We start from the raw sequence: 71,311 nt of genomic DNA on the forward strand, positions 1-71,311 counted from the left end.
AAAGACCATGAAAAGCCCCAAGCAGTTCCACCCCTGTGGGACTTGATGGAATATTCAGATGAACCCCAAAAGTTCTTCCAACACTGGCTCTGCAACAGGGGTAACCAGAGGGTGCAAAGTGAGAAGCTCTAGGGAGAAGGAACAGGGGGGCATAGACAAAGGCTGGAAGGAAGAAGAAAGCTTGGGAGGGAGAGAGGGAGGGAGGGAGGGAGGGAGATAGTAAGCTAGGAAAGCGGAAGCTTCAAGGTGAGGCGAGACCCCCACTCCACCAGGGCTCAGGATGACGCACACAAGCTGAGCCCACGCTGAGCCATCTCAGCCAGAGCTGTGACGCACGTTGCCTGACAGCAGCCCGCCAGGCACGGACACTGACACGCAGATCCTACCAAAGTCCCCAGGAGAGGGACTACAAGGAAGGAGGCCACGGGGAAGGAGTAGGCAGGATAGCAGGGTGGTGGATACACCACAGACAGAGAAAAGGAAGGACACACGATCACCCAGATAGAACACAGACACTCAGTCACCACCTGCACTGACAGAAAGACCAGTGACCCACATCGAGATGCGCAAACATGTCCAGCCGGGTCTACACCCCAACACATCGAGTACCAGACAGGTGCTCACATGCAAGTTATATGTTTGACCCACAGAGAGTCAACACCTTCCGACGCCACACACACCCCATGGATGATGCGGGAAAGGAAGGGAAGCAGAGGACCTGGGAAGATTCAGATGATGAGTGTGCGGAGCACATGCCGTGTTGCCTCTCCAGCCCAAGCCACCTCTGTATGAGGTGTCAGGTGTCAGGGAAGCCAGGCCTCAGAGGGGAGGCAGGTTCTATTAGGGGGGATTCATAAACAGGACATAGAGGGTATGTCAGCCAAGTTGGGGTTCTAAGTGAGGTGGTAGGGGCTATAGTAAGGTCTGTAGGCAGGACCAACGCAAAAGTGGAGTGGTTCAGAAGTAAATTAGGAATGCTGAGAAATGCAGACTTGGGTGATAGATACCAGGGTGGTTCCTATGGAGAGGCTGAGCCCTGGAGTAGGGACAGGGTTGGTGGGCAAGGAGAGGAGCAAAAGGGGACCCCAGGGAGTAGGGGGAGACTGGGCTGGTGTTCCTGGAGGTGGTGGACAATTATAACAGGGTGAGGAGAAGGGAGAAGGTCTGTAAGCTCATGGTAGCCATGTGTCAGGCGGCATCAGAAAGTCCAGTGAGTCAGGGGCTAAGGAGATCCAGACAAGAAATCTTCCAGGAATGGGGGCAATGTGGGGTTTGAGGGGACACATGGGGGTAGAAAAGACAGGCCAGGATAGGTATGTGGGTCTGAGACTTGATTCCAAGATCTCAATTCAAAGCCAGCTACACCAGGGAGCAAGGAGCTTGCAAAGAAGATGGAAGACAGAAAGGATGGAGGCCAGAATCCTGTCTGCCCCTTGGAGACAGCAGAAAAGGTGCTAGAGAGGCAACAGCTGAGAGATTCTGCCAGGCTCCCCTGAAAGTATCTGGGGGAAGTGCCCAGGAGGGGTGGGAGAAAAAGACAGAGACAGAGGCTGGGGAAGCAGAGAAGGAAGATAGTGAGGAGTCGGTCTCTCCCCTCCCCCTCCTTTTCCTCCTGCCTACCTCTCCCCCTCTCCCTCCCTCCCTCCCTCTCTCCCTCTCCTTCTCTCTCTTTCTCTGTCTTTCTCCCTCCCTCCCTCTCTGACACAGCACAGAGGCAGAATTCGATGAAGTTTGGGGAGAGAGCAGAAAGAGACAGGCGGGAGCCCATACAAACAGAGCCACATTTGAAAAATGTGAGCTTAGTGAAGAGGGACAAAGAGGCTCCTGGAAGAGAAGCCACAGCGGAAAAGGAAAGGCGCCAAGACAAGCACTCAAAAGACAGAAGCAGGAGGATCACTGCAAGTTCAAGGCAAGCCTGGTCTACACTAAAAGTTCTAGACCAGCTGGGTTGCTAGTGAGACCCTGTCTCGGGAGAAAAAAAAAAGCCAAAACACTGGACTATTATACGAGGAGGCAAGTCAGTCAGGGTGAAGGGGGTGGGGTGGGGGAACACCCTAGGGGCTGGTGAGATAGCAAATAAAAGTGCTTTCTGAGAAAGCTTGACAACCCAAATCCAACTGAGAAAAGATAGAGGGAGAGAAATTATACACACCTTTAGTCCCAGCACTCAGGAGACAGAGGCAGTGAGTTCAAAGTCAGCCTGGTCTACAGAGTGTTCCAGGACAGCCAGGGCTACATTAAGAGACCCTGTATCAAAATTTAAAAAAAATTTTTTTTTAATTTTTAATGTCCTCTGCATTCCACATGGGACATGTGCCTATGTGCCTACACACACACACACACACACACACACACACACACACACACACACACACCACTCCTAAATAACTCAGTAAATATTCTTTAAAATACCCCAGCAGTTTGAGATTTTAAACAAATGTCAACAACGACGGGCAATCACGAGATTCAGAGTCAATTAACTCCATGGTCAACAAGTGAAAGAGGACCAGGAAAGGAAAGTGACATACATGCATGGGACAGGGTGACAATTGCAGGTTCACATGTGAGAATGCTCGGGCCACCCAGGTAAGCAAGGCCAGGACAAAAGCAACATGCACACAGTGGGGCTAGGAGAAAGAGCAGGAGAGGCCACACTCCTTAGCAGGCAGTGGGGAGTTGCTCTGAGATGCCCACTAGTGGGTGGCCTGTGGGGTAAGACACGGGGCTGGAAGTAAACAGGGCTGGGCAGTGGGGTGAGGGTCCTGGATGTCTGGACCCTGCACTGTGCCCCCAAATGGGAGTCTGGAAACAATTCCTGAGGGCCAGTGAGATGGCTCAGCGGGAAGAGGTACCTAGCACAAAACCTAAAGACATGAGTCCAGTCCCCGGGACCCAGACAAATGATGTGATTTTAAAATACAAATACATGTCTGGAGAGATAGCTCGGAAGGTCAACACACTTGCTGTCAACCCCAATAACCTGCATTCGCGCTCGCAAGCGCGCGCACACACACACACACACACACACACACACACACCACACAATAAAAGGAAAAAATTAAAATAACTCTTGGGCAAATAGGAGGATGGTAGGACAGAAGAGTGAGCGTGTGTGTCTGGAGCACATCGGTAGAGCGTAGGAAGCCCTGGACAAAGCCTGGGAGAGAGGCCTCCTACCCCAAAGGGCCTGGGAGAGGCTGGGGAGAGAGAGCCCGGAGGCAGAGCAGAGGCAGACAGCAGCTGGGGCGCACCCACACCCTCACAGGAGCTGTAAGGGTGTAAACGACCAACAGAAAATGTCAAAGAAATTACCCCAGAGTGGGACAAAGGATTAGAGCAAGTAGCAGAGAGCACACACACACACACACACACACACACACCTCTGAATGCTGCACCTACAGGGCCAGGCAGATTACAGAAGCGCCCTGGAGACAGGCAAGAGAGGCTCAGAGTCTCAAGCTTCCAAAGCACTCTTGTCCACATTGAGGACAAAGGGCGTTGAGCACCCGGATGGGCATGCACGGGCCATAGAGATGGGCTTGAAAGCCACGTGGCAGGAGCTGCAGGGGCCCTTCCCGGGTCTCCCCACCCCACCCAACCCCCCACACTCTCACAGAGTCGGACACATGGGCTGCAGCAACAATTGCTTCACAATAGGCCCTTTCTGAAGAGCCCAAAGCTAGGGGAGAGGAGGCGGCTGCCACACATTAGCAGGGCAGTAGCCTGACCCGAGAGGCCATGCCTGAGGGGACTCGAACAAGGCTGGAGGTGGGAGTGGGCAGAGGTTGATGAAGCGCCACAGAGGATGCTGCCAGACGCACACGAGGGAGGGGCTCTGCAATCACACCTCCACTGAAACTAATCAGTGCCAGAGCAGGCGACACACAGGGCTGTAACCTGGGGCAGAGACACAGGAGACAAAGACTGGGAAACAGACAGGGAGGAGGCAGGATGGAGAGCACGCTGCCACAGCAGTGAGGCAATGTAGGAAGGTAGGTTACATGAAGCCACCCCTGTCCGTGCCGTGAAAGGGATCTTGGCACCAATTCTGCTGGATCCAGACACAGGAAAGTCTCAGCACCATACCACCAAGGCTGCACGCGTGCCTGTACCCCCTACAAACCCGTATCACAACCCTGCCACGTGCAGTGTGTCACCAACCACACCACACACACCAAGTGTGCTCTGTACCGCACTACACCTCACCTACCACTGAGGCCTCCCTCTACGTGTCACACTACCACAGTACAAACGCAACCACACCATGCATGTGCCACAGTCCACACAACTTGGGGATTCACACACCTGTGGGTGTCCTGGTGATGCCAGGAAAGGGAATCCAGACCCAATGAAACACATACACATGCATAAGCTCACATGCAGAAACACTGACACACGCTCACACTTCCATACATGCTTGCACACAGACACTCAAACATATAAAGCTCACATGCACATACAATTGATACATGCACTCTCTCTCTCTCTCTCTCTCTCTCTCTCTCTCTCTCTCTCACACACACACACACACACACACACACACACACACACACACACGCTCACACACATGCAAGCACATGCACCAGCATAACCAGACCTTTACTTTCCTGGGGCTCTCTACCCTACCATCCAGACAAGCCCAGGAGGTCCTGTCTCAATTTTCCGGAGGCCTAGGGGTTTTTCTGCATCTGTCCTGTCTTGTCATTTAAACAGAAGGTGGGTGGTGAGCCCACTTATTTGCTAGCTCAGAAGTTACAGTTGGGGCCACATCAGGGACTCCACACAAATCTGTCAAAGGAACAAGTGAATAAACCGTGGGGGAGGGATGAAAAATGTTCCGGGCATTTGAGAAGGGAAGGGAGGCTGAAGAGAGCTCCCAGGGTTTGCAGATTATAAAAACAGACTGGGGAGGGGCGGCACGGAGGGAGGCCCACACATCTGGAATAATCAGGATGGAGGAGGGAAACCTGGAAGGCGGCAGGAAATGGGTGAGTGAAGCCCCCCTAACCCACACCGAGCGCACACACATGCATGCACACAGTCTGTAAAAGCTGACACCATCGAGACTGGGCAGCTCCCTGGGGGCAGGGAGAGGAAGGAAGAGTGGACAGGGGCCTCTGTTTGCCCCTCTTCCTCCTTCACACACAGCTGGGTAGGAACAGCCACTCCACTGTTAATGTTTTCGGGAGAAACGATGGGAGTAAAGGAAACAACCCCCCACCCCACCAGCCGATGGCAGTGACCTCCAGAGCTGGAGACAGGGGGTTGAACAGCTTTGCAGAAACCCAGGCCTGCAGGGTAGGAGACAGGATGGGGGCTGGGCCCACCCCTTGCAGACCAGCAGATATCAAAGCCACGTGCATTTGTCTGTGACATGAATGAATAAATGAATGAGAAACAGATCTGCTGGGGTAAAGAGAGAGGGCCAGAGAGATAGAGGCAGAGAGATATCACATACACACACCATCCCGAGTATGAGACAAATGAAAGACAATAGTGACATAGGATTTTTTTTAAGGGTTTCTCTGCATAAACCTGGCTATCCCTGAACTCACTCTGTAGACCAGGCTGGACTCCAACTCAGAGATCCAGGATGACACCAGCAGATGTGTTAACACGAAAGGGGGACCTCATGGAACCTCAACAGGGAAAGCAGAGAGCAGGAGAGACAGCCTTCCCCAGGGGAGAGCACACCAACCTGGTGCCCATGATCAAACGGCCAGCTCTGAAAACAGGCACAGAAGTAACACACACACACACACACACACTTGGTGCTGAGCCTAGGCTAGAACTCTGTTCCGAGTTTCCCTAGGAAGGAACTGATGGAACTCAGTTGTGAACCAGTACAGGAGGACCCAAGGGACAGAGACAAAGAGACCAAAGAGACAAGGAAAATGGTGGGCGGCTAAACGGCACACACACCCCAGGGAGATGCCCTGCCCACTGGACAGGAGGGGCAGAGGAGTCTGGGGTAAAAGTGATGTTTGGTTTTGGTTTGTCCTTGTCTGTGCTTTTCTGAATGGTCCTACTCTGCAAGAAGAAAGACACATTATTCTTGCCACGGGGAAGTGTTTTCCCAGAAGAAAAACGTATGCAGAGAAGGAGCAAACCCAACATCGCGGGCCCCGAGGTCCGTGTCCTGAAGCCAGTGAAGCAGCCATAGGCTCAGGCCAAGCCACAGCTCCCCCCTCTGCTGTCTGCACCTGTCCCTGTCTCTCTCCCCCGTACCACATCTCCCCATGGTTAGGTCTCGGGGCCTCTTTCCCAGGCCCCCCAGTACCCAGTCCAGTGGATGAAGCTCAGTGAACAGCCAGTTTCTAACGATTCTGGGGCTTGGAGAGAACTTGCAGGGTGTTCTACGGCCTCTGATGGGTTTTGAAGGCTGAATAGGAGTTTCTAGCTTGTAAGGGATGAGAGATTTTCAGAGTAGAACAAGCCCTAGGCCCTGAATATGAAGCTGGAAATGTGTGAGGACAACAGGAAGGAAAAGACTGATGGTGGAAAGGGAAGGTTAGAACACTACATGGGGGTGGAGAGGAACTCTTCATGCCACACCACCTACACCCACATACCACACACACAGCACACCACACACTACCCCACACACAGCCACATACCACTGTCTTTGAGATAACCCAGGAACACATTCCATAGATGCTGGGCAGCTCCGCTCCATCCTGCCAGCCGCCCGAATCTCACAAACATCCTTGCCCTAAACTTGCTTCCTTCCCAGATCCTCAAGTAAGTGCAGACATGCTGCGTCTGTCCCATCTGATCAGCCCCAGGCCTGGAAGCCGCTAGCTGCAGGGAGCAAGGACTCTGTCTTCCATCACATCCAGGACTCTTAATCCCACACACTCAATGTTCAATAAACTGCTGGCCAAACTGAGGTCTGTTTGTGTTTAATCAGACAGTATGCAAAGTATATACAACCAGTCTGGGTCCCCTTCCCCCAAGCCTGGGCCATGGAATGTGGGATTCCCCAGGCCCTGCCAAGAGCTGGGGGACCCCAAGGCCTCTGCATCTGAAATCTACAAAACACTGTTAAAAAGAAAGAAAGGAAAAAAAAGGTTGAGGCCACCTTACACAAAGGTCCTTGGGCAGCTGGAGTCGGGTAGGGACAAAGAGGTGGCAAGCTCAGACTCGCCAGGAGCACGGGGAGACTTGGGCAGGAGACTATGAGAGTAAAGTGGAGATGTCAGGGCAGGCCCTGCTTGGCATCTGTCCCTGCAAGCAGGGCCTGGCTGGCTCGGGTCCCCAGCGGTGGGGACATTATTGCTGTGATGGAGCAATGGGTAAAATGGCCATGTCTGGGGACAGAGTAGAATGTTTTTATACATTAAATATGGACACGAGGGAAGACACACAGGCACATGTACACACACACACACACACACACACACACAGGGGCCCTTGGTTGAGATGCCACAAATCATCAACTACCCAGCTTACAGTTAGGGACACTGAGGCAGAGAGAAGCCACCACAGATCCCAAGGCTGGGCAGAAGAGCCAGGGACCAAGCAGTCAGTTGTGTGCTGGTCCAGCCATGCTCCCCTCAGATGCCCAGCGGTGGAACTATCTGTACAGGGGCTGAGCAAGGGCAGAAGCCATCGTCACAGGGGCAGAGAGTGTAGCGTAGAGAGGGCAGAGTCAGTGTTGGTACACAGCAGTAAGGATCCGTGCCCTCCTTTCCCCAGCCAGGAACTCCTCTCCCTCCCTCCCTGTGAGTTAAGGGGTCCCAGCATGAGCTGGAGAGGAAGGGCCGGGTGTTGAAATGATCAGGACAAATGGAGGAGCAGGGCTCCCCACTTCTTAGCTGACTACCTCTACCTGACTACCTCTGCAGCCTGAGAGCTCACTCTACTTCATGGCTGGCTCTTAAGGTCAAAGGCCACCCGCCCTGTGACAAAAGTCTGCTCCACACCATCGCTTTCTACCCCTCACGCCTGGCTCGGCCTCCTCCCCACTGACAGACCCAGGCGCTTCAGCGGCAGCAGAACCCTGACGACTTGAAGCCACTCCCAGGCCCCAGCCTGCCCCACTGCCTTGGAGGACAGTTCTCGTTAGTTCCTGAGGAAGACAGAGAGAGCACCAGGTGCCAAGCCCACCTCAACCCTAATCTGCCCGTGGTCTTGGGCAGGTCACAGCCCCTCCTACAGAGAAATGAGGGCAATGTGTCTGTGATCTCAAGGGTCCCTTGTGGAGGACAGGGCTGAGGGAGTGCTCGCTCTGACACTTTATCCCAACTGGTGTTGGGCCTTGGGTTGTCTAGCTCGAGAGCCATGGAAGAGGATTCTAGACCCAGTGATCCACCCAAAAGCCTCCAACAAGGATGGCTAGGGGCAGGAAGTCCATAAAGGCCAAGGGCTGGAGCTGGGCCTCATTCCTCTTTGGAAAGGCTCTTTGGCCAGCTTGAAACAGACCCAGGGTGAAGAGACCAGGGAGGAGTGAGGTGAGTGGAGAGGGTTGTGGTTGGAAAACCATCCCCCAGCTCTGCTTGTCACCCAGTGTCCTGTGAGAAGCAGGCAGACTCCAGAGGCTATGGCAGGCGTGGGACAGTCCCTGTACCAGCCTCAACCTGCTCCTGTCCCTGAAGCCCTTCCATGCTCCAAAAGGGGCACTGCTGAGGCAACTCAGCCCCAGAGAGAGGATGAAGGGAGGCAGGTGCATCAGAGGCGACACCCAGAAGCCTAGAGGTGACAGTTCTGCACACACAGTTCCTATAGGTTCTCCCCGGGCTGGTACTGCGGCTCAGTGGACGTGAAGTAGTCCTCAAGGAAGGCCTGCAGGTACTCGAAGGTGGGCCGCTCCTCGGGCTCTTTCCGCCAGCACTGGCACATGAGCTCATGCAGGGACTCGGGGCACTCGGGGGGACAAGGCATCCGGTAACCCCTCTCTACCTGGTCCAGCACCTCTCGGTTCACCATTCCTATGAACAGAGAAGGGGCATGAGGAGGTGGCTCCAGAGACTGGCACAGCCTAGACAGCTCTTTCCCCATGGTGTTCAGAACCCTGTCTCAGAGGCTGAGTCCTGACCAGAGGCAGCCTGTAATCAGAGATCAGCCTCTTTGACACACCCAGCCTGGAAAGAGGAAGCCCAGGGGTTGGGGGGGAGGGGGAGAAGAAGGGGGGGGAGGCTTCAGGGACACAGGTCCTCCTCACCAGGATAGGGCACTCTTCCCTTAGTGGTGAGCTCCGTCAGCAGAATCCCAAAGGACCACACATCCGACTTGATGGTGAACCTGCCAAACAGAGCAGCTTCGGGGGCGGTCCACTTGATGGGGAATTTGGCACCTATAAGCAAGAAAGCACAGGGTATCACTACCAGTCTACCGCAGGGGCATCACTCTCATTTCCACCAGACTGATACCATCAGGTAACCCACGGTGCTCCCACCTTGCCGGGCTGTGTATTCATTGTCTTCTATGAGGCGGGCAAGCCCAAAGTCGGCCACTTTGCACACGAGGTTCTCCCCAACCAGGATATTGGCGGCTCGGAGGTCCCGGTGCACGTAGTTCATCCGCTCCACGTAGGCCATGCCTGAAGCGATCTGTAAAGACAGAGAGCCACGCCCATCCCTGTGTTGTAAGCAGGTGCCTGGGGCTGCTCATTCCTGGGGATAGAAGGAAACCCAAACACTGCCCGTCTGATGTCTTTCCTGTTGTCCCAAGTCCCCTCGCTGAACCTCGGTTTCCCTATCTAGCAAATGGAAGTAATAAATTTAAACTTTTAATGTTTGATTTTCATTCTTAATGATGTGCCTCTGACTCCCAGGGATGGTATGTGTACTCCAGGCGCCTGCAAGGTGAGACTCTGGTGTAATGAAAGCAGACATCCTGAAGGGGGCGCTCTGAGCTCCGGCGCTAAAGGTGCAGGAAGGTGGAAGGTGGGGGGGGAACTCACCTGAGCAGACATGTCCACCAGCTGGGGTAACCGCAAGTATTTGCCCGTTTCCCCCTTGAGAAAGTCCAGCAGACTCCCTGGAGAGAGAAATCCAGCTCTAGCCTTGCCTGGGTCTCCCTGTGCAGGAAACTGTGGCTCCCAGATCCCAGGCCCCTGCTCAAAGGTCAAGGAATCCTACTGGGCCCCTGTGGTAAGGTGGGTAGGGAGGAAGGCAGGCAGAACAACATGGGGTTGTAAGATGCAAAAGATTATGTGTAAAGCCCAAGACAAATAGGTTTATCAGGACCAAACCGGCCAGCCAGTGGCTGCCTGGCGCTGGAACTGGAGAGTCACATCACTAAGGGCAGCAGAGAACTCTGGGCTAATGGAGATGCTATACATGTCTTTGTTTTGAGACAGGGTCTCAAGTAAGCCAACTCAATGTGCAACGGAGGCTGACCTCGAACTCTGGATCCTCTTGCCTCTACCTCTCTGGTGCTGGGATTACGGGAATGTGTCATCACGCCTAATTCTTGCAGTACACAAGGCCTTACCCTTGTTCATGTACTCTGTCACGATGTAAATGGGTTCTTCGGACACCACGGCATAAAGCTGAACCAGTTTCTCATGCCTCAGTTTCTTCATGACTTGGGCCTCCTGCAGGAAAGCCTCTGGAGACATGGTGCCTGGCTTCAGGGTTTTGATGGCAACCCTCGTGGTGCCATTCCAGGTCCCTGTCATGGAGGGACATAGCAACATCAGCACAGGCCACCATTCTGTTGCGCTGGGACCACCCAGGCTAGCCCACATGGGTGGCTGTCTCAACCCCTGCCTCTGAACTCATGGCATGAGCTCCGGTAAGGCCGGAAACCATACTGAGACTCTCTGTTCCCACTTAGGAATGGAGACCCCTCCCAGGGCTGTGAAATGTGTGTCTGGAGCCTGCTCATCAGTAATTGCTACTAGGATGTTAGGAAGGCTGCCAGGAGGCAGGAGCAGCCTGAGAGGTGAGCAGTCAGCACAAGCAACCAGAACACAGCACAGAGGAGAGGGAGGGCTGTGTCTGGGGCCATTGGGGCCAAGAGGTCAATTTGGCGCCTGTGCTACATTAGGCAGGGAACTGACAGGCCAGCCTGGGAGACTTCCTTATCACAGGGGCGGGTCTGAGGGTAGCCTGGGTCAGCTCTCTAGCCAGATTCCTGGCGGTTGCTGGTCTGTGCAGAACTCTGGGAAACGGTGGGGAGTCCTCAGATCCTCACCACACACCGAGACTCAGAGTTGAGACCTTCCTTTTGGTCTTCACTTTAAAGCGGGTTTCTCCCTCTACCCTTCTTCCTCACAACCCAGGACTTCCCTTGCCCACCTGGCCCGGCCCCTCTAGTGCCCTCTGAAAGGGAGACCGTGAAGCAACAACAGCTACTCCTGCCCCAATGACCTCCCTCTACTTCTGTGGGCAGAGGCAGCCGAAGACAGGGGAGCCTGGGTTTGGCTAGGGCAGCTCAATGTCCCTGCGGCTTCTCAATGGCTGCCCAATTAGACAGGAAACCGGACACTGGCTTCCCCACTACTCCCTCCACACAGTGCTGTCTCTTTCAGTGCTGAGCTAATATGGAGATGCCTCTAAAAGCTTAACACTGGCCCCTAGTTCACATCAGGAGGCTGAGGCTTAGTGTGAGACCTGGCCACACTCACTAAGGCTCGTGAAGACTGTGGTGCCCGGTTCCCAGCAGCTCTTGGTACACAGATGCCCTAGTCTTCAGGGGCACGGGCTACAGGGAATCAGTCAGGTATCCACCTAAGTGCTGACCCTAGTTGAGTTATCATGTGGTGGGAGGGGGGCTGGAGGTGAGCAAAGTATGTTACATGTGGGTTTCCAAGTGTCACAGAAAAACCTAATAATGTGTACAGTTAATGTACAACAATGAAAAAAAAAAAAACAACAGAGCCAGTTGTTCAGTAGAGACAATTAAAGAGAGGGACTCGGGGTCTTTGAGCTGTCTAGTTGGGATGGGGACAGGGGTGTGTGTTCCTTACCCATCCACACCTCTCCGAAGCAACCCTGGCCCAACTTGACCTCCAGCCGCAGGGACTCCCGGGGGATCTCCCACGCATCCTTGGCCAGGCCCTGGGTCTGAGGCTTAGATGTGGGACACACAGTAGTGAGACGGTGACACAGGCCATCAGCATGTTCTGGAGATGGAGGCAGGGAATGGGGCTCAGGCAGGATCGCACAGCAAGCTGACCTCCCTGTCCTGTGTGTATAGCCCTACGCGTCATGTGCACATTGGCTCTGGGAGCAGGCACACACCCTCCTATAGACCTCTATTCCCCAAGGGCCTGTGGCACAAAAGTCTGCTCAAATCACTCCTTTGAGAGCATCAGAAGTAGTGAGGAACAGGTGTGAGAGCCTGCCCTAGGGAGGCCACACCTCTACCCAGGTCACCTAGCAAGATGTCAGGACACAGATGTAACAGATAGTTTGGGAGGAGAGTCAAGCAGGCTTTAGGAATCCTCTGGGAGCCCTGGAAGGCATTCCAGAGGATGAGGTTCCTGGCCTGGATTTGAGGGGTAACTAGGCGGCGCCCACACAGCACATCACCTGTGCAAAGCCCAAGACAAGAGCAGCTGTGGGGCTGGAGGAGGTGCCGGGAGGTGGGAAGCTGTAGGTGAGGTTGGAGAAACTGACAGGTAAAGGCACGAAGCAACCTTTAGCCATCCTGGCTTGGGGCCTTGGGACTGACTGGATCACAGGGTTCCAAGGTAGCCCTGAAGGATTTGGTCTGGGGACCAAATGATCCCCAGAGCAGAACCAGACGGACGGGGGTGGGGGGCAGCTAGTCCTAGAGAGGCTGGAGGCCTAGGCCAAGGAGGCAGCTCAACTAGCTACACCTGAAACAGCCATGCACAGAAGGGAACACACCAACCCCATCTTTGCACACGGCCCGCAGCCCTGCTCCAGCCCGCTCTGCAGCTCTCTGTCAAAGCCTCCCCCTCCTTCTCTCCCAGGAACCGGTTCAGACCAGTCTTAGGGCTGCAGAAACAATCAACACCAGCCTCTGGCCCCTCCCCTCTCTCTTGCTCAAGGCAGACCCCCTCCCCACCAGCCAGCTGCAGAGGAAGGAGAGGAGGGGGGCTGGACAGGGAGGGAGGAGAGAAACGAAATGGAGCGGAGGCAGGGAAGGAAGAGGCATCCCAGGGGTGAGGAGGCACACCCTGCGGCACCCTGCTCCCTTGGGTGAGCCCCCACAGGGCCGGGGACACTCACTGGAGTAGTAAGCCACAAGTTGCTGCAGGCTGTTGAACTGCGTGCGGGAGGTGATGTAGAACCCGCCATTGTCCAATTTGCGGATCTTGTAGTGTTTCACATTTAGGCCCTTGGCATTGTCGAAGTCGGATACAGAGAGGCAGTAGGCACCTGTGGATAGGCAGGACCGAGACCCCCGAGGCACCCTGCTAGTGTGCTCCTTGCCCGAGGAAGTGAGTTAGCCCCACTCTCTTTCAGCCCCCAGTGTGCCGAGAGGAACGGGTTCCAGGGCAGCCATGTAGGCACAGCCAGGCAAAGCACAAAACCCCCGATGGCAGAGATCCCCCACCCCCAAACTCGCAGCCCTAGTAAGACATCTGAATTCCAAATGTGCTCACAACCATGAGACCCTGACAAGCCGATGCCTGTCCTCTCTGTTTCTTACACAGTGACACTATCGTGAGGGCTCACATGGACCAAGCACTCCATAAATGCGGGCTACTGCCCTCTCTGGGTATGCCCACTCCTGTGTCTGCCCTGTTCTGCCTACTGGGGACCAGCTGAGCAGACAGGAGTATGGGCTGGCTACGAGGACTTGTGCAGGAGGTACATTGAGTGTGGCCTGCGGGCTGTGCCCCGGCCCTTCCACTTTGGAACCTAGAACAACTGCAGCTGGGAATGTCCTGAATAGAAACCTTTGTTAAATAAAGCCCGGACAGCCTTAGGAAGAGGTGGGCGCAGGGTCCAGGGACCTGCCAGGCATGGGCAGTCCCGAAGACTGACCGACACCCACTGAGGAGACCCTGGAGCCCGCCTGGACTTTGACAGGTAACTAGGATGATCTTCTGGAAACACGTGAGTGAGTCAGGCAGGACTAGGCCACCCTAACCTGTCTCAAAGCAACACTGGGAAGTCATGTTTTCTACAGTCATGTGCACACAGAAGACACAGGCTGGTGGCACACCTATGTCCAGTGGCTACATACCCCGAAGTCCCAGGATCCAGGACCACACCACACCACACCTCACTTCAGCAACACAGGCCAACACACACACACACACACACACACACACACACAGCCTCGCACATCACTGTGTACTGTGCACAGCGCACGGGGGGGGGGGGGCGCGCATGCACTGTGCACTTTTCCATCTCCCGCTGAGCCCCAGGCCCACAGGAAGCAGGCCTGGCTTGGTTGCCATGGTGATGGGCTAGGAGAAAGGGCAGAAACAGCAGAGACAGTCTGTGCGGGAAGGGCAAGGCCAGAAAAGGCCCCTGGGAGAGGGAAAAGAGAAACAAGAGGGGCACACTGCTTCTGTTCCCATCCTGAGAACACATCTCCAGCTGTGTCACACTCCTGGTCACCTGCACCCACTACCTGTGTGAGAAACTGAGGCCAGAGGAAAGCCTCAACTTTCATGTCCTGACCACTTCTGGATCACTCAGTCTTCCTCCAGTACCACCTGAACTTTAATTCCTGCCATCCCCTCCCCATCCCAAGTACCAAACTCCTACTCACTCTCCAATACCCAGCTCAAATAATACCCTCAAAGCCGAGTTCTGCCGGCCACATGGGTGCTCAGGCCTACCTTTTGTAGTCTCACTCTCCCGCACGAGGAAGGTCCCTCTTGGGTTCTCAGCATTGAGCAGTAGCCGCTCTGATTCCCGTCTAGTGATCTTGCCAAAGTACCACCTGGGGAGGGAGGGACGAGACTTGTGTCTGTTGGCCAGGGTTTGCTGCCCACAATGCTGGCTCTGGGTAATGGGGTCTCAGGATAGCCAGCCTGCTGCCCACTCAGGACCACGAGGGACCCTGTTCTAGAGGAGGCAGTGGCAGCAGACCATAGCCGAACAACATACTCACTCCTCAGCCTGGATGGAGTCGGAGGGTGCCACGTAGTTGCTGGGGATGTAACCGGTCTGTCCTGTGCTCAGTGAGTGTGCCAGCCACCAGTCTCCCTCTCTGAGCAGGAGGGAGGGAGCAAAGAATGGTGTCACCAGGGGAGCAGGGTGGGTGACCTTCACTTCTTCAGGTGCACGGCCAGGCTAGCCAGGCTCGGCAGCAAGGGGACCTGGGTGAGCCTGTGTACACAGAAAGCCAGCAGGAACTGGCCTGGACCCTCCACCTCCTTGACACACTGACCCAGAGGGATGTCACCTAAAACCTCAGCAGAACTGAGCCCCATCCACCCAAGACTGAACTGTCCAGATGTGCACAGCGGCCTGCGGGTGCCAAGGGCTGCCTTAGGAGAGAGGAAGCTCCCTGCCTGGGGGAGGAGAAGGGAGAAGCAGGAGAAGACAGATGCCAGATTAGACCTTCAAAGTCTCCCCAAGCCCTGGGAGCCCTAATGCCCAGTGGAGACAAGAGCCGGCCCTTCTGGCCCAGGAATAGTTCAGGCCCATTCCTTCAAGCAAGCAGTTCTCGCCCCTGTCCCAAATCATAGCTCATGCCTACAAAGTTCTTAACCGAACTACAGGCCTCCTCCTGCAGCCTACACCTGTTTGTGGGGAAAGTGAAGCCACAGAGAACTGGGCCATGCCCAAAGTCACACAGCAAGTCACGGGGACCGAGGTGGCCGAGACTCAAAGCTCAGGACCTGCTACACACCAACTGCCCCAGGAAGAGGGGGAGGAGGGAGAAGGTCAGGAAGGAGGAGGGATCCCAGCAGGATTCGGGCTCTGGGCCAGGGCAGGAGGAGGAGGGGCAGAAGTACCTTTGCAGCCATCTGAATGTGAACCAGGTCTGGCTGGAGCAGGGGTCCAGAGACAGAGGAGGGAGGAGCAAGCGAGAGCCCGACAGGAGAGAAGAGGCAGAGATGGGGGGTGGTGAGAGACCGTAGCAGGGGGGCCAAGGGAGAGAGCGAGAGGAGCCAGGCAGTGCTGGGGACACTGGGAACAGGGTCCAGGGGGCAGCCAGAGACCTCACATCCAAAGCAACCAAAGGGGACAGGGAGAAGGTTGGAGATTTGAGGGGAGATGGAGGACAAGGCCTGGGAGCTAGGGTCTAGCCCTTGCCACACCCCCTGTACAGACGGGAAGACAGGCTGGAGAAACAAAGGACTCTGCAAGGTCACACAGCCAGGCCAGGTGCCTCCCTGCCGGTCCATGAGGCTCAATGGCTCTTGCAGCTCTTCATGCAAGGCTTGGGGAGTAGACAAGATGGGGTTCAAATTAGTCAGCTGGTGACCTTGGCCCTGCCTTGATCCTGAGACGGCGGCACTGCCTCCCCACCCTGGCCTCGAGTCACACAGTTCCGACTTGAAGGCACTGGCGGTCTGAGCACGTCTGCCCAGCTTCACAGATGGAGAAGTTGAGGCCAGGAGCAAGCAGAGCTGAGGAACCTGGAGGCCGGGTGAGCATCGGACCCTGGCTTGGCTAAGGCTGGGCCAGAGGGGCCCCTTCAGATGGACATGCACAGTGAAGAGGGTGTGAGTGGAGTCGTGAGGGGCACACACACAGGCAAGGTGCAAGCTCACCCAGCACCCCTGCTCCAGAGCTCCACCCCTGCTGGGCGTACACACTTCCGTCTGGTTTGACCTCAAAGATCATCCAACAAGGAAAAAGGCAAGGCCCCCACCCCCACCCCAGCTGACGAAACTACATTTGAGAGAGGCGGAAGACCCAGTCACTCTGGTAGGAGAGACCAGTGTTTTCTTTATAGAGTAGAGGAAACTGAGGCACAGAGGAGGAGAGGGTTTGCCCAAAGCCACACAGCATAGTCAATGGCAGAGAGGCTGAAATCAGAGGTCCCCTAATATCCACACCCAAATACAGCACACTCTCCAAATCCACAGAGGCTGAGATCCCCAGAAGCCAGGGGACAAGAGACAGGGAGACAGGAGACTGGGGCAGAAGACAGGCTTGTACCAGGATGGAACCCCAGTGTGACATCAGAGACCACAAAATTAGGTGGCCAAACTGTAGCCAGAGCGAGCAAACTGGCCTGACATCTGCCCACAGGTCCCTAGGGGCTCACTTAGGGGCTCACTGGTCTGTTTGGGGGCTACCTCCACAAGAAAATGGACAGAGATGTACCTAACTGCTCCCCGGCCCCCATCTGAAGGCTGAGCTCCCTTGCTGGCTCCAAGAAGGTCAAATGTCAGTGTATAGACCAGCATGGAGTAGGCGCTAACTCAAATAGAGCTGTTGGTATCCCAGGAGCTGAACAGGAACTGAACCCCTAAACCACGTCTCCCAGCATGCCTGCAATGCCCACCCCAACCTTCAAAACCCAAAGCGGAGTACTAAAGCCCTCTCTGGGTTTTAGTGTTCACATTTCTAAGGGAGGTAATATTTAGTCTCTAGTAAGTAGAGTCTGTACATAGCTTCAGGCTGAGCCCAGGGTAGGGATGACCACCTAGGCTTCAGTGTACCTGCCCTAGAAACGGGCATCAATTCCCACTTCCTATGCCAAGGGTCTAGGAGAAGAGACTTGGGTAGTCAGGGACTGGCTGGGCAGGGGTCTGGCACTCTCCCATGATAGGGGCCCCAGTATGTCAGCTAGGAAGAGGTGCCAGGCCGAGCTGAAAATAATGACATTGTCCACTGGGCAGAACTGCTTGACACCTGAACTTTTCTGAGTCTGGGTAGTGCAGGGGTTGGTAAGGAGGCCTCAGCCGCAGGTCTAATAGCCAGATCCTAGCCCCAGCATTCCTGTGACCCCACCACCCCGGGACCACCAGTGGATGAGACTCCTTTGTGACTGACTCCAACTGTACAAGTCCCTACCACCCTAAAAGGCAATGAGAAGGGAGAAAGAAACTGCACCCCCTAAAGGAGTGGAGGCTGCTGTGACCCCAGAGTAAGAGACAGAGTCTAAGTCCCCAAGCCTTCCCTGCCTCCTGTCACCTGTGCAGAGACTCCTCACAGGGTGGGTGGGTCACCCTTCAAGGTCTGAGGGCATTCCTTCCCTTAGCCCTGCCTGTCAGCTGTGTGACTCTGGTCGGTCAACTTCCCTCTCAGTGGCAGGGTCACACTGCTCCTCCTCCGGGCCACCAATGCCACCAGCAGCTGGGGACATGGGGACTCAGGAGCTTCCCACTAGGATGGAAAGAGCAGCTGGCCACTCTGATGAGGAGGTACAGTGGCGGCCCCTTCCCCAGGGTGCCAGTCCAGGAGAAAGTGAGGAAACACCCAGGTTCCATTCTGGGCTTACTATTTAGTAGCCACATGACCTTGGACAAGGGCCTTCACGACTTTGAGCCTCAGTTTCCTGTTCACAAAATACAGTCAGCCCCTCCACCATCGCTGCTACCCCAAGGATCCGAGATAAGGAGATGGAGGGGTATGAATGTGAGTGACCGGCACAGCGTATAGAACCTGCCTGCTCACACGGAGGGCAGTCCCACCAGGGATCTTGAGGGATGAATAGGAGTTCACCAGATGGATACAGGAGAAGAAATGTTTCAGGCAGACAGAGTGACATGCATTAGGACTGGGAGACACCAGCAGAGAAATGGGAAGCCTACCTCCTTTAGCCAGACTTTTGGAGCACTCAGATGAATCCTCTCTACCTTCCAAAACAGCTCAAATCAAAGTCCCCACGCCTTACCTGCTCCAGGGAGAGGCCCTCACAGCCCAGAACATACCTCCACCCATCAGCTGCCCCCTCCCAGGGATGCTGCCCACCACCCTTACCTGCAGTGGCTCACTGTGGCTCACTGTCCTTCCTTGGATAGACAGGCAGTCCGATAGACAGCCCCCACTCCCGGGGTCATCTCCCAGGAACCCCAGCCTGCTTCTCCCCACCCCTGGCCTGCTCTGGTGTAACCTCTCCCCACCACACTCCCTCCCTCCCTAGCCTCCAGAATACACTGGGCCCTGCCTGTAGCTGGCACCCAATGTGGAATCCCAAATCAGAAGAGGGAGGAAGAGAGCTAACAGGAAGGTGCGAGGAGAAGATGGAGGGTCAGCTCAAACAGGTGGGATGCAGGATAAACTAAAGGGACAGGGAAAGAGCTGGAAACACACAGGGTAAGTGGAGGAAGCGCATGCAGAGGGCAGCCCCCAGCCTCAGCGAAGCATCCCCCTCTACCTGGCCTCGGTACACACCTGACATCCACCTTCCTCCTAAGGGCCAGCGAGAGAGAAGCAGAGAGAAGGAGAGGCTGAGGTTCGAAGACAGGGCCCAGGACAAAGGAGGAGACTGGTTGGGGTCTAGGGAGGACCACCACCCACCAAGGACAGAAGCAGCCCTGTAGGCTCTGCACTGCCCTCTGCTGGCAGCTCTGGGTATAGACGACCCCCGTGCTTCCCTGCCGGGTCACTCACGTGTTATTGACAATCTGCAGCCGCTCCCCTTTCTTGAAGGACAGGTCAGTCTCTGTCCGCGACTCATAGTCATAGAGGGCCACAAAGGTGGTCACCCCACCTGCAGAGAGGGATGGGGGGTGTCAGAGCACAGGAGACTGCCTTCCTCACCGACCAGCCTGTCTGAGAGGGAGCTGAGTAGCCTTGTGCCCCCCTGCTGGGCTGTAGACAAAGTGCTCCTGGTCTGATGTTTCTATTGGCACAAGCAGACGCCCCAGAGAACAGACTCCCTTACCCTGCACTCAGACCCAGCACACAGTAGATGCCCCAAGTCCCACACTTAAGGTCTGCCTGGCAGCTGGGTTTCTGGGCCAGGACCCTTCCCCTGATCCTCCCCTCACCACGGCTGCTCCTTGGACTCCTGTAGCCCACCCTTCGTTGCCCAAGGCTCCACAAATGCCTCTCAAATGATCGAATGGTGTGTGGCTGCATGGCAGGAAGTGGGCAGCCCGTCCAAGGGTCTCACCACACCCAAGTTCCTGTGGCGGTATGTGGGGCTGGGGACCCATACACCCCGTGTCTGCATTCTGCATGCAAGCAGGCACACAGGCCCATCTGCATCTGAGGGGCGAGGTTGTATGCACACCTGTATCCTTGTGTGCTCCGCAACTGTGGCTGTCTGACCTAGGTGTGTCTCTAGGAATTCGGTGAGCATTCGGTTGGTGTCTCCACTCAGTGTGGGTACCATGCCCAGTGTGGACACATAACATGGCTTGAGTCTGGGTGGGATTTGTACGAGTGGTGTGAAGCCGTGAGCGTGCAGGAGCGTGAGTCACTCAGCCCCTGGGCAGCAGGGCTGCCGCACCACACGGCGCCAGCAGAGGGCGCAGGGGCGCACTCGGGCCACCGCACAGCAGAGCCAAGAACAAAGGCTGAGCGGGAGGCAGCAGCTAGTCCATGGCGGTCCCTCCCCTCCGGGCTTCGGGGTCCCCTACCATCCTCTCCTTTGGAACCCGTTATACTCTGAACCTGACAGACCCAAAGCGGCAGGAGCCCCGCTTTCCAGTTTACAATCCCTTCCCCATTCGCAGCCTCCGGAAAACCAAGTCCCCAGAACCCGGAGAGGGTGCACCACAGCTAAGGGACACACTGTCACCTACCTGCCAGAGGCCCCGCCCTCTGTGGGGAGGTGACAGTGTCCGAAGAGTTGAAGCCTCCGAAGAGCTTGGGCTCGGCGGCCGCATTGGGCACAAAGGCAGCGCTGGGCCCCCGGTGGCTGTCGGCGGAGGCGGGTTTGCTCGGTGTCTGTGAGGCTGGGAAGGCGCCCCCCGCCCCGTGCACGTTCTCCGCGGGCTCCAGGCTGCGGCGCCTCTGGCTGGCATCCTTGGGCTTGCTCTTGTTGCTGCCCATGGTCCTGGCTGGGGGCGACACAAATCACCAAGGTAGAGACCCTCTGCAAACAGACAAGACCTACCCACTCAGCACATAGGCAAACTGAGCTCCTGAGGAGGGAACTAACCACCCTGGGAGAGTTTGTCTCGCAGTTTCACCTGTAAAATGAGTTGTTGGCACCTTAGGACGCAGCTACAGATAGAAGGTATACCAGTCCAAAGCCCTGACCCATGGACCTAAAGTCAGCTGCTGTCTGAGTCATATCTGTGTCCCCAGCACATAGGAGGGGCTCACTTAAGTTTTGCTGAATGAATACATACCTGACAAGCTAACACTGGGGAAAGGTGTTCAAAGTGTTACTAGAAAGAACAGTAGTACAGTTACATACTTGAAGAAGGGATGGCCAGGCCTTCCAGCCATAGGACCTTTGCAAACACTATTCCCTGAGTTTTACCTCCTGTGATGGTTTGTATATGCTCGGCCCAGGGAGTGCCACTACTAGAAAGTGTGGCACTGTTGGAGTAGGTGTGTCACTGTGGGTGTGGGCTTTAAGACACTACTCTTAGCTATCTGGAATTGAGTCGTGCATTAGCAGTCTTCAGATGCAGATGTAGAACTCTCAGCTCCACCCACACCATGCCTTCCTGGACACAGCCATGTTCCCACCTTGATGATTATGGACTGAACCTCTGAACCTGTAAGCCAGCTCCAATTAAATGTTGTCCTTATGAGAGTTGCTTTGGTCACCGTGTCTGTTCACAGCAGTAAACCCTAACTAAGATATCTCCCAAATCAGTTCACTCCAGCTCTCAGTTCAAAGTCACATCCTGGGTTGGGGAGATGGCTCAGCAGGTAAAGGTACCTATCACAAACCCCGCTGACCTCAGTTCAATCCCCAGGACCCACATGGTGGAGAGGGAGATGAAGAAACAATCCTGCAAGCTGTCCTCTGACGTCTGACCTTCACAAATGCATGGTTCACACACATGCTTTCCCGTAAACACACAGAAGGAAGGAAGGAAGGTAGGAAGAAAGGGAGGGAAGGAGGGAGGGAGGGAAGGAGGGAGGAAAGAAAAGAAAAGAAGGAAGAACAAGCAACAAAAATGTTTCAAGTCACATCCTGTAGGAGGGGGATTCCCAAATCCTTTCAGAAGCCCCAGACTACTGTACCCGCCTTGGTTACATGTAACCCTCTCTTCTTTTAATTCCTGAATTGCTCACTGGTATGCACAGAGTGAGGTATACAACGGGTGCAAATAAATGATGAGCAGGAAGAAAAGTTTTGAGAGGTCCTGGGACTTAGACACATAGAGGGACCAAGTCGAAGGCTCCATTGTACCCAATGCCTGCTAGCCTCCATACCCAACCCAGGAAGCTGGGCTGGGGGCTCCCCTCTCTCATCTCCACTCACCTGATAGGTAGCAGGGCTACCCCAGTGGATCTGGGGAGCAGTCTGGGGGCTTGGCACTGGAGTGTCCGGGGTCTTGGCCTAAAGCTCTGCTCCACCTCTCCTGCTCTGTGTCCCTAAGCGAGCTGCTCCTCTTCTCTGGGCCTCAGCATCCAGATCTGCAGAGACTCTGTGGGGATGTGAACATGAAAACCGTTAGAGCTCTCACACGGAGGATCAGGATCCCCGCCTGCCAAATTGCCCCTCCGACCTTCGCAAAGATCCTGGGGGTGAGAGGAAGGCCGGTGGCATGGTGGTTTGGAAGGCTCTGGAACCCAATTCCTAGTTCTGGTGTCGGCTATTTAGACTGTACCGTGTCTTCCCATTATGTGACAGAGCTGTGACAAGAGTCATCCTGCACACCGGCAGTCCCTGGCATGGTTCTGGATGTTCCACCAGGAGGGTGGCTGAACTGATCACTCTTCTAGGCTGCAGGAGGCCTCGGCACTAGACTAGATGTCGTCAAAGAACCCTGATGGGAACAAATCTCCCCAGTTGTACTTGGCACCAAGCTCTGTGGCTCCTACCCATGGGGACCTGGGTGCAGCAGTCAGTCCTAGACCCTCAGAGCTGCAGAGGTGCATACCAGAGCGTGGCTCAGGCTGACGCCCAGACTCAGAGAATGTGGGCTGGCAAGACCTGCCCAATGGACCAAGGGAATCACAAGATATTCCTGAGGGTCAGGCCAGCAGTGAGCATTCAGGAAAGGCCTGTTTCCACGGTAACCATTCCCTCCAGGTCACAGTGCCCATCAGCACCAACAAACTTGGTGTCCTGAGAGGTCTGCCAACAGATGGGGTTCCCTGCGGCCCAGTCCACCCACTCAACCTCCACATAGCTGTAAAGTTCCCGGACGTCAGTCAGGTCCTCAACTAGCCACTCCAGAAGGACTTTGAGAAACAATATAAAACATAAGAACAGATTTTAAAAATAAAACCTATTTACAACGTACAAAGAATTATCTGCAAGAGCTTTCTCTAGAATGAACAGAACTGTACATGGTGTGTCCCCTGTCGCTCGCTGGAGGGGAACAAGAATGGGCTCCTGCACATGTAAACGAAGAGGGAGAGCCAGACCTGGAAGACATGTGTGTATCTTTTGAGGATGCAGCCTCTGGACTTGAGACCTCACACTAACCAAGGGAAGCATGCACCTCCCCAGTACACAAAATGGTAAAGTGGGGCCTTTAAGGCAAAACCAGGGGTCCTGGGTCATGGCTGCATTGCTGGCTTGTGTGGGGGGGAGGATCTGTCTGTGGAAAAGGTCTGTACTTAATGGGTGTCTAAAGAGGCAGCTATGTCAGGGGGGCTGCCCAGGGGTGGCTACAGCAGACACTCCTCTGTGCCCTCAGTGTGAGGGTGCTCAGAGACACGCCATCAAGAGATTATGGGGGAGTAAAGAAACCCTCAGCCACACTGAGTCTTTCTCCAGCACAAGCAGTGGACCCTGTCAATACAGGCAACTCTCCTTCTATACAGGGGCATTTCAAATAAGGACCAAAGTTGGACCAGATAGATGGCTCAGCCTGTAAAGACCCCTGTGGAGCCTGACAACCACAGTGAAGAGGGACCCAACTCCTCAAAGTTGTCTTCTGACTTCTATACACATGCGGTGGCATGCGTGCGCACACACACATATCAAGCACACACAATAACAAATGTTTAACTAGCAACGAAGCATGGTTAAGGCCCAAGATTGCATGACCTTTGAGTGTGACCGTTCTCCTTTTCCAGCTAAACCTGCCACTTTCTAGGAACCTCCGTCCTTGTCTACAGTTGGAGGCCCTTGTTCCACCCCCTAGGCCCAGGGTCTCGCCATCACTCTGTAATTCCTCCCAGGGCAGCCAGAATCACCCTAGGAGCTCTTCTGGGTGGAAATGGGCTAGAAAGGTGCCTCACTGGTTAGGACAGGTTCAGATCCCAGCACCCACGTGACAACCCTGGCATCTGGCAAATGCCAGAAAACTCTTGAGATGGAGAGGTTCCAATGTCTTCTTCCTGCCTCCACGCACAAAGATACATGCATTGTGCAAACCTGTCCACACACACACACACACACACACACACACACACACACGCATGCATGAGTAATAAATCTTTTCTTTTTAGGAGAACAAGGAGGACAGGTACAGCGGCGCACACCTTTAATGCCAGCAATCAGGAGGCAGAGACAGGCAGATCTCTGAGTTCGAAGCTAGTCTGGTCTACACAGCGAGTTCAAGGCCAACCAAGTGAGACCCTATCCTAGAAAGAAAGGGGACGGGGAGGAAGAAAGTACAAGGGAGACAAACGACGCAGGATCCCTTAGAAGCCCTTTGAACAGTGTAGTTCTAAAAGCCTATACACAGCTACAGGGAAGAGACTTGGGGGCCTTTAGAAGTTCCAGTATCTGGGGGTCCTGTCCTTTTCATATGTGCCTCTCTTTCTAGTAAGCCCCAAGTTTACATCTATGTTCACATCTCTGTGTGTCTGCATGTATGTGCATGCACTCAAAGGTATGCATGCTTCTGTGTGCACATGTGGGGTTACACACACAGACATGTATGTCTGAGTGTGTGTGCATGCTTCTGCATCCACATGAGAGGTCGAACATGGTAAAGCCAGACGCTGGCATGAGGACCTTCCACGGTTGCTTCTTCACCTTATCTTTCTCAGACAGGGTCTCATGTAGCCCAGGCTAACCCTGAGTGTCCGTGTCCAAACCCTCCAGAAGCTGGGCCCCACTCTAAGCTCTCTGAAAACTCCTCATGAGCATCTAGAATGTGGGTACCTTCCTATTAAGCCCCATGTTTACATCTATGTTCCTATCTCTGTGTCCGTCTGTCTGTCTGTATGTGCATGCACTCAAGGGGTATGCATGCTTCTGCGTGCACATGAGGGGCTGCACACATACACATGTGTGTCTGCGTGTGTGTACATGCTTCTGTGTACACATGAGAGGTCACAGCATCCTTAGTTCACTGACAGGGAGGCCCAGGCACAGAGAAGTTCACACAGCATGAGAGCTAAAAGATGAGGGTGGCCATGGCAACAGCCACCCAGGGCAAGCTAAAAGGATGGCTTGAGGGGTTTGGTGGGAACTCGGGGCTCCTCCAGACCTCTTCCTCCCCCTCCCTCCCCGGCTCCAGTAGCTGGAGAGTACACCAACAAGGACTTCAGTGGTATTGGAGCAAGGAGCTTATATAGGGTGGGGTTGAGGCTCCTGGAACTTAGACCCAGATCTCAAGCTTCCCTGGAGTAGGGGTGTGATATCTGCCCAGTCACCATGAGTTGCCTATCAGAGGGAGCCCCCATCTCTTCCGACACTTGCAAGTTATGAGGTAGAGATAGGCCACGAAGGGCCAAGGGAAGCAGTGAAGGCTGTACACTGAGGTCCTAAAAGGAAGGTGGCCCTTTCCTGTGGACAGGGTGCCTGACCACAGGCTTTTGATTAACTCTAGACAGCAAGGGCTTCCACATCCCCTGCCACACCCCAGCACCAACAGACCAGGTCCTGCCTAACTCAGCATCTGCCCCACCCCCTGCACAGCTCACTTGCAGAGGGAGCACTGGCTCTGGGCGCTAGCTGCTGCAGCACGGAACCTGTCTCAACCCAGCTCCATCCCTCAAGAAAGGGGTCCCCACCATCCTCAAAGACACAGCCACGGTGTCCCCTTCTACCCACCCTAAAGCCGGAAGCTTCTCTACAAACCACATAAGCCAAATGGCTCTCCCCAGAAAACCAGAGTTTCAAAAAGTGAAATGAAAGAAAGCTTAGCACTAAAAACAACTATATTCCTATACAGCCTAAAATCCCTAATGAGATGCCAGGCAGGGGTGGCGCATGCCTTAATGCCAGGACTCAGGAGACAGAGGCACTGGGTCTCTGTGAGTTCTAGGTCACCCTTGTCTACAGAGTGAGTTCCAGGCCAACCAGGGCTACATAGTGAGACCTTATCTGCAAAAATCAAACAAACAAGCAAATGGTGGTACGCATCTTCAGTCCCAGTGCTTGGAAAGCAGTAGATGGATCTCTGTGAGTTCAAGACCAGCCTGGTCTACATAGTAAGTTCTGGGACAGCCAGAGCTACATAGTAAGGTCCTGGCTCAAAAACAAAACCCTACTGTGGTTTATAAAACACATTTTCATTTTATGTATACAAATATGTGGTTTTTGTGTACAAATATGTACCTTGTTCCTTGTGCCCAAAGAGGTCACAAAAGACACTGGGGAACCTGGGAACCAGAATACAGGCAAGTGTGAGTCACTATGTGGGTGCTGGGAACTAACACCAGGTCCTCTGTAAAGCAGCCAGTGCTCTTCCCTCTGATTTTATCTTATTTTATTTTAATTTATTTTTGAGATAAGGTCTCTCTTGTCCAGACAGCCCTGGCTGTCCTGAAACCTACGTTTTAGACTATTAGACCAGGCTATCCTTGAACTCACAGAGGTCCTCCTGCCTCTGTGTCCTGAGTGCTGGGATTAAAGGCATGCACCATCATGCCCAGCATAAGTAATACTTTTAAAGACTTAAGTTTCTTTAGAAGAAAACAAATCGGTCCATAAAAAAAACTTACAATATAGCCAGGCATGGAGGCACACGCTGGTCTACACAGCACTCAAGAGGCCAAGGGAACAAGATGGTGAGTTCAAGGCCATCCTGAGCTACAAAAAAGACCCTGCCTAAAGAAAACGAGTCAGCCTGGCTTGATAAACAAATTTAAACTAGAAAAAAAAAACTGCAACTCATATGATAAACAGGAGTTTTTTTTAAAAAAAAATATATAAAGAGCTCACGCAAGATAGATAAAAAAAAAAAAAAAAAAAAAAAAAAAAAAAGAAAAATGACCACAGAGAGTTCACGGGAAAAGCAAACTGGGGGAGCCTTACACACCACAAGACTCCTCAGACAAAAGGCAACTGGAACCACAGCGGCCACTGGCAACGGCAGATCCACATCTTCAAGTGTGTGTGAACGTCATCCAAGTCAGACCATATGCTATGCCAGAAAACAGGGCCCAATACACTTAGAAGAAATCAAATCACTCAGAGTATGTTCCTAGTCATGACAGAGCAGAATCAATCAATAAAAAGATATTAGGAGATCTCACAGGTGAGGACTAGCATGGAAGGAAAACTCCAAAATAATTAGAAAATACTTAGAAAAACAAAAGCATATCCCAGCAGGAGGCTAGATGCAGCCAACAGGGACTTGGAAAGAACTTTGCGGGGTAAATGTCTACCAAGAAGGGAGGTCTCAAATCCACTCGGTGACCTGCTACGTCAGAACAAACTAAACATGTGAAGGAACACAACGGAAGAAGCCATGGGGCTTGGCACCCGACTGATGGAGCAGAAAAACAGCAGGACAACTCACAAAACCAGGCTGGTGGTCTTTCAAAAGTTCAACAAGAAAGTTCTAACTGCTGGGCAGGAAACACAGAGAAGCTGGGGTTACTCAGGTTGGAATGAATGCAGATCTGCAACACCCTTAGGGATAAGATGAGCAGATGGGGCTGAGGGTGCTGTGGTCCCGGCACTCTGAGGCTGAGGCTAGGAGCATGAGGGTAACCTGAGCTACATAATGAAAACATACATAATGAAGGGTGGGAGTCTCAGGCTTAAGGTTCACCCTCAGAAGTCAACCTGTGGGACTCAAGACTCTCCTCCTTTCATGTGGGTCCCAGGGATTGAACTCGGGCCGTCAAGCCAGGCAGCAAGGGGCCTTTTCCTCTGAGCAATCTTGTTGGCCCTAAATCAGTAAATTTTTCTATGTATGCACGTTTGTGTCTGCATGTGTGAATGGAAGCCAAAAGAACATGTCAGATCACTGGAGCTAAAGTTACAGGTCATACGACTCCCGACATGGGTATTGTGAATCAAATTCAGTTCCTCTGGAAGAGCAGCAAGCATTACTAACCACTGATTCATCTCTCCAGGCCTTGAGTCGGCCATTTTAAAATTTCCCTTAAAAAGGCTCAGGCCCAGATCACTTCACAAAAAACAGCAGAATCCTCTTCAGCTTAGCCAAATGACTGGGAGGCTCAGTGGTGGAGTGGTACTTAGGGATAGTTAAGGCCATTGCTCTATCAGGACACAGCCCTGATTCACTCCAGAAAGCCAGTGTCCCCGGGACTGCAAAAGGACATCATAATAAAATGACAAACTGAGAGGTTAAAAACTGTCCACAGACAAACAAGCAAACTGGCTCAGACACATATGAAAGAAACAACACCAGGCCAAGCTTCCTTTTTTAAAACCAGTGACTAACACACTCACCCCCCCCCCTACAGAAAACCACACGATGATCTCAACGTGCGGTAATCTAAACACACACGAAAAAGACGTCTGACGTAACCCCCACACCATTTCCACCACGAAACATACAAAAAAGGAGTGGGCCATACCTGAGATTCCAACACTCAGAGGACAAGAGGCAGAAAACCACAAGTTTTCAGGCAATCGTGGGCAATGTTAACAGAGACTCTATCGAAGAATGGGGGTCAGGAAAAGGAAGTGGGAGAGAGGGTAGAGGAAGGCGTGAGGAAGATGGTGGGGGAACTCCCTCACCTGACGCGGAGAATCTAGACAACCACAGCTCATGTGGCCCGGATGCTGACGGGCAGATAGAAAAAAAAGCCCAGATGGCCCTCCCCAGCTGCACTTCTGTTTGAAACTGTACTCAGAGATGCCTCCAGTCAGGGGCAGCTGAGAAGAAAGCAACTGAGAGGGAAGGCGTCCGGTTATGTCTACTTGCAGATGACATTATCGGTTTGCTTGCTTCTTTGTTTACTTTTGAGACAGTCTCAAGAAGCCCAGGATGGCTTCGAACTTTAACGCTAGCTCTGAATGAATTTTCCTGCTTCCAGCTCCTAAATTCTGAGATTACAAGCACAAGCCACCATGCTGGGCCAACATGACCTCAGAGAAAACTCAAAGGAGTCTACTAAAATCTCAGACCTAGCGAATTCGGGAAGGCCGCACATTACAGGATCAACCTGTAAAAATAGAGCTTGATGGGGCTGGAGAGATGGCTCAGTGGTTAAGAGCACTGACTGCTCTTCCAGAGGTCCTGAATTCAATTCCCAGCAACCACATGGTGGCTCACAACCATCTGTAATGGGATCCGATGCCTTCTTCTGGTGTGTCTGAAGACAGTGACAGTGTACTCACCTCAATAAAAATAAATCTTTAAAAAAAAAAATAGAGGTTGTGAGACAGATGGGGGTAAAGGTGATTACTGCCAATCTTCACACCCTGAATTCAATTCCCAGGACCCACATGGTAGGAGGAGAAAACAAACTCCCAAAGGTTGTCCTCTGACCTCCACTTACATGCCATGGTACACACACACACATGTGCACACACAAAAGATTTCACAGTGATGGCTATTCCTGGTTACCAACTTGACTACATCTGGAATGAACTACAAACCAGAGATGGTGGGCACACCTAGACCCGGGTCTTGAGGCTGGCAGACACAAATTTCTGACCTGGATGTCAAATGTCTTGGAGATACTCATGGCACAGTGGCCATGAAAAGCTTAGACCCAGGCAAGGTAGTCCACACCTTTAATCCCCAGAGACGGAGGCAAGGAGTTCTCTGAGTTGAAGGTTAGCCTGGGACAAACCCCGTACCAGATCCAGTCGTCCTTGAACACACCCCTGATCTGGGCCACACCTTCTGCTGGAGGCCAACAGACCGTGGAAGAAGGAAGACACTCTTTCACCAGCTTGCACTTACTCGCTGTAGGAAGAGCAGCTGAAACCACCAGCCTCGGGGGCTGAGCAACTACTAGGTTCTTGGACTCCCATCCCCAGCTGCCCAGAGTTGGGTTAGACTACAGACTGTAAGTCATTACAATAAATGCCTTCAACATAGAGAGAGAGAGAGACATTCCATACCTTCTGTGACTCAAGAGAGCCCTGACTAACACACAAACCTGAGTGGAGCCTGGAGTGTGGGTTAACAGTACAGTGCTCATAGGATATGCATACAGCCTTGGGTTTCAGCCCCAGTCTCAGAAAATACAGACATGCATTTCTATACACTAGCAACCAAGAAACCAACACCGAAAGTAAGAACATCCCATCAAAGAATCTCAAACAAAGTCAACAAGAGAAAGGCAAGACCTAAGCTCCCGAAGGCTACAAACTTGCTGTAAGAAATTAAAGGAAGCCCACCCGGGTTCACAGGTCATGAGAGCAAATGCTCGTCAGATGACAAGGCAGGGCTGGGAAACACCACCAGCAGAACACTTGCCACAGTCATGAACCCACAACCTTAAGCAAGCCCAGCTCTGTGAAGCAGAGACAAGCACATCTCTGGAACACACTTGCAGCAGCCCAGTCTCCTGAGAGAACCCCAAGTCAGTGAGGAACCTGTCTCAAAATGACAGGAGTGACAGCTAAGGAACCTCTGGGTCACCCTCGAACAAACACACAGTCATACATGCATGTGTACCTGTGTATACAGCACATAAGCACACACAAAGGATGGCAATACTCCCACCCAATCAACCAGGGAGGCACAGCCCAGCCAGTGACCTCTCTATGAATCCTGACAGCCTGACTTTCAGATGCATGTGGAAAATCAAGACACCCGGAAATGGAAAACAGATAAGAAGCTTCACTGCGACAGGCACAGCCTCGCAACGCTGTGGAACAGCTTCAGGCCTGCCATGATGGTTCTGCGGGTAAGGTGATTGCTTCACAAGTCTGATGAGCTGAGTTCAATCCCCAGAGCACACAGAAAAGCAGGAGACCGACTCCATGAAGCTGTTCTCTGAACTCCACAAGTGCACCATGATGAATACACACACACACACACACACACACACACACACACTACACATAATAACGATAAACAAATTTCAGAAAACGAATACACTCTCAGAGTCAGACTACATTACTAGGGTACCAGGACAACTCAGTAGTGACGGCGGTCTTCCAACAAAGGATGCTGGGCCAGCTGAGCGACCACAGTGACAGCAAAATGCTTGACAGTTTCCTCCAGTGAAACACAAAATTGGCTTGAAACAGATCACAAGCCTGAGTCTCAGAGGAAAAAGAAAAGCTTGCACAAGGACAGTCAGGCACGGTAGAACACACACTAATCCCAGAACTGTGTGAGGAGAGGCAGGGGTATCAACCGCTGCTGCAAAACAAGCATGAGGCTAGCCAAGGCTACAGGAAGCCCTGTCTCAAAGAAACAAAGTCCTGAAAAGAATTATAGGTAAAAGCTTCACAATGATTTCTCATGCACTCAGGACCCAAGCAACAGAAGGAAAATAAGCTCCTACTTATCCCAACTTAGAATCTCGAGGTTCTTCCAGGGCTCCCTTGAGAAAGCAAAGAGAAGAGCCAGGTGAGGTATAGCAGGATTGGAATCCCAGCATGTGGGAAGCTGAGGTAGAAGGATCATGAATTGGAGGCTAGCCTGGGCTACATAATAAGGCATGTTATGGTTAGTCTTAATTGTTGACTAGATAAAACCTAGAATCACTAGGGAGATAGGCCTATGGGAAAGACTATGGGACATAATTTTGATGTTTTATCTGAAGTGGAAAACATGTCCACTGTGGGTGGCACCATTCCCTGGCTGGTTCCTGGACCTTTGTTCGCCCTCCACGCTTCCTTACTGTGGATGAAATATTATCAGCTGGGTCAAGCTCCTGCCACCTTAGTTTCCCTGTCATGATAACGTATGCTCTTGGACTACGAACCAGAACCTTTTCTCCCTTAGGCTGCTCTTGTCAGAATGTTCTGCCACACAACAGGAAACAAAAGGATAACCCCTGTCTAAAAAAACCAAAAAAGACAAGAAGATATTTACAAATCATGTAACAAGGGATTTATCTCTAGATGACATAAGGAAACCTAGACCATCAAAATGGCTCAGATGAGTAAAGGTTTACTCCCAAGTCTAACATGAGTTCAATCCCCAGGATCCACGTGGTAGAAGGGGCAAAACAACTCCCAAAGGCTTTTCTTTCCAAAAGCTTTTCTTTGTGCTATGAAATCTGGTTCCCTCTCACTTTCTCTCTCTCTTACACACACACACTCACTCACTCAAGTACACACACACACACACACACACACACACACTCACACACACATACACACACACCAATGTTTTTAAAAATGTCTCACACACACACACTCATGCACACACACACACTCATGCACACACACGAACACACACACACCCCAATATTTTTAAAAATGTCTAAGGCTAGAGATGGCTCAGTGGTTGAGAGTACTTGCTATCCTTGCAGAGGACCAGGGTTCAGTTCCCAGGCCAGGTAGCTCACACCCATCGATGCCTCCGGTTCCAAGGAACCCGACAACCTCTGTTGGCCTGGGAGGGAACCTGTACCCATGCACACCACACACAAACACACAAGTGAAAGTTAAAAACAAACAAACCTGGGCAGGGCTAAGTGGCAGCACCCTTGCTTGGCATGAGTGAGGACCTGTGGGTGCAACTGGACAACAAACAAACTCACTTTCAAAATGGGCAAAGGACACCAATAGGCATTTCTCCTCCAGAACCAACCTGCAGCTCATCAACAGGACCCATGAGAAAAGGCAAGTCAGTCACCTGAGATGCTGTGTCCCGCCCACAGGACATCTGTCTTCAGAAAGACAGCCATCACCAAGAACTGTCGGGAATATGGAGGCACTTCCACTATTGTGGGGCACCAAGTGACACAGACACTTGAAAACCAGTCTGGCCTTCCATTAAAAGGTTCAGTGGGGGTGGGGGGGGCTGGAGAGGTGGCTCAGCGGTTAAGAGCACTGGCTGCTCTTCCAGAGGTCCTGAGTTCAATTCCCAGCAACCACATGGTGGCTCACAACCATCTGTAATGGGATCTGATGCCCTTCTGGTGTGTCTGAAGACAGCTACTTATAATCAACCTATCTATCTATCTATCTATCTATCTATCTATCTATCTACCTATCTATTTGAAAAAAGGTTCAATGGGGACTTACCATGCCATGCAGGAAGTCCACTCCCAGGTACATGTCAGCAGAAACTGACAGATGTAACCACACAGAAACCCATGCCCCACAGCACACAGGCAGCATTCATCATGGCCCCCACAATGAAACAACCCAATGCCCACCAACAGATGAGCACGTGGGTACACTGCCGGGTACAGCCACAGGAATAACACCAGGCTTAGAGCTCACAGCCGTGCCCACCCACTGCCTGAGTTCCACTCGGAAGGTGTTTGTCTTGGGCATCCTCACTTTGTCCCCAACCCCATGCAGCTGGCTGGCGGATGCCCATCACAGAGCCCACCTGGATTCCAGACCTCCTACCTAGGAAGCATGATTTCCCCTTACTCTTATCCATTCCCTCCTCCTGGGACCCAGGTCTTTCTACCCTGTTGTTATCTCTAAAACTCCAGATGAGTTGCACACAGACATGCACACACACACACACACACACACACACACACACACACACACACACACACACAATCTCAAAATAAAACGAGTACAGTAAAGGAACATGGTAATTTCCACATTCACCACCACAGTACTCATTAATAGCCAGAAACAGCTCCAGCTCTAGAGGAATGACACCCTCTTCTGGTCATCTCAGGTAACTGCACCCACATGCACATACATACACATACATACACACACACACACACACACACACACACGCACACACACACAGACATTGAAAATAAAATAAACATTTTTTAAAACGTTGACATCACGGGCTGGTAAAGAGAACCAGCTGTTCCTTCAGAAGTTCTGGGTTCAGTTCCCAGCACCCACATGGCATCCACAACAGTCTATAACTGTAGTCCTATGGGAGCCAATGCCTGCCTTTGATGGGCAGATATACGCAGTACTCACCAGAGGCTGAAGAGGAAAGAGAAGAGATTGACCAATGCACAGGATGTTCTAGTGGGATAGGTCGAAGCGGCCTCTGTGTGCCTGCAACTCAACAGTTGGATGCCAATAGATAACAATACACTGCACATTTCAAAAAGCTGCAAGAACTAAGTCTGAACGTGAGAACACAGAGAAACAGTGTTTGAGGAGACAGGCTCACTTGGGTTTGACCATTCCAAAACACACAGGGGCTACAGCTGTGGTTTAGGGCAGAGCAATTAACTGCGTAGCAGGAGTGAGGGAAGGTTACAGGTCAGCACAGAGTCAACCAACCAATCAATCACACGTTATCTATAAACACGTGTAATTTCCACATCAATTTAAAAATATTTTCATTACATTTCTTTTTTTTTTAGATTTATTTTATGTCAGCATTTTGTCTTGCATGTGTGTCTATGTAGCGTGTGCATGAAGTAACATGTAGCGTGTGCCCAAGAAGTACAGAAGAGGGCATTGGATCTCCTGAAATCAGTTACCATCACATGAACACAGGAAATTGATCCCAGGTCCTCTGAAGAGCAGCGAGTACTCGTGACTACTGAGCCATGTCTTCAGCCCTTGCATTTAGCGCTCATGCGTATATGTGGGTGAAGTGTGTGTTCAGGGAGGACATCTGCCACTGTGTGCACGCGGAGGTCAGAAGACAAACTGGAAAAGTCAGTTCTCTCTACCATGTGGGCTCCAGGGATCATACTCAGGTTGTGAACCTTGATGGCAAGCATCTTTACCTACAGAGCCATTTCTCGAGCCCTCAAAAACTTTTTAATGTGTTAGTAAATACATACACATACATGTATATATGGCCTGGGGAGATGGTCGTATGGATAAAATGCTAGTATGCAACATGAGGACCTGAGTTCAGATGTCCAGCACTATATAAACCAGGCACGGTAGCACATGCCTGTGACCCTAACAATGGAAGCCATGACGGGCAGAGCCTGGGGACTTCCTCACCTAGTCTGAGAGAATGAGGTACAGGTTCAGTGAGAGACACTACTTCAAAAGATAAGAGAAACAAGTGATGAAGGAAGATGTCAGACTCCAGCCACCTCGTGTGCTCACGGGGGTATGCGCCCCTACAACCTACAACGCCCAAAGGACAGAGACAGACATAGGGCATATCCACACAATTAACTATTATTTGACAAGAAGTCTTGACACGGTTGGCTAAATAATGCCCCAATTAAGTAGGTCTTGAAAATGTGCTAAGTGAACAGAGCCGATCAACTCTGACAAGAACATACGATGTACCACTTCAAATGGATTAATCCCACGGGAATTGATCTCTTCACTGTGACTTCTTTTTAAAGCCATCCTGGAAATCAATGTCCACCTGACAGATTGGCAAGCTGATACTTCTATTATTCAGCCTCGAATCCAGGATCATCTTCAGTCTGGTAGGAGAGAGGCAAACTGGAGAGGGTACCACGCGTGTCTGCTACTTCACTAAACGACATTCTGTTAACACTACCCAAATTACAGGGTTACATCATGAGTTCAAGACCAGCCTGGGCTACATAGTGATCTGAGAGCTACCCAGCCAGATGAAGGTTAGCCAAAGCTACATAGTTAATTCACACCAGCCAACATGAGACTGAAACACACCCAGCTTACCTGCCTTTGTTCAGATCCTGGCTCAGCCTGTCATGGTTACACAGGTCACCCCGCACTCTTGGTCTCTGTATCCTGCCCTGCAGAAGGGTGTTTGTCAGTGACTTCTCCACATGGCTGTGGTAAGCCACATTCTCTTCCAGTGATCAATGTTACTATGGACACCGGGTGACTGTCACAGTCACCCAGCGCCTCAGAGTGACAGTGTTGCATGTGCTCTGGCAGCAGAGATCAGGTTTCCCACAGAGGCAGCCCCACACAGGGCAACAAGGTCCCCACAGGAGGGACAGGGTCTCTGGCAAAGGAAGTCTTTGGATCACCCATCCCAGAAAGGTCACTGGGCTGAAAAGCTACTACACAGCAGCCGGACACAAAGAGAGAACCACAGAGAGTGGGCTGTGACCAACAGCGGTTCGCCCAACCCCAACCCCAACCTCAGCCCCAACCCCAACATCAACCTCAGCCCCAACCCCAACCTCAGCACCAGCCCCAGCTCCAACCTCAGAACCAGCCCCAACCTCAGCCCCGAAGATCACAAAGTACTCTTGACCCTCCCTACTCTCCCCTAGCCCAGAGGACAAACCCCAGAAGCTGTCTAAATTGGGGGCTCTCGGAGGAGAGTGACTCCCAGGGACCACATTTGAGCCCAGAATGCTCCACTACATCCCTGTGTGACCTGCGCCTTAGTGTAGATGGGACCCTGGAGTGCAAAGGGGGCTTAGCTGTTTGCCTAAGAGACAGCATTAGAAGCACGGGTTGTCCCTGATCCAAAGCCTCCTATAACCCAGGGTCCACTCATCATGAAGGTTCCAGCAGGGCCTGCGTCTGCCCATCAGGCTGTTCTCGGCAGGGCCAGGAACACCAACAGCAGCACTGAGAACCGGCAGAGTGGGGTATCTGCCATGGAGGAACAAATGAGTTGAAGTGGCAGACAGACTGGACCCCACAGGTGCCTGCCCAGTCAGGTTGGGATAGCCTCATGGTTTGGGGGTGTCCTAGTGTCGTTCTAGGGGCAGCATACTAGCCTACAGGCTGCCTTGGCAAGGAGCCTTCCTCTGACTCCCACTGCCAGCTCCCCAACTCTCCGAGGCCCTGACCACAGGGACAGACAGACAGCCATATTCTGACAAAGAAGCTAAGTCAGGTAGGGCCTGGACCTCTGAGGCCCCAGGTATCTTCTAGCCTTTCCCCCCAAGGTCACTGGTCCCAGATGATCTCATGGAGAGTGTCCTGGCTGGTTCTGTGTCAACTTGACACAAGCTGGAGTTATCACAGAGAAAGGAGCCTTCCTTGAGGAAATGCCTCCATGAGATCCAGCTGTAAGGCATTTTATCAACTAGTGATCAAGGGGGGAGGGCCCAGCCCATTGTGGGTGGTACCATCCCTGGGCTGGTTACCTGGGTTCTATAAGAAAGCAGGCTGAGCAAGCCAGGGGAAGCAAGTCAGTAAGTGACATCCCTCCATGGCCTCTGCATCAGCTCCTGCTTCCTGACCTGCTTGAGTTCCAGTTCTGATTTCCTTTGGTGATGAACAGCAATGTGGAAGTGTAAGATTAGTAAACCCTTCCTCCCCAACTTGCTTTTTGGTCATGATGTTTGTGCAGGAATACAAACCTTGACTAAGACACCAGGCTAGTCTCAAACTCACTACATATGATATTGAAGTTCTGAGCTCTTGTCTTAACCTCCCAAATTCTATTTACACGGTGCTTATATGGCCTATTAGGTGAGCACCCAAGTCAGTTCATTTTATGAGTTTTCTAGAGATAAGAGTCATACTACATAGCACAGGCTAGCCTAGAATTCAGTAAGTAGACCAGGCTGACCCTGAACTCAGAAACGCATCTGCCTTTGCCTCCCTCCCAAGTATAGTAATTAAAGGCCTGTGCCACAATACCAGGCCTATGTATCATTCTTAAGCCCATTTTACAGATGAGGTAAAGCAGATGTGCCTAAGATCCTGTGACAGCTGGTGATTCCCGTGACAATCCCCCAGCTTTTCCAGTCAGCAGGCTGCCCCTGAGGGGCTGCAAAGGTTCTCAGAGAAGAGCCTGTGTCTGGGCTGGTCTTTCCTAGAACCCAGGACATGGACAGCTCCACTGCAAACTCCTGGGTGAGATAAGAGCATGGGGGGTGTGGGGACAGACCCTCCTGTGGTGGCCACCATCCACAGAGGTCTCTCAGCAGTCTGCAACCTCACAGTTTGACACCTGAAGAGAGGATTCAGGAGGCTTCCTGGGGGCCAGGAAACCCTTCTTTTCCACACAGTCCCAGGACAGGGAGCGTGGAGAGGAGGTGTAGCTGGAGTTGATGAGTCACTAGCACAAGGCCTAAGACTGTTCATTAGTGAGTTCAAGGAGTCACCATCACTCCCATACCCACCTAGACAGGCCACAGCCAGTATCTGGGCACAAAGTCTCTGACATGTTCAGTATGAGAGAGTGACCTTGGTGGCACACTGAAGTAACAAGTTCTAATCTTACCCCAACCTCTCCAAGGTCAGCTGGGTGGCCCCCTCCTCCCTAGCCGCAGGCGGATGGGCCCCGAGAGGGGCTGCCAGCAGGCCCCTGCCCACGGGGCCCGCTGTTCCCTGCCAACAGCTCTGGTTGTTTCTCGACTCTGGGAACATGGTGCCCCCTCTTCCCCGCCCACACCCAGGTGGCATCTCCCTTGGGGACATGGGTAGGCAGGAACACCAAGTGGCCAAGCCCAAGTGCATGAACAGTGCTAAGCTCTAAGCTTGTCCCCCACCCCTTAGCTCACAGGTGCTGTCCCCTTCACTCTCCATAAACTGAGGACCATACTGAGTGGGGGGCAGTGGTCAAACTTAATCCTCTTGCATGCTTGGGGCCTGAAGCTTGCTCCATCTCCCCTGACAACTGCCAATGCTTCACCTCCTCAGGGGTTGCTCATGGTCAGTTCCCAACCTCACCCACCCACACGCACTAAAAAGAGGTAGTCCTCTTTATCTGGGCTAACAGAGCCCTCCCTCAGCATAAGGATTAAGAGCTGAACCACCTAGGTTCAAAACCTGCCCCAGCTTGTCCTTACTGTGTGACCCCAGCAGTTTCTCTACTTCTGTGCCTGTATGATCAGGATACAAAAAGCCTACTCTGAAAAATGGCCATGTGAATGAAGTAAGTCCCAACCTTTAGAGCCCCAAGTATAGGGCCCAAAACCCAGAAAGCACACTCTGTGCCCATCAGAGCAACGGCTACTGTGTTATGGCCACCTACTAAGTGCTAGGCCCTGAGCTCAGCATGGCCACTGGCAGGCTGGTCTTATGCGCCAACATCACCAGGAAACTATACCAGGAGAGGGAGGAGGCTGGTAGGAAGGAATGGTAGGCTTTGGGTAGAGTATAAATTTTTGGATACACAGAAACACATACATTGAACGTGGAACACTGGAGTTCTACTATAGCATGATGTGAAGGGGAGCAAGAGAGGGGGAGGGCCAGAGGGTCTGTTATGGCCCCTCCATTCAGAAAGAAGATGGCTATAGTACGTAGTAACTCTGCCTGAGTACCCAAGGACTCCAAACAGACACCCATGCTCCTCGCCAGCACGTGCCCTGGGCACCAAGCTCTGCCCCTCAGGACTTCTCCCTCCATGTTCTCCCTCCCTACTCCATTCCCCAGTTGCTCCAACACTGCAAGCCCCCCACTCCCACCCCGTCTCAGGGCCTCTGCATTGGTGGTTCCCTCCCTAGGGTCTATTCCTGAGAAGTGGAAGCTCACCCGACTCCCAGTGCCAGCCACTCTTCCACTGTGAGCACCTTCCCCGCTACCAGGACGGTAGCAGCCCATCCATTTCGTCGCTGGCGTATCAAACCCCTTCCCCATTCTCCGTAGGATCCACAGCAATTGGGTCCCTCTAACAGGCTGTGCCCACTGACCCCTTGTTTGCTGGTTTGCTGTCCGCCCTGCCAGTCTGCAGACGCTGGAAAGGCAGGGGTTGTGTCTGGCTGGTTCTCTGATGTGTCTCCAGCCTCCAGAATATTGTCCACTGACTAGAAGTGCCCAGTGTACGTGGACGGATGGATGTGTGGATGATGACAGACAGATGGACACATGGAGAGATAGGAGAATGAACAGGTAGATAGACGGGTGAAAGGATAGAATGGGTAGATGTGTACACGGATGGGACCCACTGAGGACTAGGCAGGTGGGTGATTAGGTAAGTAGGCGGGTGGGTGGATGGATGGACGGACGGAAGGACAGAAGATGGCAGGATGGCAGGGTATATGAGTGGACAAACAGATAGGTGGACAGGTAGGTGGGTGGTTAGGTAGGTGGTTGGGCTCACCTAAAGCCTCCCCAGGAAGAGGAGGTATCCTAGGCCACAGATCTATCCATCCCCAAAGGCTAAGCCCCACCCCTGGTCTCCCTGCATGAAGTCCCAGCAGAGGCCCTGACCACCCAACTTACAGACAGGCAATGTAAAATATAAAGCAACTTCAGTCCCCAAGCTCCACCCAGCATGGGCCTGGGCCAGGAGCTGGGTGGGGTGGGGGTTGGGGGACTTTGCCAAGTGAGTAAGGAGTGAGACAGTAGTGGGGGAGGGGGAGCGGATCCAAGGGCCAAGGCTGACAGAGCATGCCTGGTCCTGCCTTCTTAGTACAAGCATGCTGGGGGGCTGAGGAGCCTCAAACCGGCTCTGCCAGTGCCACTGGGGAGAGCCTGCAGGCTCGCGATGGCCCTGGCAAAAGTGGAGGGAAGATAGAAGCTAAGCAACTGAAAAATGGGGCTCACACCACAAGCCACAGACTAGTCCTGTAGCTCACTGCCGGACCTCAGCCACTGACCTGACATGGAGAACAGGAACCCTTCCTAAACCTAGACATCCAAAGTGTCCATCCTGCAGGGCCCCAGGCCAGCCACCACGCTGTAACTTACTTTCAACAAGATCACACACACACACACACACACACACACACACACGCACGAACACACACACACACAGAGGCACCTGTTTTGTTTTTATAACTCAAGCCTCTCTGGAGCATGAACCACACAGATGACAATGTTCCATTGCAATGTCAAGAGGCTGCAAACCCCTGTACAGAGAGGCCAAAACCAGGGAGTGGAGCCTGAGCAGGGGGAGGGGAGGGGCGGGGCTAGGCAGTAAGTGACCTGTTCTGCCAGGTTAGGAGGCCTTCTGCAAACTGTGTTGCCCTTCTGGGCTGTTTCCCCATATGGAGAGAGGCTTTGGCTCTGGTTCCATGAACCTTCGACCCCAAGCTGCTGAGATACTGAAAGCCCCAGCCCTGCCCCAGCCCAGCATGATAGGCAGGCCCTCACACACCTGAAGGACTGGGAAGGAGAGCCGGTGACCAGCAGAAGAAACTGAGGCTCAGCCCCCCCCCCCCCAGCAGATTGGAGTCAAGCTTTCTCAAGAGGCATACTGAGCTGGGCTCCATTTCCCAAGACAGAAATAGGTATACTCTAATATTGCTGTCTGGGATTTGAGGGCCAGGGTCTGTATAAAGCCATAGGTACCCTAGGTCTTGAGAACCCAAACCTAGCCCTGTCCCACTATGTGGTCCTAGCCATAGAGAAGCCGCACTCAGCCATGAGTCTCCTGTCCTCAGTAGTCCTGTTCCAAACCTTGTCAGTCCCAGCTCCAAACACACCCTGAACTCCCTGAAGGAAATGTTACCTTCTCCAATGTGCCACCATTCTGGAGCAGAGATGCTGATCTGAACCCTTCAGCCTGTAACCTCCTAATGGGTCTTACCTCTAAATGAAGGGCCCTGAGTCCCCCCCCACAGGTCACCACACCAGCCCTAACCTTGCCCTCATTTCCCTCAAGTGCACAGGTCAGTAGCTCCCCCTACCCTAGAAACAGCATGCTCCCGCCTCAGAGCTCTTGCACCGCCCATTCTCTGCCCAGAGTTTACTCCATCCCCTCCAGCCCTGTACTGGCTGGTTTTGTGTCAACTTGACACAAGCTGGAGTTATCACAGAGAAAGGAGCCTCCCTTGAGGAAATGCCTCCATGAGATCCAGCTGTAAGGCATTTTATCAACTAGTGATCAAGGGGGGAGGGCCCAGCCCACTGTGGGTGGTGCTATTCCTGGGCTGGTAGACCTGGGTTCTATAAGAAAGCAGGCTGAGCAAGCCAGGGGAAGCAAGCCAGTAAGTACCATCCCTCCATGGCCTCTGCATCAGCTCCTGCTTCCTGACCTGCTTGGGTTCCAGACCTGACTTCCTCTGGTGATGAACAGCAATGTGGAAGTGTAAGCTGAATAAACCCTTTCCTCCCCAACTTGCTTCTTGGTCATGATGTTTGTGCAGGAACAGAAACCCTGACTAAGACACCTCCCCTCCATTTCTCCATGACTCACTCCCTCACTTTCCTTGGGTCTTCAGGACACATATCACCTGCTCCAATAGGCATTTCAATGGCCACACCCCAGCCAATGCCCCTCTCTCCCAGTCTCAGTTCAAAATAGATCTTTCCAGGGGACTTGAGGGCAGGTAGCTTCTCACTCACAGAGGACACTTGCTGGTAAATGTGTGGTAACGCCCTCGCAATGCTGGGACAGTTCTGAACACCTTCGGAACAGAGCAGATGGTGTGGCCAAAGAGACAGGCCCAGTAGGAGAAGGTGCCTGGGGTAAAGGATGGGGACAATCGGAAATGGCTGAATGGAAGGATGAATGTTGGATGCGCAGGGAACCCACGATAAGCACCAGATTTACCAGAGATGCCTGGGCTCCCAAGAACTGGCTGAGACTGGAGAGTCACTGAGCTTCCCAGCCAAAGCAGCCAAGCTGTGCAATCCATGGGGTTCCCACCCTTGACCTCAGAAAGCTCCTTCTCCCAAGGGATAGAGTGCAGAGGAGGAGCACACAGCCCTGCTCCCCAGGGAGGGGGCTCCCAGGCTCCATCTGTCTCCCCACAAAGGGGCTTTGTCCTTGGAGCTAAGAGCTCAAGGCGCCCGGAAGCTGCCCCTTGGCAGCCCAGCAAGGCTGTGGCTCTGAGCCAGGCTCCCCCCAGATTGCACAACACTGGACACAACCCTCCAGAGGACAGCCTCTACTTCTGTGATGGGGGAAACTGAGGCTCAAAAAGGCAAAATCATTTAGCTCAGCTCTCCCAGCTGGAATCAATGTGAGGCTTCAAAGCCAGGCCTCTTGGCTCCCACAGTAGATAGTTTCTGACCATCTTAAAGAGTGGACTATGGCCTGGGAGGCTCACTCAAAAGGAAGGAGGCTGGGACCTGGACCAGAGTCCATCTTGGGTATCTGTGATCCCCCCATTTCCTGAGGGACAGTGTTACCAAGAGATGCAAGAGGGAAAGAACTGTGGTGTAACTGTGCCCCAACCCCTGGTTCCTGATATTCCCATCCTAAGCCACTGCAGCAGGCCACACTGCCTGAGCCAGGCATGACCCGCAGAACTGAATACACCCATCTTCCCAGGAGCTCCCACCCCTAAGGCTGGATGTAAACAGCATATGCTTAGATATTCACAGAGGGCCCCAGGTCCAACCCGGCACTCATAAGAAGCTCACAGGCTGCATCACAAGGCGCTGAAGGGGCTCCTCAGAAGGCCGGCCTCTGTCCTCACCACAGTGAGAAGCTTTGACTCCTGTCCTAAGCCCCAGATCCACTTCTTCCTTCTCTATTCTCTACCACCTATGCCGGTCCTGGTCCCACAACACTGAGTGTGCAGACACACACACACACAAGCCAGGCTACTCATACACGCACACTTTACTTTCTGGGTTCCCTCTGTCTAGCATGCCCTCACCCTCCTCTTTCTCAGGATCTCTTGCTCACCCTTTAAAACCTAGGTGTCCTTTCTTCCCGGAAGTCTCCTCCTTGGCATTGTCAGGCTGCCAGCATTGCTGCGGCACCTTGCTCACTGTAGAGCAAACATCAGGGTCTGTAATTGGCGCCACAGCATTGCTTCCAGTGTCCCCAAGACTGTCCTCAAAGACTGTGCTTTGTCCTGTCCTCCAAAGCATATCTCCCCTCAGAGCCCTGGAGCAGCCTCCTGTGCCCCACCCCCACCCCACCAGGTGGTGCACCCCATCACTGGCTCAAACATTATCAGTTGCTAATCATGGACAGCCCAAGGTGCTCAGGAGCAGAGGCCCAGGCAACACCAAAGGTAGCCAAGGCCTATTCTGACAATGATGCCCATGGATCTAAGGTGTGGGCAGTGTGGGTGGTGGGGGAGTTGCCTGCAAATGGCCAACTGGTAACCAAACCCACGTTGCTTCTAAAACTAGGGCACAGGATTGAAATGGGAACAGCAGAATTGTCCCCAAATAGAACAGTGGCTCATCTGGTTCCAGGCCTTGGGAACACCTGGAGGGGTGGGGGTAGGGCGAAGGAGGCAAATCCTGCAGTGAGGAGCGGTTCTACCCACAAGCCCCCTGTGGGTCCCAGGCGTGCCACCAGCAACCCTTTGATCACAACATCCTCTGCCTGGACAATCTCCCCTTCCTGCCACCTTGACCACTGAGGGGGGACTTCCTGCAGGCATAAGATATTTAGGGATGCAGCTCAAGGGAAAAAGCTGCTGCCTCCTGACATGGACGAGGGAGAAGCCATTTACCTCAAAGCAGAGGCAGTTGGAACAGGGCTGGCTTCAGCCTCCCTTGGGGAGTAGGTACAGCTCAGAACAAAGTCCACAGGGCACAGGGTGACAGATGGAGGAGCTACCTCAGTGAGATGCTGTCTCCTGCCACGCCATCCAAACACCAGCATGGGTTTGTTTCTTCAGAAGGGTGGGAAGGGGGCTATGACCTGCCTCTCACTGAATCCTTGGAAGAAACCTCAGAGCTCCACCCCTTCAGTGCTATATGACCCCAGGTAAGTCTGATGCATCTAGGCAGTCATAGGGGAAGACAGACTCAAGACTCAGGAGAATAGGGGTGTCCTAACTGCCCATGCCGGGAGAGCACCCAACAGAGGCTCCCTATGTGAGGCCAGCTTCCTGATCTGTCAAATGAAGGTGATCACTGGGTTCCATCTCTCTCACAGCCCCGCTGGGGTGCTCAGGTAAGCACATAGAAGTGCTTTGTAAACTAGAGAGCTGAACCTTTGGGTGTGGCGATTCCCACACATTCCCTTAGAAACAGAGGTGGGGTCTGCCAGAGATGGGGGCCTTGAAGGATGACAGAGAAAGTGTAGAGGAGGCACAGGGGAAAGACAGGGGCCAAGAGCCAAGGAGAGAGCCAGGGATACGTGAGCTACTGGAGGGCTTGCTCAACAGCCGGATGCCCGGCCAGCAGTGATGGTGGATGCTGAAACCGCAATTCTCAGAAAACAGAGGTAGCAGTTACTCCCGCCAGGCTGGACCACAAGATGAGTTCCAGCTCAGTCTAGGCTACTCAGCAAGACCTTGTGTCAGACACGCCCCCAATAAAAGAACGGGGGACCTTCGAAAGAATGCGGGACCTGTACAGGCAAAAGCAGACAGGAAATCAGCCAGTGGCTCAGAGCGCCTGCGGGGTAACCCACAACAGAGACACCACAGAGAAGAGAGGCTGAGTCTGAGGAAGGAACTCTGTCTGGACTGGGGACATCTCCAGGAGACATGCAGAGGCCCGACTCCTCCCTAACCCTCCGTTTGCCTCCACCATAAAGAAGGGACGTGCAGCCTGTACCCAGGCCAGCAAGCACAGCGCCCGCTGCCCAGATAACAGATACCTCATAGTGAGGACTCCACAAGGTAGGAGCTTCTTGGCCACTGCAGGTCACAGGATGGACATGTGATCAGGTTCCAGGAGGAACATGGAGAAGTGGGAGCTGGCCTCGGAGTAGCTAGATGGAGCTGGCAGGCTGCAATCTATGCGATCCCTCCTAGAAACACAGGACAGGACAACCACAGACCAAGGTGGCTAGTGCCAGCCCAGAGGGTTCCCAGATCAATTTGCCTTTCTGGCTCACCACAGAATCACCGTCTCTCACAGCCTGAAAACGCCCTGAGTGGGCCCTGTGCCCAAGCACTAGACATATACTAGCATGCCTGATAGTCAGGCCTCCCTCTCAGAGATATGCTAGAGCTACACAGATTGGGGAAACTGAGGCACGAAGCAGTCATCTTCCCCATCATGATACAGCAAAAGGGCTGCCATGTCAGAATTCAAACCCAATTGCCTTCCTAGGACTTACTACTATCAGGAAATCATGCAATTGGACCATCCAATACCCCTCACCCCCAGCCATGATTAGTTCAGCCAAGAAGCCAGAGAAGCTGAACTCTGCCTAAGAAAGATACCAGCCTCAGTGGGGACTCTCAGCAGGAGTGAGATAACCACAGTTCCCCAGACTGCAGAAGTCCAGGCTCACTAGGTGTATGACCACAGCCACCTTAGTTTCTCAGAGAACCTGTTCTTCCCACATAATAGGAATAAAAGGTCCACCCACTCCAAGACAGGAAACAGACATAGTGGGTCATTCTGCTGTGGTCCAGCTCTGGAGGACATAATGTGTGGATACTGCCGTCAGATAAATTCAAATGGAGGCCACAAGTTGGAAAGAGCAGCCTGAGAGAAGCTATCAGGCCCCAACAGAACCCCCATGTTTCCTGGTGCTACTCCAACCCTGTTTCCAGCCCCCAGTGTCAGACTCAGTTGTGCTGGCTACATGGTCCAGCAGCCAAGGATGACTAAAGACCCGTGTCTACCATCACCAATAGCTGGCGGACACCCTCCATCCATCCCAGACATCCCCTGCCCCACCCTAGGCAGGACTCTGTCTCAGGTTCTCAAAGAAGAGAACTCTGGGGACCAATAGGAAAAAAACAAGCCACAGTCTTTCAATTTCGTCTTGCTGCCAGCTTCTCCTTTCTAGAACTTATTTGAGTATCCTAAGGGGAAGTCACTTGCCCAAAGTCTCATAGCAAGGAATGGAAACAGGGCTTCTGGCTTCCTGCTCTGGGATTCTCCCTAATTGCCTCGCCTTCTAGTCAGTCAGCTGGTACTGCTAATGCTCACATACAGGCCGACTGGCAGGGACAGGCCTACATCAAAAAGACATTACACACACACACACACACACACACACACACACACACACGGTGAAGAGAGGTCTAGATAGATCAGGAATGACAAACCCATAGCACACAGACAATGCTTGCTAAGCTTCTGTCCAGAGCAGACATTATGAATCTATCACAGCACTGCTTCCCATGAAGCTAACACTGGAACCTTAGAATGTGGCTCAACACAGCACTTCAGCTTATCACACTGGAATTGGGTCTTCTTGCCCAAGCCAGAGAAGATAAAATATATATTGTACAATGACTGTCAATAGATTAAGCTATTAGGATTACCCTAAGAAAGAGGCTGTGGCGTGACTCTAGGCTTTACTAATGGAATGAAGCCTTAAACAACAGGTCTCCCTGAGAATGGGATCCCAGCCTCTCCTCAGCCCTGTTGGCCTGTTCTACAGTTTCACCCTTGTGTCATGGGACAAGAACCAACTGCTAGAGGAGGCAGGACATTGGCTATGTCTGGCTCTGCCCTGACCACATTTATTAAGTTCTGAGTGTGTTAAGTACTCCGTGTCCGTCCTCTTGGGACATCCGGGGAGCCAAGGACTTGATGGATGGACAAACTGAGGTTTCCCCCCCCCCCACCAAAGGTGATGCAGACTGCACAGGAGGCTTGAAATGCTGTGACATCTGATGGGCCACAGAGGGGCAGGAGGACTTCAAACTCAGGCTGTTGTTCACAGTGGAGCCTCCACACAGGGCCTCTACAGGGCTCTAAAACTCTAGAGGCAAGACATTATAAATGTGGGATCCAGTGCCCTGTACCCCATCCCTGGCTGTCATCTGGGAAACCCGAGGCAAGTGGCCTTCTCTCTCTAGGTCTTATGGTTTACATCCAGAAAGCCAGACCACCTCCTGTGCACAATCGCCAGCCCAGCTGTCTGGCACAGAGATGGTAGGGCTCACAGTCACCCAGCACACTGGTGTCCTTTTCTAGCAAGCCCTGCCCAAACTGGGACCTTCAGACCCATGTCAGACCCAACTCCCACTCCAGGCCATAGTAACACAGAGGGCAAGGCTGAGCCCAGAGATACTAACAGATTCCCCAATGCCACACACAGCAAACAGGTCCCATTTTCTGTCCATGAACTAATGTCAAGCACAGAGCCTTCTCTTAACCCTACCTGGAAAGAGAGAGATGCTTGGTCTTTCCGTAAAGAAGAAACCAAGTCTCAGAAAGATACAATGAAAGACACACAGCAAATAGGACAGTCAGCAGTCAGAACTTGAACTCAGTCCTATCAGATACACAGGCATGGTCTCCAGTTTCCTGGCTGACCATCACAGCTCTCCACCTTGCTCCCAAGCTTCGCCTCACCCCCACCCTGACCCTGAACTGCACTTCCTGACCCCTGACTCTCACTGCCTCTGGCTTTCTGGGTTGAACTCCTACTGTACCTTCAAAACCTAGCCTCATTCATCTCCCCTTCCTGAGGCCCGATCAGGACTCCCACAGAATATGGGAGTCCAGACTACACATCTATTCCATTAGCTCTGTGCCTTGACCCCCAGCTTAAACCGGTCCATACAGAGAATACTCATCAGCGCCCTATATAAAAACGGAGGGCAAGATCCTCCTCAAGGCTCCTAGAGGCCTTCATAAGGAGCAGCCCTATTGATAGCAGGCCCTGTTGGATCATCCCATCTCAAGCTCTCCCTTTGGTTCTCCACAATTATCCATGCCCCCACCCACCTCAGGGCCTTTGCACATACACACCTCTCTTTGCCTGATACACCTTCCCCTAGCTTCATAACCTGACACCTCCTACACTCCTCCTCTGTTCCCCAGGCCTTGCCCTTATCACAGCCATGATGATGTATTCATTTATCTGCCCACTCGCTTGACACATGGCCTATGCCCCTCACTCCAGTTTCTAGGAGCCAAGGACCTCAGTTTCCCAGTGAGTACCCAGACAGATGACCTTCTGAATAGAAAGGAAGAACACTGGCCCATCTGAATTCTTGGCTGGCTGGCCACTGCTTCCCCCAGCTCAAGCCCCTCCTCCAGGAAGCTGTCTGTTTGTTCCTCCTACCACAAAGCTGCTCAACCAAGTTTCCAGGATCTAGCGCATAGTATGTGCTCAATGCGCAATCAAAGTCAACAGAGGACCAGATGGACAGCAAGAACAAAAATCATTTAACCATGTCCTTCCTAGATCCTGGGGGACAAAGAGGAGGGAGACGTGCCCCACCCCGACCCTCCGATGACAACCAGGGAAGAATTCCAAATGGGAGCCAGCCTATGTGCTGGAGGCTGGTGGGGGGTTGGGGAAAGGGACAAGAGACAGGAGATGGGGCGGGAGAGATAGGGTTGCTCTAAGGCTGGGATGAACACGGATGAACAGGAGATTGGGGGTGTGGTGGAGCACCGCACTCCTAACACTCATTCTCAGTGTGTACCCCAGGATGTAGACGGGAGGTCAGCTGAGAGGTGACACACTGTAAATCACTTCCCTTGTGGAAAGCCTACCTCACCCAGACACGCCCCGTCTCCAGTAGGGCCTTATGTCTCTGCAGGGCAGGAGATATGGAGGGAGCCTTTTCCAACAATGCCTTGTAACTGACCTGAAGCTACACAGCCTTCGTCACTGCAGGTTAAAGGGCAGCCAGACAGCTCCTCAGGAAGGCTAGGCTTCAGTTCCAGCTGCAGACCAGGCTAGCCCCAGGAGTTCAATGATTTATCTTTCAGTGGTTCCTCGGCTAGCACCAGGGCCTTGGACAGGTTAAGCATATGCTCTACCACTGAGCTACCTCAGAACTCAACGGATCAATCCTCCCTGACAGGACTGAGGCCAAAGGGAACCCAAAGCTACTTTCCCTCTTCTGGAGGGGTTCTGTGGCACCCACTTCTGCGGGTGGCTGTGCCACAGGTACCTCAACCATCTTGTGCAAGCTCATTGTGGAACTCATTTATTGACACACACATGCCCCCATATATGCCAAGTCGTGAGGGGCTGAAAGTGTAGGGAATAGTCACCGGAGGACTGTCCCTGGCTCAGATCACTCAGGAAAACAAGAAACCTAGATACCTGGACTCCATGAGGTTGGGAAGAGACTCCTGCCCACCCCACGTCCACCTTGGTAACTGCATCTGACCTCCACCCAGACAGTCCCACCACCATTGCCTTTATTGGGCAGTCTGTGAGGCTGGGAAGACCTTGTTCAGGGACCCATAAGTCTCGCACACCCCTGTCCACTTTTCTAATCTGAATGTCCCAAAGGTTTAAGGGATACCCAGAGTGAGTCCTCTCTGTTCACCCCACCCAACCAGCCCAGCAGTCCCGGCCAGGCCCACCTACCACTGAGGAGGGCCTTGGCTCAGAGAGCTAAGGCAGTTGTCCCCAGGACACACAGCATGACAAGTGGTGGTCCTAGTAGGGGACACAAACTCACCTCCACTTGCCCGGGTGGGCAAGTGGACCTCGTAGTGGTAGTGAAACCCCAAAACTTTTGCCAACTTCTGAGCCCATGGGTCTCTGGGCCTGCGCAGGGGCAAGGTTGGGGGCTGGGAGGGGGGTGCTAGTACAGGGTGGCCCTGTCTCTTCCAGGCCAGCAGCACCAGGCCCTACCCAAGGCCCCAGTGGGACCTAAGGAGGTCATGTGCCCCCCCAGGCGCCCCGTTCCCGACGCCCACCCCACCCCCACCGCCCACTCGGGGTCAGGGGCGCCGGGCCCGGTTGCCGTGATCACGGGCGGCGCCGATCGGCCGGGTTTTCAGATGTGGCCTAACCGATCCGGGGACTCTGCGGCCGAGGGTCCCCCCGCGCTCCGGTGCCCCCCGCACCCCGCCCGGCCTCCCCCGCGCATCCCAACAAAAGGCCGCGCCGGGCAGCTCGCGGGCCGCGGCGGAGAGTGGGCAGGGCGGGAGCCCGCCGCAGGGCGCGGGGCCGGCGGGGCGGGGGCGCTCACCTGCGCGGCGATCGCGAGCTCCGGACGCGCCCGGGCGGACCCCAGCGGGGCGCGCGGCGCTGGCGGGCGGCGGCCTGGCCGCTCCGGCGGGGCGGCCGGCTGGATTCCGGGCCGGGAGAGACAGACCGAGAGAAAGGGAGGAGGCGGCGGCGGCGGCGGCGGCGAGGGGGAGGGAGCGCGCGGGAGGAGGGGCCGCGGCCGCCGCGAGCCGGAGAAAGGAGGAAGCGCGGACCCGAGCCCCGCCGGCGACCCGGGGGACCTGCTGCGCGAGCCGAGCCCGCGCCTCCCGCACCCTGCCTCCCCCCCACTCCGCAGCTCCGCCCGCGGGGGCGCCCCCTCCCGCCACGCGCCGAGCTCGGCCTCCCGGGACCACTTAGGGTCCCACCCTAGCTACCTGAGTTACGCACCGGTGGCTAGCACTGTCCGCGGACGCGGAAACTGAGGCACTGGCCACACCAGCCTTGACCTGAGTGTCTCCAACCAAAGACTGGGACCGAAGGGACAGGGAAAGAGTGAGGGAGAGAAGCAGTATTATTAAAATGTATCAAAAGGCGGAACAGTGGCTCACTATGTGGCCCTGGCTGGCCTTGAACTTGTGGAGCCTCCAGTCTCTGCCAGTGGAGGGCAGGAACTTGCAAGGCCCCAGCTCAATCAGGCCAAACCTAAATTCACTTTCAATGCATAAGGAGAGCATGTACATCCGCTGGGGAGTGTGCACGTTGCCAGCCACTGAGGATGGCAGGACCAACCGGACAGGAAGTAGAGAAGAAAAATGGAACAAGTGTGATGGGATATGGCTTCAGGATGGTCTCAAAGACCACCGGGTTCTAGGGCTGCCCGTTAGGGGTCCGGGCATCTTTGATTCCTCCCCTTCTCTCTGGAAAGATGGGCTTGACCATCAGATTCACCACTTCCATGTTCCTTCCTTGAAAGTACTTCCATCCCACAGACAGGAAACTAAGACCCAACCAGGTTCACGTGGCACAGGCCTGAGATTCTGACAAAGATCCCTCCAGAAGGGCAAGTCTTCCGCCATCCTAGAATATGAGAGGCTCTAGCCTCAGGGTACAGCTATGTCTCCCAGGAGACCAGGAAAGGGCAAAGCTTTGAGTCAGACTGATCTGAGTTCACATCTAGGCCGTGTGCCTCGGGGTGTGTTCAGTCCTTTAGTTTCCTGTTCCAGCCCCCTCTGTTACAAAGTAGGAGTGGGCAAGACTAGAGATCTGAGAGCTGCGCCCATGAGATCAAGGGTGGCCAGAAGAGGGGATGGGACTGCTCAGGGTTCCTCATGAGCAGCAGGAAAACAAACTAGCCACTCCTGTTCGTGAGGCTTGCTTAAAGATTAACGGCAGTTTCCCAGGACTCCCCTGGGCAGGCTCTGGCTGGAGGAGCAGGTTTCTCCGCCCCTCTCCATGCCTAAGACTTGTCTAATGGTCTTCACTGGCCACTCTGAGCTGAGGGGAGGGTAGATACTCTTCCTGTGAGGGCTGGGGCTGGCTCTCAGCGTCTTATAAAAACTTACTGAGCAGTGTCCTTTCCGGTGCCGTACTTGGTGGGTTCAGACTGGTCACCTGGCATCACCTGGCGTCTGCCTCAGAGGAAGTACATTCTAATTGGAAATGGGGAACTCTGACAGGTAGTGCATGTGCTTTTTTTTTTTTTTTTCTTTCAGAGAGTTGGTTGTTAAGTATTTGCCAAATGTATCACTGTCCCCAGAAGTTCAACAGAAAGGTCTGGGGGCTTCTAGAACTAAGAAAGCTTCAAAGCCTAAACTTTGGACTGACGGACTAAGGTTGAAGCCTCGGCTCTACCATTTTGCAAATATATGCATGAACCAGAGTACGCTGTTTCCCCCTGAGCCTCTGTATGCCAACAGCCTGCACGGTGGGTAAGGATCCCATGAGGAGACAGACAGGTGAGGTGCGTTTGTTCTCACAGCTTTTCATGGAAGATTGATGTTGGCTCTGCTGCTGACAGTCTCACAACTGAGCTACCTCTAGCTTTGAGGGCCGAGTAACATTGGAGGTTCCGAGAGGAAACACCCAGTACAATGGTTTCAGTATTGAACATTCGGAATTTGTTTTTAACTATCCCTCTAGGCTTCAAACTGTAAGCCCCACCAGGAATGCTCATCCGTACCACCATCCTCCGAGGCCTCCAGGACATGCCTCTAGACACGCCCCTGATAGAGACACAACCCAAGTCCTTTCTGGGTGTGTCTGTTTGTACCCTGAGGGCAGGAGCCATGGCCTGGCCTAAGCCCAGCATGGAGTGGTCACTGGCCAACTGGCTGTGGAAAACATGCTGACGTGGCACAAGTTCCAATCTTTCTGTCACTGACTATGACCTTCCTTCTTGGAGCCTTGGTAACTCACCGACTGACCATCCCTGTTTCAGAATATGATGGGAGGGTTGCTGGTCTGGCCGGCAGACACTTGATCATGGACCTTATTTTGCTCTGTGTTAGTAAACCAGCAGCTGACAGGTTCGTGTCTGTGTGTCGGTATTGTGAAACATAGGGGACCAGACTCGGGGCCTCTCAGTACCCACACTTCGCCCCCAGGCCCCCAGATAAGCCCCCCTCTGCAGTTCACACCAGTCACACTCAAACTTTTGACAATACTCCTGTCTCAGCCTCCCAGATTCGAAGACACAGGCAGAAGCCGTCTTGCCGAGCTTTGGCAAACTCTACTTGCATGGATCCGAGTCTGGATCTCCAGCCAGGCGTGGCCACACTCATAAAACCCAAGATTACAGGGTGGAGACGGGCAAATGTTGAGAGCTCAACTAGCCCAAAAAGTGAGATTCTGGTTCAGTGGCAGACCCTGCCTCAAGGGAATAGAGAGGACCAATCAGAGAAGACACTGGAGAGCCTGCTGTGACCTCCTCATACGCATAGCATGTGCTCTCAACGACACACATGCACACACAACATAGACGTTGGTTTTTAAAGCATTGGCTGTATACAGTGCTGTTTCAGGCCCTTCCTCCATAGAGGTAGAAGCTTAAAGGCAGGGTTCAAGATGGAAGCACTGTAGATCCTGAAGGTCCTACACATGGCAGTAAACCCATGGGTCAAGGCTGTCCCTGTCATAGGATCAGGGACATCCTCACTAGGAGCTCTTTGGTGGCCCTAGTCTAGGGTAACTAATCTGCAGAGCCCAGTCTGAGCCTAGCTCACCCTTCCAGTAGTGACTGGGAAGCCAGACTGGTCGAAGTCTCCCAAGGAATTCTATCTAACCCAACCTCACCATACCCTTCATGACCTCTGGAGTCTTCTACTTGAAGCCACCAGGCTAGAAACTACAAGATAAGGTGGAGAGATGGGCAGGCTACAGACTCCAGCCTGAGGCTCTTGGATGAGGTTGGCCTTCTGCCCGGTCTAAGCCTACCTCTCTTCCACTGGTACTTACTGAGCTCCTAGTAGATACCAGGGTCCAGGGCTAGGATATAGCAGTAAATGAGCCCAGCCTACGAAGTGAGTTAGGAAAGTCCACACTAAGGGGTAGGGGCAAGCACAGCCAGCTAAGGGGGTGTGGCAGGGCTAACCCAGCCTGTGCATTCTGAAGAGTCGGTTACTAGGTGGAAGTTTTAGGGCAGGGCGAATATGCAGGCAGAGGGGCTGGGTGGGGGATTGGGGCTACACACACTCTGACAACTGGAACCGTTAGAGGGACCGAGCTAGTGGCGAACGGAAGAGTGGCATGCTGAGTGCAGGGGGCACCTGCTAAGGGAATGGCTGACATGAGCCTGGGGTGAGTCCTAAGAATCTTGGGGCCTTTCCTGTGACCCAAAGAGAAGCTGAGTGTTTCCTCCTGATTGAAGTGGAGGCTCATTGAGGGTGGTGAGCAGAGAAGTGTAGACAGAACAAAGAGAAAGGCAGGGAGGGGCAGGGGACCCTTATGCCGATGGCAGGCCAGAGGACAGGAACAGGGGTGAGGCCAATCCTGGGCTTCTACAGAGTGTGTGTGAGCACACGCATCCCACACTGGAGAAGATGTGTAGAAAATGCAGCCAAACAGCCAGAGCCATGAACATCATTTCTTCAGAGCCATGAACATCATTTCTTCAGAGGCTGACAGCCACCAGGAATCGTGGACCACTGGCAGGCCCTTCTGCTCACTAAGCAGGGAAGCAATGGGAACAAACATGGGATGGAAACCTAGCTACGCAGGAAGCCAAGGCCGAAGACTCGCACTTCAATGCCTGCCTCGGCTCCAGTGACAAGATCAGCCTGAGTCCCTCAGTGAAAGCCTACTTCAAGCTGAAAAGCTTTCAAACCCAAACTTAACCTGTCTACAAGAAACACAGGGGTTGGTGATGAGGCAGAGACTGAGGAAATGGTCAACCAATAACCAGTCCAACCTGAGACCAGTCCCTGACACTGTTAATGATGCTCTGTTATGCTTGCAGACTGGAGTCTAGCATGGCTGTCCTCTGAGAGGCCCCACCCACCAACTGACTCAGACAGAGTCAGACACCCACAGCCAGACAGTGGATTGAGCTTGGGGACTCTCATGGAAGAATAGGAGGAAGGATTGCAGGCCCTAAGGGATAGGAACTCTACAGGAAGACCAACAATCAATCCTTGGGGCTCTCAGAGACTGAACCACCAGCCAAAGAGCACACAGGGGCTGGACCTAAGCCTCCCTGCACATAGGTAGCAAATGTGCAGCTTGGTCTTCATGTGGGTCCCAAACAATTGGAATAAACTATTCCAAAAGCTGAATGTGGAATATGTTCATCTAGCTGGGCTGCCTTGTCTGCCCTCAGTGGGAGAAGATCCACCTAGCTTGCAGAAGAGACTTGAAGTGCCAGGGTGGGGGATATCCTGGGGGCCCCCACCCACTCAGAAAAAAGGGGGGATTGTGGGAGGGGGCAGTGATTGTGATGCAAATGAAATAAGTAAGAAATAAGTTTTAAAAAAATAACTTGGATGTAACTCAGTTATAGCATGGTTATTTAATATGCATAAGGGTCTCCAGTACTGGGGTGTGTGGGTGTGTGTGTATGTGTGTGTGTGTGTGTGTGTGTGTGTGTTAGATTTGCTCGTGGGAAAGTAGGGAGATGTCCCGTCCCAGCAGGCCCTCAAGAAGGCCAAGTACTAAGAAACTTAATTGTTTAGCCTGTCACTCCCTAAGGCCTTAGGAGAAGAAGCCCTGAGAGGGTCAGACAGCTCCCCAAGGTCACCCAGAGCAGAGGGGTGGAGTTTTCTAGCTCCAGGTCTTCTTCCTCTTGAATGTCTGGGAAGAAACATAAAAGAAATCAGGCCCTTGATCCCCCTCCCCACGCCCCAGGCCTGACAGGAGGGCAGAGGGTAGGCAGGAAGTCTGCTGCTAGAGCAGAGATTTCCCCCCTCCAGTGAGCGCAGCTTAGAAATCTTCCGAGTGAAAGGGCACTGGGGGAGGGGGGATTCCGGGTGGGGGCAGGAAGATAATTACAAAGACAATGAGCTCAGTGATAGTGCCTACGTGGGGAGCCTCAGAACAGCTCTTTGTTCTTCTCTTGGAGAGGGAAGATACTGTCTTTCCCTGGAGGTGAGAAAAGAGGCTCAGAGCCAAGTAGCCAGACCAGTGGCCCCGTGAGGGAGTGCAGAAGGCAGGTACCCCCAATACGCTGAGGCTGTAGAGGACTCCTGTGGGAGCCTCTGGCTTCCCTCCCTTCACACCTGAAGGAGAAAGCCTCCCAGGACCACCCTCCCTCTAGCCTGAGTCTGTATCTCTGTAGATTCTCTCTACTTTCCCCATGAGGGAGAGGTGCGGGATCCTACTCACAAGAGAACCAGGAGGACACCTAACTGGGCATTGGACACAGCTGATGAATACATGCTCAGGTCAGGTGACCCAGGCCGGTGTTACCAACACACCGCCTGTGTTCCTGGCATGGTTACATAGGAATGCCACCCCCACTCCCCCCCCACACACCCCCAGTTCTCACTCCTGGACTCAAGAATCTGGAGCCAAAGAGGAGACAGGTTTCTTTCTGTCATCAGGAGAAGTCAGGGCAGGAACCTTGAAACGGCTGGGGCTGTAGGTGCACTAATTAATCCTTAATTAAGAAGTTGCACTACATGCTTGTCCCAGGCCACTCTGGTGGGAGGATTTTTACAGTTGTGGTCCTCTCTCCCAAAATGACTCTAGCTGGGGTCAAGCTGACATCCAACTAGTCAGCAAAAGCTGTCTCTAAACATTCCTTCTACAGTTGGAGAAACTGAGGACTGCAAAACAGTGACTTGCCCAAGATCATATTACAAGTTCAAAATAGAATATTTTCATGTAAAAACCAGCCCAAGGCCTCACGGTAGTGAATGAAGTGGGGAGGGTCTGAGCGAGGTCTCCAAGGATATAGGCCTGCCTTCTGGGGATTTCCAAACATGAAAGAGGAAACACTGGACAGAGAGTTCAGTGTCCTGGAGGCCTGGCTTCGCCGTTGCGTCTGCTTATCATGTGACTTTTAGAGCTCCAGGAAGACTCAGGAAAGTGATGATAGCATCTCTTCTGGACAATGCTGTGAGGAGCCCTACTGTGTGACACTGTAAGGCCTCACTCATAATGAGTGCTCGGTGGGACTCTCCCGGTGTGTTCCCGGAACTGCAGGAGCACAGTGAAGAACCACCTTCCCTTCCCTGTGGTAGCAAAGTCTAAAGAGCCTCCCAGACAAGAGACATTTGGGCAGGGTCTCGAGGAATGGAAAGGAATATGCCCCACAAGGTCCTGATGGCTGCACCCCTAGCCCAACCACAATATGGCTCCCAAAACAAGGAGACACAGCAGGTCACCGACCCTAGAATTCTCCAGGACTGGTCTTTATGGTCTTAGCCTTCTTCAGGATCTTGGATTAACCACGGCCTGAGCCAATGGATAAGATGTAGCTAAGGGCAGGCACCAGGGCTGAAGAAACCCAGGGTCTGTTAGGAAGGAAAGCTGAGCCCTGACTTCCACAAGTCCGGCTGTCTCCTTCTGCTCTAGCTCAAGGGTTACCAGGTAGGCTGGTGGTGGGGCACCCAGAGGCTGAGCCCAGCTCCCCCTGGCCCATCCATTGTTGGTGGAGTTTGCCACGGTCTCACATCTGTCCTCTGACATGCTCAGCCTTCCTCCCTTAAAGGTCGCTGGTAGCTAGTGATAGCCCACCTTTAATCCTAGTGTTCAGGAGGCAAAAACAGGTGGATCTCAGTAGTTCAAGATCCAGCCTGGGCTACAGAGTGAGAACCTGTCTCAAAAGCAAGTTTAGCTATGCAGTGGTCATCACACCTCTTAATCCAAGTGCTTGGGAGGCAGAGGCAGGAAGATCTCTGAGTCCAAAAGAAAGTCCCAGAGCATCTACCATATAGAGTTACATAGAGAAACCCCGTCTCAACACACACACACACACACACACACACACACAATCAACCATGTGTTCTAGGTCCTTCCTACTTCCCACATTGTCTCTGCTGGTCCAAGGTCACCCTGGGCCCCTCCTGAAAGTTTTTCATAGAGGCCCCTCCTCCATGACTAACAATATAGCTTGCTTGTCAGCCCCCGTACTAGATTGGGGGACAGATGGTGGCAGTTGACCAAACTACATCCTGTGTGTTGGGGACCACAGACTTCTGCCGCCTGTGCACAGGGTGGCCTTAACAGGTCCCTTATCCTCTCGGGCAAGTATTGACTCCACAGCTCTAGGAAGCTGTCCCCATCCAGGGATCCTGGAAGTCACTGTTGGACCAGAGGAGGAAGACCATTCACCCTGCTCTCAGTCACACCAGCTCAACCCCTCCATCCAAGTTCTCCCATGAAGAACCAGTAAAATATACACAGGCTCCCATACGAGTTTTCCATGAAGTAGGGACCAATAGGTAACTGAACAGCCTGGTTAAAAGCATCTTTGGAGACTAGGTTTGAATCCTGCCTGACCCTAGATTCTCTCATTTGCTTGCTGAAGATAATTAGTGGTATTATTAATTAATTAATTTATTTATTATTATTATTACATTTTATCTACTTTCTGTGATTATATGTGTGTGTGCCTGCACTTGGAGAATTCAGAGGACAGCTTGCTGATCAAGCAGAGTAAAAGCACACCTTTAATTCCACCCAGCACTTGGGAGGCAGAGGCAGGGGGATCTCTGTGAATTTGAGCTCAGACTGATCCCCATAACAAGTTCCAGGAAAAATACAAAAACAAAGGATACCAGTCGGTTATCTTGTACTGTCAAACTCAGGTCACCAGGTTTGGTGGCAGGCACCTTCACCCACTGAGCCACCTTGTTGGCCTCTGTGCTAGTTGTCTGAGATGGGGTCTCGTGTATCTCAGGCTAGCTTAGGACTCATGCCAATCCTCTAGGTCTCTGAGTCCTGGGATAGTAGGCATAATACAGCACGCCTGGATGTAAAATGTTGTATATAACCCCATTTGTGTGTTTTTAAAACATGGCCAAGGGAAAAAGAGAAGGGATAAACACAATATCCTCAATTGCTGTTCTGGAGGGGGCAGGCGCCTGAGATTAGCTCGGTAACTTGCTTCTCTTTGTGCTGAACTTTTTGCTTGGTTTTGGTTTGCTTTGCTTTTTGTTTTTGTTTTAATATTTGCGTTATTTTTATGTATGGGTGTTTGCCTGCATGCATATGTGTGTGTCCGATGTGAATGTCTGGTGTCATGGGTGCTTGGGACAGGAGTTACAGATGGTTGTGAGCTGGAATTGAACCCAGCTCCTCTAGAGGAGCAGCCCTGAGCCATCTCTCTAGCCACCAGATTTTGGTTTTTGAAAACAGGGATACAGGATCTTATGTTTCCCAGGCTGGCCTCAAACAAGGACGGTGTTGAACTGCCAATCTTCTTGCCTGTACCTCAGATCCTGGAGTCACAGGCTGTGCCCCCAACACCTCACTAAAAGATAGGACGTGATTGAAGAAGTGAAGCTCTTTTTGTGTTTTTAAGGTTTTCTACGCTGAGCTTAAGTTCTTGCACCATAAAAAAAAACAATGCTATTTGTTAAGCTTCAAGGGGCCCAGGGATGTGGCTCTGCAGTAGAACGCCTATCAGGTATGACCAAGGCCCTTAACCGCAATCCCAGAACTGCAAACATTAATAATAAGAAGTTAGGAGCTGTGGTAGAATACATCTTCCATCTCAGCACCCGCTAGACAGAGGCAGGAGGATCTCTGTATATTTTGGGCTAGCCTGATCTACGTAGTGAGACTCTTATCTAAATAACTAAAGATAAAAATAAACTGTCTGGGACCAATTGGTTAGTATGTCCAAGCACATGGCCTACTCACAGTTCCATAGCCTCACCTTCCTAGGGGCCATAGTCCTCCAGCATCTTCCCTCTAGTGTTGATTTGGCAACAACCCCCCCAACGCACCCCAACCCACCCACTACTTCCCTTGATCAGGTCCCTGCGGGACACCTAGGAGAGAAATGTAGATCTCTTGCTCTAAGTCTGGTTTCACCAGCTGAAGACAGGAAATCCTTGGGGCTGCTCAGTTTTCTTCTGTGAGGTCTTAGGATTTGGCTCTACCCTGACCCTGTGTCCTTGGACACCCTGTCATCATCCACAAATTCTCTGGGAAGGAGCAGGCTCTGAGTTGTGGGACCCTTGGCTCTGGCCCCATGTTGGGGCAAAGACATTGTTAATGTTGGCCTGTGGAAGCCATTGCATGATGAATTCTCTGGCTTTTAGTCCAGTTTGTCTTGAAGTTGAGAGGAGACTAATGGTGTTTAGGTGGCCCCAGAATAGGTAAAAAACGGGTAAGCAAGGATACCAGGAGGAAGGACCATGAGAGAGGGTGAGATTTCAAGAAGAATCAGCCAACTAGTGTCTACCGCCCTCACTTCATAAGAGCATTGGCGAGCAGCTAGAGAAAAGGAGACAGCTTATTTTACGACTTGGCAAGGCTGGAATGTCAGCTTAGAATGGCAGCCACACTGATTAGGAATGACGGCACAGTGACTGAGTGCAAAGAACAGGTCATAGACCCTGACACATGACTCTTCCTCTTCTTTCTCTTATTGAGGGAGAAGGAGGGAGCAACCTAGAGTCCTCAAGGTCCAGCCATAGCTTACAACTGGCCTTTTGCTAACAGACTCTGTGTGTGGTTCCCCTCTGTTTTGCATCTGGTTTATTTTAAAGCTTATCAGACACATAACCTGGCAGCGAGGTTCTTAGTTCTTATTCCCTATAAGTTTCTTGTTTGGGGTGGGGGTATGGGAGGATTTCCTGGCAGAATTTAGGTGAAAGAGGACAGCTAGCTGGGCAATCAGGAATGATCAGGGACCAGTGTTTTCTCTTCATTTATAGCTTGATTTAAGCTGGCCCAAGGTACTTTTGAAAATGAACCATCAGGTTTAACTTTGAAAAAAATTTTTTTTTTCATTTCTTTGACATGTGCATTTTGCCTGCATGAATGTCTATGTATAACATGTGTGCCCAGTGCCTAGGGAAGTCAGAGCCCCTGGGTCCCCTGGGATTGGAGGTATGGATGCGTGTGAGCTACCATGCGGTACTGAGAACCCACTCGGGGTTTTCTTAAGGCCATCTCTTCAGGCACCAGATTTCATTTCTTATACTTCCTTCAGGGCACTCGCTGTCCCTCTGCAACTCTGGAGAAGAAGCAGCTATGCCGTCAGCCTCCAGCCCCTTCCCCTCACAGTGGCTCCACTGAGGATGGCTACTCCATTGTTTCTGGAAAGGGCTTGGCATGCCCAAGATGCACTTTACCTCAGCTTCCTGGTCCCTTTCAAAACACAAGCAGTCATGGACCCAGGTCCCCTTCCACAGCCCATTTATTTCCTCCAGTGGGTCCCATGCTTCCCCAAAGCCAGGCCCACATTTGTTCAGTCCCCTGATTTTCCTCTGCCAACCTCTGCCCCCTGCTTAGCTCCTGATGGCTCTTGGGCTCTCTCTGGGTCTCCAAGGCTTGATCCCGGCCTATGGACCACGTCTGTATCTCTCAGTGAATGAATGGTGACCCATCTTGTTGCACCAGCATGTCAGGGATGCCAGGGTAGAGGTTGGGCCCTTGTTAGCTTTGGGCCTCAACACTTCTCCGACCACATCCTGACACAGACCAGACTTGTTGGAACAAGAACCTGACCCTAGATTCCCCTGGATGGCAGGAGCGGTGCCAGGCAAGTTCAGCCCTGGCCTGAGGCTACGTATCAGCTCTGGCTCTCAGCGTTGGAACCCAGCCAGCCACTCCATCCTGGGTCAGGCCCTGTATCTCGCCTCACCTACTCCACAGCCTCTGCCAGCTCAGGGAGTAGCCGCAGGGTGGGAATCCCTGAGGAGGCTGGAGGAAGTCCAGCCCCATCTACAGAAAACTAGGGCCACGGATCTATGGGTGCTGCATCCAGATGCCCAAGTTGGGGTGCCCAGAGCCAGCAGGGAGGGTCCTCTTCAAACCCCAAGTTTGAGCCTGTGTTCAACTTTCCATCACAACCCCAATAACTAGGCATTATAAAACCATCCAATGGTTTGGTTAGCTCCCTGGCCCTTGAGCAGGGCTGCTTGATTCAGTCAGCTCCTCAAACTCTGTAGAGCTTTCTGTCTCAACAGGAGGAACCTTGCCCCCCACCCCAGCCCTCCCTAGGCGAAAGAAGAGGGCAAGCCTGGGCAGCTCCGCCTAGACTAGGGTCAGGTGCCACTCCACTCCAACAGGCTTCTATCTGCCAGACACTGGAAATCCCAGGTCAGAGATGATGACGCACTTCTGGCTCTGGCTCTTTGGCCAAAGCCTTGGGAGTAGATTCAGTGTTTAGCCCTGGCTAAACACGGGTCTTCTTTCTTGCGGAGGTGACAGGCTGGTGTTTGAAATGGTGGCTGTGAAAGAGACTGAGAACAGGAGATCAGGGAGGGCCCTCGGGAGTACAGCTTGGGGAAGCTTAGGGGATGAGAGCAAGGGCCATGTGGTGATCTGAGGAGAGGCCTTCAGGCAGAGGCCACGCACGGGCCAGTTTGAACTGGTCTCCTAGATGGTGGAGAGGGACAACAGTGGGAAATGAACCTGGAGCCCTTATCAAGACTGGGGGGTCTTGGGTGTGGGAAGGGACAGTAAATGAAGAAGCAGTCTTCGACCACATGTCCCAGGGTCTGTTTCTGAAAAGCTCCAATGACAGCCAGATGGAGGGGTGGAGGGAGGTGGTGGAGTCAGGGAGGCCAACAGAGAGGCTGGGATGTCTTCCAGGAGTGGGTGACGGTGGCTCATCAGTGCAAGAGGAGGTGGCAAGAGCGAGCGATTCGAGTACATTCGGAGGAAGCACCCCCAGTGCTTGCTGGAAGATCAGGAGTGTGGACGTTCAGAGAGGGAGGCTGGAGACTGATCCTCGGGCGTCAGGGTGAGTGGAGGAAGCTTGGAGGAAGCTGCGGATTGCTGAGGTGGGGGCTTGGGTAGGGACTCGCTCTTCTTGTAAGGGAAGAATCAGAGTCAGGTTTGGACCAAATTCTAAAGGTCCAGCCTACTCATTGCCCATGGGGATGCTAAAAAGATGAATACTGAACACACTGTACCACATGCCAAGTGCTTCATGGGTAATCACCCTTAGGGAGAAGTGCTGCTCTTGGCTCCGTTCTCCTGCTGAGGAAACAGGGATGCTGTGGGTAGTGTGAGAAAGCCAGACAACATCCACGGTGGTCACTAGCCTGGAGGGACCTGTTAAAAAGTGCCAGGTCAGGGAAGACGCCCAATGAGTATCCAGGAGGCTGGCTGGACCTAGGGATGCTAAGGGATGGGATCAGAAGGGTGGAGGGAAGAGGCAGACTTCGTCCCTGTAGGAACTAGGCTCTCGGGAACTTGGTCATTGGCTCTATGGCAGAGCCCTGTTGCCTCTGAGGACCCTGAGACATCCCACAGGCTTGGCTGTGGGCCAACCTTCTGAAGGCATTTTCTCAGTTGAGGTTTCTGGCTCTCAGATGACTTTAAGCTTGTGTCAAGCTGACAAATCACGAGCCAGCACACCTGGAAAGTGGCTTCCCCAAGATCATACCCTACGTGCTCCCCACTTCCTGTAATCCCTGTGAGGATGATAGAGCTCCTCTTCTTGGAAGCCTGTCAACCCCTCTCTAGTTAGACCCTCCTCTACAAGACCCCCAATCACAATGCCACATGGTCTATTGTCATTATTGTCATCGTACTGTTTGGTTTACTGAGACTATGTAGACCAGGCTGGCCACCGACTCACAGAGATCTGTCTGTTTCTGCTTCCCAAGTGCTAGGATTAAAGGCGTGCACTGCCAAGCCTTATCCAAAAGTTTAATTTTACTTTAAATTATGTGTATATGTGTGCATATGTGTACATCTGAGAACAGGTGTGCCCAAAACATGGGAACTCTCCTGGAGTTATAGGCAGTTGTGAGTCATTTAATGTGGAAGCTGGGAACTAAACTAAAGTCCTCTGCAAGAGCACTATATGAACCACTGAGCTGCTTCTCTAGTCCTGCCACAGTCTATTGGAATTGTCTGTGACCTCCTGGCCCTAAACACTGAAAGTCTAAAGTTGGGCAGTGGTGAGGCATGCCTTTAATGCCAGCACTTGGGAGATAGAGGCAGGTGAATCTCAGAGTTCGAGGTTAGCCTGGTCTACAGAGTGAGTTCCAGGATAGCCAGAGTTACTCAGAGAAACCCTGTACCTCCCTCCCCTAAATTAAAACAAACAAACAAACAAGAAGCAACTGAAAGCTATATTCCTAGTTCCAGAAAGAGGTCTGGGAGAAAAAGGGGGTTGGCGTGTGGTTCGTCAGCCCTGGTGCCTAAGCTCCTCATTCCTTTGCTAATGACCTCAGTCAGCCTCTGACTTGGGAAGCAGAACCAGAACTGAAGAAAAGTGACAGGAAAGCAGGGACTTTAGGCCTCCCTCTGGCAGAAGTCTGTAAGGTGTGGTCCATGGTTAGAAGGCCTTGCCTCTCCCACAGCCCCTTCCCCATTACTGCAACGTCTGGGTCCTCATTCAGAGCTATGCTAGCCCAGTCTCCAGAATTTGAGCCACTGCTCTGTTCCAGGAACTCACAGGCTCCAGCCTGTGGGGGAAGGGAGGCCCTGGAGAGACTATTGGCCATCTTGTAGCACCCAAGCAAGGAATGAAACACTCTAAGCAAAAGATGACTCACCCACAGCATCCTCTGCCAGTTCCCGGGAAAACACAGATCACGAACCCCATCCTGGGACTTCTCAGGACAGAAAGGGATTCCCAGATGGATCCTCTCCTTGGTGGAGAGAAGCTGAGGAAACGGACCATGTGCACATCTCTCCCCAAGAGACGCTTTCTGAGAGAACTGTTCATCTCAGTCCTCTCAAAACGCAGGATAGTGTCCTCTAAGAACACTAATGGAGTGGGAACGCTGCTCTTCAAAGAGGAGGCTTTGCATGACCACAGCCACTGTGATGGCTGACCCACTGTGTGCAGTTAAAAACAGTTTAGAAAGCTGGCACATGCCTTTAATGCCAATACTTGGGCGGCAGAGGCAGGTTGGTCTCTGTAAATTCAAGGCTAGCCTGGCCTACAGAGTAAGTTCCAGGATAGCCAGGGCTACATAAGAAACCCTTTCTCTAAAATTCAAAACAAAGAACAGTTGAGAAACCCTTTATGGCTGTGAGTGTCTGGAATCCCAGCATTCAAGAACCAAGGTGGGAAGAAGGAGATTCCAGGATAGCCTGGCTACAGAGTGAGCTTTTGTCTAAATAAACAACAAATAAAATGAAGAAAAACAAAACAAGAGTGAATAGTTTCATTGTTCTGGGGGCTAATCCAGTCAGAACTCACTGATCACGTGTGTTTCTCTAACATGGAACAGAAATGCTTGGGCTGGAAAGATGGCTCAGTGGTTAAGAGCACTGACTGCTCTTCCAGAGGTCCTGAGTTCAATTCCCAGCAACCACATGGTGGCTCACAACCATCTGTAATGGGATCTGATGCCTTTCTTCTGGTGTGTCTGAAGACATCTACAGTGTACTCAGTACATAAAGTAAATAAATAAATCTAAAGAAAGAAAGAGAAATGCTTGTTCACTGTTGAGTCTGACATTGTTTGGTCCACATTGACAAGGAAGGAGGTGACAAGTCTGGAATAAGGTCTCAGAGGTGATAACATGGGATAGCCTTGGGGTCGATGGGCCAACTCTAAGATTCACTGACAACCAGCCTCTCATTACAAAGACAGATAAAGAGCCAGGTGGTGGCACATCCCCTTAATCCCAGCCAGCAGATCTCTGAGTTCAAGGTCATCATGGTCTACCAAGTGAGTCCCAGGCTAGCCAGGGCCAATAGTAAGACTGTCTCAATCAAACAAACCTAGACAGATGGGAAGAACTCTCTCCATTTTGGATTACAGGATCACCAGGGCGGTAGAGGGAAGAGGATCAGAGAGTTTAGGGTCATTTTCAACTACATGTTGAGCTTGAGGTCAGCCTGGGCTACAAAAACAAACAACAAAACTACAAAGTGTATTTGGGAACCAGATGATGGTTCGTGGCAGTAATCCTAGCACTCAGGAGACAAGCAGGAGACCTACCATGAGCTCATTCTGGGCTACAGAACGAGACCCTGTCTTGAAAAGCTAACAAAAGGGCTGAAGAGATGGCTCAGTGGTAGAGCACTGGCTGATCTTCCAGAGGATCGTGGCACACAACCACGTGCCAGGGGATCGTACATCCTCTTATAGTCTTTGAGGGCACTGAGTCCACGTGGCTCACATGCAGACAAAACACCCATAGACATAAAAATGAAACTTGAGGACTGAGGTTATAACTATAAAGTGTTTGCCTAGCATATGCACAAAACTACACTCTCAGCAGGTCTCTTCCCAGACTAGGCAGGTGTGACAATGACCTTAGCCTCGCTTCTCCAGGCTTTCTGGGTCTCAATACAATTCTCACACCTAAGAGTTCCTGACTGCATTGAACTTGTCTCTAGTCAGCTGTCAACACAGTAAACCCTTAGGGCAAAGAAAGAGTTGGTGGAAAGAACAAGATGGCCCCGAGGCATGAAGTCACCACCACCTGAGTACTAAGCTCATTGTTCTAGCAAATTCCTAAAGGCAAGTGGTTGGGTGTATCTGAGCCTTGGTTTCCTTGTGTGTGCGAGCAAATCAGCCTCAGAGACTTGCTCAGGGGGAAAATAGCAAGTCTTTTGACTTGCTGTCTGTCCCCAGGATGACGGTGTGTTTAGGACAGCTGATGTGGAGGGGAAAGGCCAGCATTCAGTCAACACAGAGAACCTTAAAAGTATACTGATCCTTACTGTGGTGTACATGTAGGATGTAAGCATGTGAATGCAAGTGTGTGTGTGTGTGTGTGTGTGTGTGTGTGTGTGTGTTTGTGTGTGTGTGTGCTGTGGCACACACGTGATGGTCAGAGGACAGCTGTGTAAGGTCTTTTCTCTTCTACCACTGTGTGCTCACCTCCAGGAACTGAACTTAAGTTGTCAGGCTCACGCAACAAAGCTGTTTACTACTCAGCCATCTTTTCAACCCTTTTCAACATTCGATCCCTCCAGAAGGCCTTTGTACCCAGACTTCCTCCTAGAGGCATCCTGGGTGGCAGCGTCTACGTTATCAAGCCATTTGACTAGAAACAAGAAGTACTTGTTGTACATGTGTGCTTGGCTTATTGTACTCACCAAATTCTTTTCAGATTTATTTCGATCCTTTATTATTGATTTTAAACATACCATGTTTTGCCTATTCGGGAATTATTTTTTCTTTTCTTTTTGGAAAGGGGAGGTGGGACGGGAAGACAGGTTCTCACTGTGTATTCCCAGGCTGGACTAAAACTTACAATTCCCCTGCCTCAACTTCCTGAACACAGAGACGACAGATATGTGTGCCGCATGCTCTGCGAACTGTTTTTGATAGCACCTGGCATGTTTCCAGTTGTTTTGCTTGGTTTTGGTTTTTTGAGAAACTGGCTCTTGGGCTGGAGAGATGCCTCAGTGGTTAAGAGCACTGACTGCTCTTCCAGAGGTCCTGAGTTCAAATCCCAGCAACCACATGGTGACTCCCAACCATCTGTAATGAGATCAGATGCCCTCTTCTGGTGTGTCTGAAGACAGCTACAGTGTACTCAAATAAAAAATAAATAAACCTTAGATTTCACAATACTCTAAGGGGGGGGAGCATCTCACTGTGTGGCCTGGCTGGCCTGAAACTCACTATGTAGACTAAGCTACCCTTAAATTCTCAGAGATCCACCTGCCTCTGCCTTCCAATTGCTGAGATTGAAGGCATGCGCCACCCATGGGTATTTCCAGTTTGTGACTTCTATCAATGAAGCTACCATGAATATTCCTGCTAGAATTTAGCACAAGAGTCTGTGGACAGCCATTTTCACTTCCCTGGAGAGATGCCTAGGAGCAGAATGCAGAGCTGGGAGGCCTGTGGAACTGCCTGGAACTCCCCAGTGCTTTTCTGAGGTATTGCTCTCCTCACAGCCCTGCCAGCCACACCAGGCTCTCCATTGTAGGGAGCCGTTTGTGCCACACCCAAACATGGCGCCGGCTTTCCGCCGAGAACTCAGCAAACAGAGCTGTTGCCCAGCCAAGAGACTTAATGCGCATGCGCCACATACGTAATAGCCCGCTCTCGGGGCATACTATTGAGTTACTGGAGGGCGCACCAATCAGGTAGCGACACGAGTCTCCTAGGCATATATAGCAGTGCATTTCTCCCCCACGTGGAGAGGGAGATAGTGGAGAGATTGCGGGAGACCCCACGTGGAGAGATGGCAGAGAGATCCCACGTGGAGAGGGACCCGATAGGAGAGATTGCGGAGAGATCCCACGTGGAAAGAGACTGGGCAGAGAGATCGCACGTGGGAGACTGCACATGAGAAGTCGCCTATGCAGTAGACCCCGGTAGGGAGTCCCCGGCTCAGAGAGAAGTTTCCTGCTCAAGAAGTCCCCTGCTCAGAGTGCTGTACAATAAAGGTTGTCCGCAGAAGAATTCGGTTGTTGCACGCCTGTTCCTATCGGCGGGAAGCGTGGGCACGTGACACTCCATACTTGGTGTGTTTAGTCTTTCTGACTCTCCTCAGTCTGGGATGCTATGGGCATTGTTTCCCTGATAAGTTAAAGTTCTTTCTTGCACTTATTTAGAACTCTTGTATATGTGCAGACTTAGCATGCACATACATATTTATGTGTGCAGATGTGCATCTGTGTGTGTATATATGTGTGTGTGTGTGTGTGTGTGTGCTAAAAACCACTGCATTCACTTTTTTTTACTCATTTGTGTGTTAGGGATTAAGCTCAGCTAGTTCCTTACACTTACATGGCAAGCACTTTACTGAATGAAATAGAATGTTGTGGGGCTGGAGGTGCGCCAGCCTGTACATATGTGTGTGAGAGTCACAGATTAGGACTGGAGAAATGGCCTAGTGGTTAGAAGCATGTACTGCTCTTCCAGAGGACCCAAGTTCAATTCCCAGTACCCACATTGGGTAGCTCATAGTGGTAACTCCAGCTCCAGGGGGATCTGGATAGCTCTGGCTTCTGCTGGCCCATGCACTCACATGTACATATCCACACAGAGACACAAACACATAACTTAAAACAATAGAAATAAACCTGCATGTAGCGAGCATGGTAAAATGTGTGTTCTGGAGAAGGTTCTGGAGAAGGCATATATCACGGTTGCACCTGATAACCAGAACCCAGTGGCCCTCACTCGAGTAAACAGACAGAAGCCTAGGACCCCATGACACCCACTGAACAGGATGTAAGCAGAGACCAAGAGCCATGCTCTGCTCTCTGGAGAGATGCCACCTTGATCTGCCCTTCCCCAGGATCCTGACCCTCGAATCAGAGGCTTGTTAGAGACTGGACCCGACCCTCAGCTAAGATACTTCGCACAGGTGAGCAGCCTTGGGGAGACAGTTCTAGAGCTGTAGTTAGGAATTCGGAGTGTGAACTACATTGTGAGATGACCCTCAGCATAACATAACAAAACATAACTTTTCTTACACCAGCTACTCACACCAACCTTCTTGCTTGAGGCAGAAAGTCATGGATTAGTGGTTTGTCTTCTTTGTCTCTACTTTAGTTTTTGAGACAGAGTCTCTTGCCGAACCTGGATCTCCCTGTTCCTGCTAGTATTAGGGGCCTGTGAGCCCCACGATTTGGTCTTCCTTCCACTTTCTCCCCTGCCCTGGATGCTAGGGCCACAAACACACTGTCACACACTGTCATGCCTTTTTTTTTTGTTCTCTTACCCGATGCTGGGGAATCTGAACTCTGGTCTCCCTGGCCCAGGAGGTTTGTTGTTGTTTTGAGTCAAGGTCTCACGTAGCCCAGACTGACTTTGAATTCACAATGTAGTCATGGTGACCGTTAGTTTCTGATTGTCGCCCGCTTGCACACACCAGGGGCTGGTATTAAGGGTTGAATTATCATATCTGTAATCTCTGAGACTCAGCGTCCAAAGTGGGTCTTTCTGGCTGAAAATCAAGATGTTGGCTTTATTAGTAGAAACTTCCTCTGTGGTGGGTGTGTTGGGAATTCTATACTTCATCTTATGACTTTCTCAGTCAGCCCATGCTTCTTGCTCACGACTCCAACTTCTGCTTCTGGGTCACACCCTCGCTGACTTCTGTTTTCCTTTCTCTTTCTTGTAAGGACTCTTGTGATGAGACTGGGATTTGGATACACTAGTAACCCCTACTCAAATCCTTAACGTGATTACACTTGCAATCCCACGCCCTGGCCTAGACTTTGGGGATTAGAACACAGATGCCTTAGGGTCATCATATCTAAATATGTGGGAACACAGGGCAGAAGAGGCCTGAGTTGGGGTTGCCTGGCATCTTGGAAGATGGAAGCCAGTAAAAATGGGGTAGAGTTGGGAAGAGGTCAAAGGAGGTGAAGTGTCCTTTGCAGTGTCCTGTGGGTTCCAGGGACAACTTTGGCTATTATCTTAGTGAAATGGGAATAGGTGAGGGACATGATCTCACAAGTTAAAAAAATTTTCACATCTATCTATCTATCTATCATCTATCTATTTTGAATGGAGAAGAGACAGGCACACACACAGTAGAAGTCAAGAGGACAACTTGCTGGAGTTGGTTCTCCCTTTCCACCATGTGTTTTCCAGCCTTGGAACCAAGCACCTTTACCTGTTGAGCCTTCTTGCTGGCCCAATCTCACAATTTTTTTTTTTTTTTTTTTTTAATTTGAGTGTACTGTAGCTGCCTTCAGACACACCAGAAGAGGGCATCATATCCCATTACAGATGGTTGTGAGCCACCATGTGGTTGCTGGGATTTGAACTCAGGACCTCTGGAAGAGCAGTTGGTGCTCTTAATCACTGAGCCATCTCTTCAGCCCCAATTTCACAATTTTTAATAGCTGTTGTCAGCTGCTGTGTTGAGAACAGACTAGCCATGAGGAGGTTGCTCAATATTCAAGTTGAGATATGGTAGGCCAGTGGTAGGAAGTGGCAAGATGGGAGATCATTCTAGATTTTGAGCTGCAAGGAAATTTTTTAAGGCATTTGGCCCATTGGGATGCAGCATTTTGCTAGACCATGAGTTTACCATGCATAAAGCTCTAAGTTCAAATCTAGCAACCCTTGCTCCCCAAAAGATACTTTTTATATTGCTATGTTCTCTAGTACTATAACAGAGTACCAGCAAAGGCAGGCTACTTTGAAAAGAAGTTTATTTAGATCATAGTTTGGAGCCTGAAAATCCAAGATTGGGA

The 71,311-nt window shown here is 52.2% G+C and overlaps 1 protein-coding gene across 2 annotated transcripts; it reads right to left on the reverse strand.

Moving 5' to 3' along the window:
• Positions 1 to 6,958: 6,958 nt before the first annotated feature.
• SRC (SRC proto-oncogene, non-receptor tyrosine kinase) lies at positions 6,959 to 50,771 on the reverse strand. 2 transcript variants are annotated; one of them, XM_080925283.1, is made up of 14 exons: positions 50,646 to 50,771; positions 35,725 to 35,801; positions 22,180 to 22,345; positions 20,537 to 20,794; positions 19,398 to 19,497; positions 14,992 to 15,090; positions 14,717 to 14,820; positions 13,149 to 13,298; positions 11,918 to 12,073; positions 10,438 to 10,617; positions 9,905 to 9,981; positions 9,398 to 9,551; positions 9,164 to 9,295; positions 6,959 to 8,930 (listed from the first exon to the last, which is right to left on the reverse strand). In XM_080925283.1, the coding sequence occupies exons 4-14, from the start codon at positions 20,784 to 20,786 to the stop codon at positions 8,722 to 8,724; spliced, it is 1,611 nt and encodes a 536-aa protein (XP_080781409.1). In that variant the 5' UTR covers positions 20,787 to 20,794; positions 22,180 to 22,345; positions 35,725 to 35,801; positions 50,646 to 50,771; the 3' UTR covers positions 6,959 to 8,721. The 2 variants fall into 2 exon arrangements, with proteins under 2 accessions (XP_080781409.1, XP_080781410.1); XM_080925284.1 differs by lacking the exons at positions 35,725 to 35,801; positions 50,646 to 50,771 and having other exon boundaries at positions 20,537 to 20,829; positions 22,180 to 22,238.
• Between the last annotated feature and the right edge of the window lie 20,540 nt (positions 50,772 to 71,311).

The sequence above is a fragment of the Micromys minutus genome, assembly GCF_963924665.1.
Source record: "Micromys minutus genome assembly, chromosome: 11".
Taxonomy (NCBI): Eukaryota; Metazoa; Chordata; class Mammalia; order Rodentia; family Muridae; genus Micromys; species Micromys minutus.

Coding starts and splice junctions, on each gene's coding strand:
- SRC (XM_080925283.1), bottom strand. CDS start 20,786: ATGGGCAGCAACAAGAGCAAGCCCAAGGATGCCAGCCAGAGGCGCCGC. Junction 13,299..14,716: donor GGAGAGTGAGACTACAAAAG/GTAGGCCTGAGC, acceptor GCCTATCCACAG/GTGCCTACTGCCTCTCTGTA. Junction 10,618..11,917: donor CTTCGGAGAGGTGTGGATGG/GTAAGGAACACA, acceptor CCTCCATGACAG/GGACCTGGAATGGCACCACG.